We start from the raw sequence: 72089 nt of genomic DNA, 5'->3' as shown, positions 1-72089 counted from the left end.
GCCTGCGCCGATCTTGATGCCTGCCTAAATTAACACCTTCTGCACTTCCGGGGCCCATAACCCTCTATTCCCTTCCTATTCATATATTTGTCAAGATGTCTCTGAAATGTCGCTATCGTATCTGCTTCCACCACCTCCCCTGGCAGCAAGTTCCAGGCACTCACCACCCTCTGTGTAAAAAACTTGCCTCGCACATCCCCTCTAAACTTTGCCCCTCGCACCTTAAACCTATGTCCCCTAGTAACTGACTCTTCCAGCCTGGGAAAAAGCTTCTGACTATCCACTCTGTCCATGCCGATCATAACTTTGTAAACCTCTATCATGTCGCCCCTCCACCTCCGTCGTTCCAGTGAAAACAATCCGAGTTTTTCCAACCTCTCCTCATAGCTAATGCCCTCCAGACCAGGCAACATCGTGGTCAACCTCCTCTGTACCCTCTCCAAAGCCTCCACGTCCTTCTGGTTGTGTGGCGACCAGAATTGCATGCAATATTCTTTGTGTGGCCTAACTAAGGTTCTGTACAGCTGCAACATGACTTGCCAATTTTTATACTCTATGCCCCGACCGATGAAGGCAAGCATGCCGTATGCCTTCTTGACTACCTTATCCACTTGCGTTGCCACTTTCAGTGACCTGTGGACCTGTACGCCCAGATCTCTCTGCCTGTCAATACTCCTAAGAGTTCTGCCATTTACTGTATACCTCCCACCTGCATTAGACCTTCCAAAATGCATTACCTCACATTTGTCCGGATTAAACTCCATCTGCCATTTCTCCGCCCAAGTCTCCAACCGATCTATATCCTGCTGTATCCTCTCACAATCCTCATCATTATCTGCAACTCCACCAACCTTTGTGTCGTCCGCAAACTTACTAATCAGACCAGCTACATTTTCCTCCAAATCATTTATATATGCTACAAATAGCAAACGTCCCAGCACTGATCCCTGCGGAACACCACTAGTCACATCCCTCCATTCAGAAAAACACCCATCCACTGTTACCCTCTGTCTTCTGTGACTGAGCCAGTTCTGTATCCATCTTGCCAGCTCACCTCTGATCCTGTGTGACTTCACCTTTTGTACCAGTCTGCCATGCGGGACCTTGTCAAAGGCTTCACTAAAGTCCATATAGACAACATTCACCGCCCTTCCCTCATCAATCATCTTCGTCACTTCCTCAAAAAACTCAATCAAATTAGTAAGACACGACCTCCCCTTCACAAAACCATGCTGTCTCTCGCTAATAAGTTCGTTTGTTTCCAAATGGGAGTAAATCCTGTCCCGAAGAATCCTCTGTAATAATTTCCCTACCACTGACGTACGGCTCATCGGCCTATAATTTCTTGGATTATCCTTACCACCCTTCTTAAACAAAGGAACAACATTGGCTATTCTCCAGTCCTCTGTGACCTCACCTGTAGCCAATGAGGATGCAAAGATTTCGGTCAAGGCCCCAGCAATTTCTTCCCTTGCCTCTCTCAGTATTCTAGGGTAGATCCCATCAGGCCCTGGGGACCTATCTACCTTAATGCTTTGCAAGACACCCAACACCTCCTCCTTTTTGATAATGAGATGACTGAGACTATCTACACTCCCTTCCCTAGGCTCATCATCCACCAAGTCCTTCTCCTTGGTGAATACTGATGCAAAGTACTCATTTAGCTCCCGAAATGCTCCCCCACTGAAACTTCGACCACCTGGCCGGGCTCATTCCCCAATACCAGATCCAGAATGGCCCCATCCCTAGTTGGACTATCTACATACTGTTTCAAGAAGCCCTCCTGGATGCTCCTGACAAATTCCGACCCATCCAAGCCCCTAGCACTAAGTGAGTCCCAGTCAATATTGGGGAAGTTAAAATCACCTACCACTACAACCCTGTTACCTTTACATCTTTCCAAAATCTGTCTACATATCTGCTCCTCTACCTCCCACTGGCCGTTGGGAGGCCTGTAGTAAACCTCCAACATCGTGACTGCACCCTTCCTATTCCTGAGCTCCACCCATATTGCCTCGCTGCATGACCCCTCTGAGGTGTCCTCCCGCAGTACAGCTGTGATATTCTCCTTAACCAGTAATGCAACTCCCCCACCCCTTTTACATCCCCCTCTATGCCGCCTGAAGCTTCTAAAGTCTGGAACATTTAGCTGCCAATCCTGCCATTCCCTCAACCAAGTCTCTGTTATAGCAACAACATCATATTTCCAAGTACTAATCCAAGCTCTAAGTTCATCTGCCTTACCTGTTATACTTCTCGCATTGAAACAAATGCACTTTAGTCCATCAGTCCCGCTGTGCTCAGCAACATCTCCCTGCCTGCTCTTCCATGCATTACACATGCATTGCCAGAAACTGCTCACACATGCATTACCAGAAACTGACAAATACAGTGTTAATCTCACACCCACACACTGGACCAGTGAATGACAGATAGGTAATGAATTTCACTGAGGGTCAGTACCAGAGACTGACAGATAAAAAAATGATTTTCAGTCTCACAGGCAAGACAACAGATTTATGACAACATTAAAACCAATGATTGGTTAAATAAAATGCATTAATAGCTCTTCTCCACTCCTAGTATTTCTAAATCTCACACATTCACGATAATGTGAACAATTATTTCCTGTTGCATCCCTCGCAGATTTGTAAACTTCACTGTATTGGAGTGAGGTGACATCTACTGGCTGGAAGCAAGAATTTCAGTAGAGTGGCAGAAACTCCCAAAGTCTGTCAGGTTTAAAGAAACATTGCAATATGAGGAAATAATGAAGGGGGTTTGATAGGGTAGACAGAGACATGTTTCCACTTGTGGGAAAAAAGGGCCAGAAATTTAAAATTGTCATTAATAAAAGAAATGAGGAATTAATGAAAAATGTGTTTATGTAGTGAGTGCTTAGAATCTGGAACATGCTACCACAGGGAGAGGTTGAGGCGAATAGTATCGGTGCACTTAAGGGGAAGCTTAACAAATGTATGGGGTGAAAGGAATAGAGGAATATACATATAGGGCTTTATTTTTCTGTTATTCATTTATATGAAGCAGGATGGCTGGAAATATGTGTAGAGCACAGAGCAGTTGGGATGATCCCAATGCAGTGTTTTGTCTGGATGGATCTGCCCAGAACACTTGTGATGCAGGAGCTGGGAGCTTCAGTACTTCAGTGGAGACAGTCACTGATGCTGGTTTTCATTTGCAGGTGTTCTTAATGAATATTAATTGAGAAATTAAATTGATCACTTTGATATTTTGCACCTCACCTGTTCTTGAGTTATAAGATATATTTTTTCTTCATACAGGCAAATACTTGAAGCAATTGTGATGAATGTGATGGTTGCTGCACTCGAGGCACAAGGAACAGTGCAGCCAACTCCTCTCACACACAGTAGGTACATTATCACTCAGAGTACAGAGGTACAGATAGTTCATCAGTTCCCTTGTCTCAGAATGCAGAAGTAGTCAGACCCGCATTGATCCCGAGTTCCAGAGTCATATTTTCAATCCAACAATCAAAAAAAGCGGGAGAGAAATAAATTGTTTGTGTTTCACCCCAACTCAGTACCACTGACAGGCAGATACATCAATCCCAGGTCAAAATCGCACCCACTAGCAGATTGAAATGCAATGTGTCAATCTAAATATAATGCAGACTTAGCTATCAATTAAATATCAGATAGAATTGGCACACAGTATTGACTGAATGGCACAGAATCTGACCTAATGATGTACCCTGAGTTTTTAATTAAATACCATACCCAAAGCTCACGCCTATTGATTATAAAAGATGATTAACCATCCCAATAGTGTACCCTGAGATACAAGTTACATACAAGTTCAACATTCATTACAGTAAAATATTTAAAAGGGCTGAAAAATCGCGTAACCTGAGACACAAATTAGATACCAGTTCAAAACTCACCCACACCATGAAAAATTTCTCAATATTACATACCATTCTAAAAACAGATACAATATCAAACTGAAATACAGTATCAGTTCCATTAGTACAGATTGAGCTAAACATTGCCAGTCCAAAAATCACACACAGGGCTGAATTTTATAAGCCCGCTGCCGAAATCGATGGCCGGTGAAAACAATGGTGGTCTGCTCGTGCGGGCCACACGTCGTGGATCCACTGCGATCCTAAGTGTGGCGGCTCATTTAAATAGCCGGGGTGGGCCACCTCCCGCCGATCACGTGTAAGGGGCGAACTGACCATCCCTGGCAATGGTGTCAGCTGCCTGTGCGCAGGTGCTGATACCATTTTTAAAGGGCTTTGAGCCCTACCTTTAAATTTAAATATTTAAACCACAAGGACATAAAAATAAACAAAGACATTTCTTCTGCCTCTCTCCCACCCCCAATAACAATTAAATTAATGACTTGCCCTCTCTCCCCAAAAACACTTATCTTGTCCACCTGACCTTCCGCCCCTCCCCCCCCAAAGTGCATAAACTTTAACCTCAAACCCTTCCCACCATCCCCTACACCAATATATTACTTTGACCACGTTCCCCCTCCCTCCTGCACTAAGAAACTTACCTCCTTCCCCCTGCCCATGAGTGTGTGCCTCATTTCCCGGGACAGGGATCCGAAGGCGCAGGAGTGCCAGCCACCAGGCCGAAGATGGGAGCAGGAACTCAGGTGGGTACGTAAATATAATTAGTGCATTAATTTACATATATTTGAATATGCAAATGGAGATCTGGTCGCCGAGCGGCGGGAAGCGGGGTGCCGCCATGAGGACTCGCCACCACCAGCAATATCAGCGGGTCGGATCCTCCCAGCCTCTCCCGGAGGCATTTTCTGCTGCCCCCTCCCCACATGAAAGGCAATGTCGGGTGGGGGTCTGTAAAATCCAACCCACAGTATCCGATTGTGCAATGCTTGTAAATTGTAAACTGTGGTGTAAATTAGATGTCAGTACAGAACTCACCCAAACTGAAGAATTGAAAAATACAGGAGACTGAATTACACATTATTTACCAGCCATAAAAACATATACAGTATCAGAATGAAATACAGTATCAATTTCATTTGTGTAGACTGAGCTCCACATTACAAACCAGTAAAAAATCTAATCTAACAGAGGTATGGAGGTTTTAGTGGTTGTGGTACAGGATTAATCCAGAAGTCTCGACTAATGATTCAGAGACATGAGTTTAAATTCCACTACAGCAGCTGGGTAATTTAAATTCAGTTAATTAAATAAATCTGGAATAAAAAAAATCTAGTCTCAGCACTGGTGACCCTGGAGCTACTGGATTGCTGTCAAAAAATCCATCAGATTCATGAATGTCCTTGAGAGAAGGAAATCTGCCATTCTGACCCAGTCTGAAGTATAAGTGATTCCAGGCCCACAGCAATGTGATTGAATCTTAACTGTCCTCTGAAATGGCCCAGCAAACCACTCAGCTGTATTGAAAGTGCAATTAGGGATGGTCAATAAATGCTGACCTTGCCAGTGACACTAACGTCCTGTGAATTAATAAACAAGCATTATCAGACTTAGAGATAACATTATCTATTCCATTGGAACCGGCTGAAGTACAGATAACATAGCACTCCAAAAATCTATAGTGTTCGAGTGAAAGATACTGTCTCAATTATTGATTGCAGCCTGAGCTCCACATTACATACCAATCTAAAATCGCATACAGTTTCAGACTGAGATACAATATTTATTCCATTACTGCAACAGAACTACATGTTCCACATTATTGAATAGGCCTGGGCTCCTTTCTCTGGAAAGAAGGAGGCTCAGTGTTCAGGCTAATAGAAGCATTGGCTATGAAAGGATTTGATAGGGTAGAGGTAGAGATTTTTCACACTTGTGGGAAAAGTTGTGAATAGGAAATAGTCAGTAATAAATCAAATAAATAATTCAGTAGAAACTTCTTCATCCTGCTTTGACCGTGGTTAGAATCTGTAACATGCCACCACATGCAGCAGTTGAGTTAATGAACATTGCTACATTTAACAGCAAGTTAAATGATTATATGAGGCAGAAAAGATTTGAGGAATTTGCTGATCAGATTAGATGAAGTAGAGTTGGAGGAGGCTCATGTGGAAATGCAAAATCTTGGACAGAATAGCCTGTCTCTTTGCTGTAAATTCTATGTAATTCTGTGTAGAATGAATTCAGAACAGCAAAACATCCCAGAGATTAATGGTTACGGAATATATCCCATAAACAGAATCCCAGAGACTTACAGATACTGAACAAAAGCCACACTCACAGGCTGTCGCAGAGACTGACGGATACTGAAAAAACCCACACTCACAGGCAGTACCAGAGATTGACAGATACTGAACAAGACCCACACTCACAGATAGTACCAGAGACTGACAGATACTGAATGAAACCCACATTCACAGGCAGTACCAGAGACTGACAGATACTGAACAAAACCCACACTCACAGGCAGTACCAGAGATTGACAGATACTGAATGAAACCCACACTCATAGACAGTACCAGAGACTGATACTGAATGAGTCCCAGATTCAAAAAGTTACAGTGGCTGAGAATTACAACAATATTCCTACACTCACATACTGTACCAGTAGCTTAAAGATACAGAATGAATCACACACTCAAATACCATACATGAGACTGAGATACAGAATGAGTCCACTCTATCACACAGTACTGACAGATACAGAATGGATCATAAAGTCACATGCACCAACAGAGACCTATTAGCACAGTATGAATCCTACTGTCACATACACGACTAGAATATGACTGACTGCAGCATGAATCCCATACTCCCACTCAGTAACCAAGACTGACCGTTAGCCGCATATAAAGAATAATTTGCATTCTCATGTCTGGGACAACAGGCTGGCTGATGTGGCACAATGGTACAATTAATGTTTGGACAAACTCAATGCAATTCTGGCTCGTCTCCATTCCCAATATTTCTAAGTTCCACCTGTCCAACATAAGCTGAACAATTATTGCATGTTGTGACTGACGGTCTGATCTGTAAACTGCACTGTATCACAGATTGCTGACATTTGCTAACTGGAAATGAGAACTGTAACATAGGAGAAGAAATTTACACAGTCTGTCAAGGTTAAAGAAGCAGGTAATGTGAGGTAATAGATTTTGTCTGTAAGTGCTACACTCATATTGTTTTATATTTTTCTATTGAAAATAAAGGTAATTGATTCTTACTTTAAAAAGTTGCCTTCAATTAGATATTTGTAAATGTGCCCTGTTATATTTTACACTGCATTGAGCAGTATTTCTGTCTGATTTTTTAGGATACGATTTACATCACTTCAAATAAAGAAAACATAACTACACAAAGAACTGAGCACAACGCTGAAAGTTTCACAGCAAATAGTCAAAAGGGAAAGGGATGAAATACAAATAAAAATCTGAAATACTGAAAACACTCAGCCAGTCCAGAAACAACTGTGGAGAAGAGAAGCTCAGGTTAATGGTCCAGTTCTGTGACCCTTCTATAGACCTGAAACGTTGCTCCTGCCTTCCTCTCTCCACAGATACTGCTGGAACTGCTGAGTGTTTCCAGAATCTTCTGTTATTCAGATTTCCAGCAAGTTTCTCTTTTTGAAGAATGAAATATTCCCTGGGAAGGAATTGTAAGATTTTGGTTCGGTCTTCACAGATACACAAAGAAGGGGGCCGAGCTCATAATGTGATTTTAAAATAGTTTATTAAGAAGCAACAGTTTAATGTAATATTAAGAAGTATCAGCTTAAATATGAACAGTTTAAATATGATGATGCGTAAGCTAAATAGATGAATTAGACGTACGACCCATAACAGATTGAATGGATTACCGATCCGGATCATACAGTGGGGAAGAACAGTGTTGACAGCCTCCCTGTCGATGAAGCAGGCGAGGTGTTGGTGTTGGTGTCCTCAGTCTTCTTCAGCCAACCAAAGCGTTAGGCCAAAGTCTAACACTCAGCTGAAGCCGAGCTTTGGGAAGCTCTCCTGTCTGAATAAGACTGACTATTTCCCTGTCGAGCACCTGTTTATATACTTTATTTCTAGGGACTGGTACCCTCTGTCAATCACTTGTGCCAACACTTCTAACCAATGAATACAGGACAGGTAACTGAAGTATCAGAGTGGCCACCCCCGCCCCCCCCCCGCCCACAACAACTTTGTCCATCACTTTTGCTCAAGGTCATTTTATACTGGAGGCCATTTGTTAGCTTTCACTAGACACTTGTACTGATAACAGGGTACACAAAGTGCTGGAAGACTCCCTGTATCAGTTCAGGAATGTCTATGGTGCCCAGTGGCTTCTATATGACCACCTCAGGAACAGCATACTCCTCAGCCCCTATCTTTATTTATACCAGTGCTGACCCTGGCTACGAAGAACTGCTCCTCTCTCCCTTTGGAGAGAGAGAGAGAAACAGCTTTTCTGTGGGTGGCCTCATGCTATGCCTGCTATTTTAATTTTATTTATTTCAACATACAGCACTGAAACAGGCCCTTCGGACCACTGAGTCTGTGCTGACCATCGATCACCCATTTATACTAATCCAACATTAATCCCATATTCCTACCACATCTCCCCACACCTATACAAGGGGCAATTTATCATGGTCAATTTACCTATCAACCTGCAAGTCTTTGGCTGTGGGAGGAAACCGGAGCACCCAGCGAAAACCCACATGGTCGCAGGGAGAACTTGCAAACTCCACACAGGCAGTACCCAGAATCGAACCCGGGTCGCTGCAGCTGTGAGGCTGCGGTGCTAACCACTGCACCACTGTGCCGCTATGATATATTTCTCTAAGCATTCTACATTATTATGAGAAGAACCAGTTATTAAAGGTCCCATTTCTTACAGAATGGAACTTTGCATAAGAAATAGGATTAGGCCACTCGGCCCTTCGAAATAGCTCTGCCATTCAATAAGATCACGGCTGATTTCCTACCTCAACTCCATCTCACTACACTAGCACAGATCCCTTGATCACCTAAGTGTCCAAAAACCTATTGATCTCTCTCTTGAATATACGCAATGATTGAGCATCCACAGCTCTCTGGGGAAGAGAATTCCAAAGATTAACAACCATGAGAGTGAAAAGAAATCTCTTCTCAGTCCTGAATGACTGAGCCCTTCACACTGAGACTATGAGCCTTTTTTCTCGGTTTGCCAGCCAGAGGAAACAGATTCCCTGTATCGATTTTGTCAAACCGCTTAAGATTTTTATTTGTCAGCAGGATTACTTGTCATTCTTCTAAATTCTGGGGAATTCTGGCATAGTCTACTCGAGCTTTTCTCACACATGGATGACGTCGCCGTCTTCTGATCGGACCCGCTGTCTGTGCGCAGACTGATGAGCATCTGCGACCAGTTCAAACTGGCCTCGGGAGCCAAAGTTAACAACGGCAAGAGCAAGGCCATGTTCTTTGGGAACTGGGCTGACCGATCCTTTGTCCCCTTCACCAGAAGGTCAGACTACCTGAAGGTGCTGGGGATATGATTCGGAAGGGCTGGGACGTGCACCAAAACCTGGAAGGAGCGAGTAGCCAAGATATATCATTAACTGAGCATGTGGGAGCAGCGATCTCTCTCCATTGTGGGTAAGAACCTGGTTATCAGATGTGAGGCGCTCACATTGTTTCTGTACGTGGTGCAGGTCTGGCCCATACCCCACTCCTGCGCTGTGGCGGTCACCCGAGCCATTTTCCGCTTCATCTGGGGACCCAAAATAGACTGGGTCGGAGGGACACGATGTTCAAACCTCCGGATAAGGGTGGGAAAAATGTACCCAACGTCGCCCTCATCCTGATGACCAGCTTCATGTGCGGCTGCATCAAGCTGTGCGTAGACCTCCAGTACGCAAACTCCAAGTGTCACTACATGCTGAGGTTCTATCTGTCCCAGTGTTGTGAAGGTTGGGCCTGGTCACATTGCCGCGGAATGCTCCATCCAGTTGGACCGTGCTGTACCACCTATCCTTCGTGGGAAAGTTTCTGCGGAAAAACACCTTTGACCACCAATCCATCAGGCAGTGGTCTGTACGGAATGTCCTCAAGGCCCTGCAGGAAAAGTAGATGGTGGATCCAGTCGGATGGTTCCCTGAGCAGACTGCCAAAGTCATTTGGCAGAATGCCTCATCACCAGACCTTTCAAACAAGCACCAAGATGTAGCTTGGCTGGTGGTGAGAAGAACCCACCCCATCAGATCCTTCCTGCACACCCAAAGTCTCAACCCTCCGCACAATGCCCTCGAGGTGGCTGTGGTGGGGAAGAGACGGTTGCCCACCTCCTTCTGGAATGTGTCTTTGCAAAGCAGGTGTGGAAAGAGGTGCAGTGGTTTTTGGTTCATCCCAATCAGCTCTGTAACACAGGAGTCTGTGCTCTACGGGCTGTTCCCAGGGACGCACACCGAGATAAACATCAACTGCTGCTGGAGGACTATCAGTTTGGTGAAAGACGCCCTTTGGTCCGCCTGAAACTTGCTGTTCTTCCAGAGCAAAGAGTTGTCCATGACCGAATGTTGCAGACTGGCACATTCCAAGGTCCAGGACTACGTGCTGAGGGACGCACTAAAGCTTGGGGCAGCCGCAGCAAAGGCTCAATGGGGAAAGACCACTGTGTAAGGTCCCCCCATCAAGCTGAATGGAGGGGCTGGATCCATGAAAAACCCCTTGAACTTTATCGGGAAAATTTCGTGTGCTGTAAAATTTAAAAATGTATCTGGCATGACAAATGAAATGGAAGGGTTGTGAGGCAACTCACTCCTGTATTGAAGCAAACTGACCTCCTTTACACTGTTTGTATTTTTTGACTTGATGCTGTTTGAAACTGTTTGGTAATGTATTTTTTTTACAGATTTTGATGAATAAAGTATATTCTGGAAATTAAAAAAAGTCTGGAAGAGGTAAAAGCAGCGGGAAAGCTCGGTTCAAGGCCAAGTCTCGCTCCTCCCAGGCTGCAGTTCCCGGTGGGCCGTGTTCACAGGCTCCTGAGAAAGGGTAACTATGCTGAGCGTGTGGGTGCCGGAGCCCCGGTCTATCTGGCTGCTGTGCTCGAGTATCTGACAGCTGAAATCCTCGAGCTGGCTGGTAATGCGGCCCGGGACAACAAGAAGAGCCGCATCATCCCCAGACACCTGCAGCTGGCCGTCCGCAACGACGAGGAGCTCAACAAGCTGCTGGGAGGGGTGACCATCGCTCAGGGCGGGGTGCTGCCTAATATCCAGGCCGTGCTGCTGCCCAAGAAAACCAGCACTCAGAGCTCTCAGAAACAGTAAATTGGCCAAAATGTCATCCAATAACCCAAAGGTTCTTTTCGGAGCCACCCACAGTCTCTGTGAAAGGGCTGGTTACTGTCAGGATGGAGTCAGTGATGGAGTTATTGTCACAGTGGATTGACCTGTTTCACATCTGTCCTGGTGTGTTTTCCGTTCCCTCTCTGGATTGCGCTCTGTTTCTCTGCTCACACATCCCCCTGTACCCACCCACCCCCAGTTAAATGAAGAACTGAACTACAGGGTTTCAATCAACAATTTAATAAATGCCGCCACCTTCAATTTCATAAATTCGGAGACCCTCCTGATGCATTCATGATAAGTGTTTCGGTGCTGATGAATTAATTTAATAATGACAGTATCTGGGTCAATTCTGGTCTGTTTTTCATTGAGACAGTTTGAATTCAGTTTTTTTTTCCTCCGGTGATCTGAGCGCCACTTCTCAATGAGAATCTGCTCACGGAACAGAGTAAGTGCAGGAAGGAAGAGGCCTTTCTCCGGCTGTTTGTGGACACGGTAAGGGAAACGGAACGGGAAGATACTGCTATTGAAAATCATTGTTGCTTTCTGTCCTCAAACCTGTAATGCAGTCCGAAGAAGGGTCACTGACCCGAAACGTTAACTCTGCTTCTCTTTCCACAGATGCTGCCAGACCTGCTGAGTGATTCCAGCATTTCTTGTTTTTGTTCCTGGAATGCATGTTCCTGGTTTGGCTGCAGTTTCACACTGTTTGTTGTTCTTGAACAGTGAATAGAGGAAATAGAGCCGGGCAGGAGGGATGTGGGCAGTTATGCGAACAACAACTATTGCTGTCATAAAAGCAAAATACTGCAGATGCTGGAAATCTGAAATAAAAACAAGAAATGCTGGAACCACTCAGCAGGTCTGGCAGCATCTGTGGAAAGAGAAGCAGAGTTAACGTTTCGGGTCAGTGACCCTTCTTCAGAACTATTGCTGTCACTCGGTGAGAAGTATCGAGGAAATATTTTAAACAGCGGCTCTCGGTGTCGGTTGAATGGTTGGTCCAATGAGAAACAAGGAAATGGCAGAGACTTTGAACAAGTATTTTGACTCAGTCTTCCTGGTAGAAAACACTAAAAGATTCCCAAGAATAGTAGAAAATCAAGGGGGAAAAGGAGGGAAGGAACTTGAAACAATCACTATCGCCAGAAAAAATGTATGAGGAAAACTAATGGGACTAAAGGCTGACAGATCCCCTGGACCTGATGGCCTGCATCCTAGAGTTTAAAAGAAGTGTCTACAGTGGATGCATTGGCTGTAATCTTAAATTCCCGAGATTCTGGAACAGTCCCAGTGGATATTAAAACCGCAAATGTGAAACCCCTATTCAAAAAGCAGGTAATGATAGGCCTGCTAGCCTAATGTCTGTCATTGGGAAAATGCTGAAATCCATGATTAAGTAAGTGGTAGCAGAACATTCAGAAAATTAAAGTACAATCATGCAGAGTCAACATGGATTTATGAAAAAGAAATCATATTTGACAAAATTATGAGTTCTTTGAGGATGTAACAAGCAGGGTATATGAAGGGGAACCAGTAGATGTAGTGATCTGCTCTGATGGTGCTACCTTCCATGACAGCACTTCTGATATGTCTTCCTTTTTCCTCAACAGAGGATTCCCCCCCCCCCCCCCCCACTGTGGTTGACAGGGCCCTCAACCGTGTCAGGCCCATTTCCCGCACCTCTACCCTCACCCCTTCCCCTCCCTCCCAGAACCGTGACAGGGTTCCCCTTGTCCTCACTTCCACCCCATCAGCCTCCCTATCCAAAGGATCATCCTCCGTCATTTTCGCCACCTCCAGCGTGATGCCACTACCAAACACATCTTCCCCTCCCTTCCCCTGTCAGCATTCTGAAGGGATCTTTCCCTCCGCCACACCCTGGTCCACTCCTCCATTACCCCCACCACCTTGTCCCCTTCCCATGGCACCTTCCCCTGCAATCGCAGGAGGTGTAATACCTGCCCATTTACCTCCTCTCTCCTCACTATCCCAGGCCCCAAACACTCCTTTCAGGTTAAGCAGCAATTTATTTGTACTTCTTTCAATGTAGTATACTGTATTCGCTGCTCACAATGTGGTCTCCTCTACATTGGGGAGACCAAACACAGACTGGTTGACCGCTTTGCGGAACACCTCTGCTCAGTCCACAAGCAGGACCCTGAGCTTCCGGTTGCTTGCCAATTCAACACTCCCCCCTGCTCTCATGCTCACATCTCTATCATGGGCTTGCTGCAGTGTTCCAGTGAACGTCAACGCAAGCTCGAGGAACAGCATCTCATTTTCCAATTAGGCACACTACAGCCTGCCGGACTGAACATTGAGTTCAATAATTTCAGAGCATGATGGGCCCCCCATTTTACTTTCATTTTTAGTTATTTTTTCTTTTTCTTTTTTACATTTTTTTGTATGTTTATTTTATTTCATCTTAGTCTGTTCAGTTGGCTTACCCACTGTTTTTATTTTCATGTCTGTACTTGCTGCTATTCAATTTTCAGTCCATTAATACCCTATCTGTACTAATGCTTTGTCTTTCAACACATCATTAACATATTGTTAGCCTTTGATCCATGACCTTCTGATCAGCTATTCTGTGGCCTTGTCCAATCTACACCTTCTCCTTTGTTATCTGTTGCCCCACCCCCGCTTTACTTGCTTGTAACCTTTGACATTTCTAATATTTGCCAGTTCCGAAGAAGCGTCACTGACCCGAAACGTTAACACTGCTTCTCTCTCCACAGATGCTGCCAGACCTGATGAGTATTTCCAGCATTTCCTGTTTTTATATCAGTAGATGTAGTGTATTTGAAAGGTGTTCGATAAAGTGCCATGTAAAAGGTTACAACACAAGATAAGAGTTCATGGTGTTCAGGTGTAATATATTAGCATGGATAGAGGATTGGCTAACTAACAAGAAACAGGGAATTGGGTTCAATGGGTCATTTTTCAGTTTGGCAAACTAACTAATGGTGTGCCACAGGGATCGGTGTTGGGGCCTCAACTACTTACAATCTATAATTACTGGCTTAGATGAAGGGACCGAGTGTATTGTAACCAAATTTGCTGGTGATACAAAGATGGGTGGGAAAGCAAGTTGTGAGGAGGACACAAAGAGTTTGCAAAGGGATAAAGACAGGTTAAGTCTGCGGACAAAAGTTTGGCAATGAAGTATAATGTGGGAAAATGTGAGGTTATCCACTTTGGTATGACGTAAAGAAAAGCAGAATATTATTTAAATAGAGAGAGACTGCAGAATGCTGTGGTACAGAGGGATCTGGGTGTCCTTGTATATGAATCACAAAATATTAGCATGAAAGTACAGCAAGTAATTAGGAAGGCAAATGGAATGTTGGCCTTTGTTCCAATGGGGATGGAGTATAAATGTGCAAGTTGTTGGTTCGACCACACCTTGAGTGTTGCATGCAGTTTTAGTCTCCTTATTTATGGAGAGATATATTTGCATTGGAGGTAGTTCAGGCAAGTGCCACTAGGTTGATTTCTGGGATGAAGGTGTTGTGTTATGTGGAAAGGTTGACCTGGTTGTGGTGCACTCATTGGAGTTTAGAAGAATGAGAGTCGATCTTATTGAAATATATAAGATTCTGAGGGGGCTTGACAGGGTATCTACTGAGATGATGTTTCCCCTCATGAGGGAATCAAGAACTCGGGGGAACAGTTTCAAAATAAGGGGTCTCATTTTCGATGGAGTTGAGGAGGAATATCTTCTCTCAAAGGGCTGCTATTCTTTGGAATTCTCTACCCAAGCGGATGGTGGAGGCTGGTCATTGAATATATTCAAGGCTGAGTTAGACTGACTTTTGATATACAAGGGAGTGAAGGGTTATAGGGGCAGGCAGGATAGTGAAGTTGAGGCCATGATTAGATCTGCCATGATCTTATTGAATGGTGGAGCATTCAATTGGTGGAATGGCCTAATCCTGCTCCTAGCTATTATGTTCTTATGTTATAATGCCAGATGGAAATAAAACCTGACTTATGCATACATCCCTGCTCCAGCAGGTATTCCCATTCATGGAGCAGTGCAGATGTTGGGTTGTTCCTTGATGTCACTAACTTGTAAAACTACCAAAGCAAACCTGATCAGCAGAAGCTGAGTGCTGCAGTGGAATCAGACACTGACACTCTTTGTATTCCTGGTTGGTCATAATGATTATTAATTGAAATATTAAATTCATGTTATGCCAAAAACCACACCTGCCAAAAATGAGACATATTAATTTCGTCATATGGAACATTATTTTTTGAACTGTTATGGACTTGAAATACCTTGTTTAAAAAGACCACAACAATGGCTGAAAATATGGCTGCACATTTGCATTCTAAAAGACTGAAGAAGACAGTAGGAGTGCTCCCTGATTCAATTAGCCAGATGGGGTTGTCAATAGAGATGATCAAGAGACATTGAATGTGTAAGATACTGCATTCCACTCCCCCCTCCCCACGCAACCACCCCCCCCCCCCCCCCACGCGCAACCACACTCCCCTCTCCCTCCACCCCCACCCTCCCACCACCACGAGAGTGTCTGTTAAGCTTGAAGGAATCCACAAAATCTGTCAGGAAAGACTGTACCAAATATGGAGCTAGTCACATGACTAACCCCCTGGGCAACTTGGGGTTTGAATTGTGCCACACAGAAAGACAGAGACTGCAATTTGAAGACAATGGAGAAGGCAGATCTCTCCCTCTCTCTCTCTCTCACACACACACACACACACGCAGAGTTCCAGGGACCCATGGGAGTAACTCAAGCATCAAGAGAAAAGACCAGCAAAACAAGTTTGAAAGTGTGCACCTGGCCCCAACAAGTACTGCAAGACATAACTGTGTAATCAAAGACTTTAAATCAAACCCAAATCTAGTAACAGAACTACAGCTATTGCTTCAAATCTGTTCTCCTTTTCCATTTCTATTTGTGTGTCTGTTTATCACATATGCATGCTAGCGTGGTTGCGCTGCATATCTTTAATCATTTTAACTGAATTAGATTTTTAACGTTAATAAATTTACACTGTTCCTTTTTAAATCTGAGAAAACCTGTCTGATTGATTTCTTTGCCATTGCAATCCGAGAGCAGTGGAGCTAAAACATGGTGTTTTAAAAAGTTAAACCCTGTTACAGGCAAGGAAGAGGCTGAGAGGGGGAACCTTCGACCCCTTTCTCACCTCATCGTAACAATGTCTTTTCTAGCTTACACCTCAATTGATCTTGAGTTACAAGAGATATTTTTCTCTCCTTCTGTAGGTAAAACCTTGAAGGAACCTGAAGGAATGTGATGATTCCCCGGCACAAGGAAAAGTGTAGTCCACTCCTTCTAACACAGAGTAGGTACATTATCACTCCCAGAGCACAGAGACAGACAGGCCATGAGTTCAACAGTCACAGAGAGCAGAAATAGTCAGACTTGCACTGATCTCAAGTTCCAGAGACAAATTTTCAATCCAGCAGACAGTCAAACAATGCAGGCGAGGCAGAAGTTGTTTCCAATTCACCCCAACTCAGTACTGCAGAAAGATAGGTCCATTGATCTCAGTTCAAAATCACATGCACTATCAGATTGAAAGGCACCGGATCAATCTCACAAAAGTGCAGCCGAAGCTACAAATTAAATATAAGGTAGAGCAGCTGATGGAAAGGTACGGAATGAATCCTAAGAATGTAGACCAGAGTGCAGACTGAGAGACAGATTACAATGTAGTACAAACATCTCATACAGTATCAAAAGGAAAGTTACAGTATTATGCCAATTAGTGCAGACTGCACTACACATTACATACCAATCCAATAATCTCTGTCAGAGCTGTAATGAAAGATAGAGTATCAATTCAATGATTCTAATTATACTGAGCACAGCATTTGTGAGTTTGTAATATATGTCATCATTCACAAATGTGTTCAGCGTTACAGACTAAATACTAGTCCAAAACAAACAGAGATGAGGAGAAATTTCTTTACTCAGAGTGTTGTTAAACATTAGGAATTCTCTACCCCAGAGAACTGTGGAAGCTCAGTCATTGAGTATGTTTAAAGCAGAGATTGACAGAGTTCTAAATACAAATGACATAAGGGGATATGAGGATAATGTGGGAAAAAGGCATTGAAGTGGATGATCAGTCCTGATCCTATTGAATGGCAGAGCATGCTGGGTGTCCTGCTCCTATGTTCCATAAACTCTCACACCACAACTCAATAAAACACAGTTAAAATGAGGCAAATTGTGATACATTATGGCGTTAAACAAATAGTTCTCAATACTATCCCTGAGATACATATTAAGTACCGGTACAGAGGAATCCTGCACCAGAGTCTCATAGATACAGAATGTCTCAGACTTGTAGACAATACCAGTAGCTGAGAGATACAAAATTAATTCCACTTTAACTGACTGTCCCAGAAACAGACACATAAAAAGTGAATTGCAACACACATTAAGTACCAGAGACTGCCAAATGCAGAATGAGCTCTGGATGTGCACATGCAGACTGTACCAGAAATTGACTAATACTGAATGGGACCCACACTTATACGTTGTACCAGAGACTAACAGCGAAAGAATAAATCCAACATTCATTTCCAGTACCAGAAAATAATATATGCATAACAGATATCACTCACATACACTAGCAGAGATTGACAGACAACAGAATGAATCCCACAATCTCATTCAGTACCAGATACTAACAGGTACAGAATTACTCCCATACACACTGTACTAGGCACTGAAAGACATAGGAGGAATTGTACATTTACATACAATAGCAAACACTGACAGATACTGTAGGAGTCACATGCTCACAGTGAGTACCAGATACTGTTGAAAAGAGAATTAATCCCGCACTTGCATTCATTGCAAGAGACTGACAGATACATAAATGATATCCATACTCCCATCGGAGATTGACATGCAGAACTTGAACCACACCCATACATAGTACCAAAACCTGAAAGGTATTGAGTCAATAACACAATCAGATACAGTACCAAAGACTGACAGGCATATTACAGAGGTCACTTGCATAGAATAGTAGAGATTTTCATGGACAGAATGCATCTTATTTCACATTCAGTCTGGATATTGACCAATAGACAATGAATCCTACGATCACACTCAATACCAAGTTCAGACAGACACCATATATATCCCCCACTTATTCACAGTATCATAGACTGACGGACACAGAGTGAGTCACAAAATCAATTAATTTCAGAGACCAGCAGATAGAGAGTTAATCTCACTCTCACAGAAAGAACCAGAGACTGACAAATGTACAATGAGACCCAAGCTCACATAAAGTGACAGACACATAATCAAAACCCCGCACATACATAATACCTTCGACTGACACATAGAAAATGAATCAAACAATCACATTCTGCCTGTAAGACTGGTGCATACAGAATGAATCTCACACTCACATTTAGTTCCAGACACTGACAGATACAGAATGATATCCACATTCACCCACAGTACCAGATAAATACAGAAGCTGCCACACATTCACATACAATACTCATGATTGACATACAGAATGAATCACACAATCACATTTAGTTCCATAGACTGACACTGAAATAATCTCACACTCAGATACAGTACAACAGAGATAGATTTAGAATTACATTTGCTTTCATATAATGTACCAGAAAGTGTGACAAAATTAATCTCACACAGTACAAAAGATTGATGGAATTTGTCCCACACTCAAGGTAATAGGTTTTAGGAAAGTGAAGTGGGGATGGCGGAGGGGTGGCGGGAGCGGGGGGGGGAGGGGCGGTGGTGGGGTGGGGGGATGGTCGGTGGAGGTGGGGAAGAGAACAAAAGGGAAGGTGTGTGTTCGGGCAGGACATGGTTGCCCACCTCCTTCTGGAATGTGTCTTTGCAAAGCAGGTGTGGAAAGAGATGCAGTGGATTTTGTTTAGATTCATCCCAAGCAGCTCTGTCACACCAGAGTCTGTGCTCTGCGGGCTGTTCCCAGGGCCGCGCACCGAGATAAACATCAACTGCTGCTGGAAGACTATCAATTTGGTGAAAGACGCCCTTTGGTCTGCACGAAACTTGCTGGTCTTCCAGCGCAAAGAGTTGTCCACGACCGAATGTTGCAGACTGGCACATTCCAAGGTCCAGGACTACGTGCTGAGGGACGCACTAAAGCTTGGGGCAGCCACAGCAAAGGCTCAATGGGGAAAGACCATTGTGTAAGGTCCCCCCAACAAGCTGAATGGAGGGGCTGGATCCATGGAAAACCCCTCGAACTGTATCGGGAAAATTTTCGTTTGCTGTAAAATGTATATGGCATGGAAAATGAAATGGAAGGATTGTGAGGCAGCTCACTCCTGCAATGAAGGAAACTGACCTCCTTTGCACTGTTTGTAATTTTCGACTTGGTGCTGTTTAGAACTGTTTCGTTATGTACCTTTTACAGATTTTTATGAATAATGTATATTTTGGAAATAATTAATAAAAGTCCAGTAACGATTTAAAAACCTGTTTCCATATTCCACTTTTACCATCACAAATTCCTGGCGCTATTTCACAAGCAGCTTTAATTTGTCAATTGTTGTCAACTGTTGGAACTGGCGGTAAACAACTCTATTTAGCAATCTATAATGGGACAAATAACTTCAACTCCGTGTGGAAGTAATAAATTATGGACAATTGGTAATTCCCCTTCACACAGGCTTCAGGGAGACAGTGAGAAGTCACTGAAATAATTGCTTAAACATTTTAAATAGTTTCCATTCCTGTTACCAGCGTGTTGGAATTAGACAGTAATCAGCCCTTTCACAGAGACTGTGGGTGGCTCTGAAAAGAGCCTTTGGTTTATTAGATGACATTTTGGCCGCTTTACTTTTTCTGGGAGCTCTGAGCGCTGGTTTTTTTGGGCAGCAGCACGGCCTGGATATTAGGCAGCACCCCGCCCTGAGCGATGGTCACTCCTCCCAGCTTGTTGAGCTCCTCGTCGTTGCGGACGGCCAGCTGTAGGTGTCTGGGGATGATGCGGGTCTTCTTGTTGTCCCGGGCTGCATTACCAGCCATCTCGAGGATTTCAGCAGTCAGATACTCGAGCACAGCAGCCCGATAGACCGGGTCTCCGGCACCCACACGCTCAGCATAGTTGCCTTTTCTCAGGAGCCTGTGAACACGGCCCACCGGGAACTGCAGTCCAGCCACGGAGGATTGAGGCTTGGCCTTGGCCCGAGCTTTCCCGCCGGTCTTTCCTTTTCCAGACTTTTTTTTATTTCCAAAATATACTTAATTCATAAAAATCTGTAAAAAAAAACATTACAAAACAGTTCCAAACATCATCGAGTCAGACAATACAAAGATTGCGAAGGAGATCAGTTTCCCTCAATACAGGAGTGAGTTGCCTCACAACACTTCCATTTCATTTTACGTACCATGTACATTTTACAGCAAACAAATATTTTCCAGATACAGTTCGAGGGGTTTTCCTTGGAACCAGCTGCTCAGTTCAGCTTGGTGGGGGGACCTTACACAGTGGTCTTTCTCCATTGAGCCTTTGCTGTGGCTGCCCCAAGCTTTAGTGCGTCCCTCAACACGCAGTCCTGGACCTTGGAATGTGCCAGTCTGCAACATTTGATCGTGGACAACTCTTTGTGCTGGAAGACCAGCAAGTTTCGTGGGGCAGACCGAATTGATAGTCCTCCAGCAGCAGTTGATGTTTATCTCTGTGTGCATCCCTGGGAACAGCCAATAGAGCACAGACTCCTGTGTTACAGAGCTGCTTGGGATGAACCTCGACAAAAACCACTGCATCTCTTTCCACACCTGCTTTGCAAAGACACATTCCAGAAGGAGGTGGGCAATCGTCTCTTCCCCACCACAGCCACCTCAAGGGCATTGTGTGGAGGGTGTGAGACTTCGGGCGTGCATGAAGGATCTGACGAGGAGGGCTCTTCTCACCACCAGCCGAGCTACATCTTGGTGCTTGTTTGAAAGTTCTGGTGATGAGGCATTCTGTTAAATGACTTTGGCAGTCTGCTTGGGGAACCATCCAACAGGATCCACCATCTCCTTTTCCCGTAGGGCCTTGAGGACATTCCGTACAGACCACTGCCTGATGGGTTGGTGGTCAAAGGTGTTTTTCTGCAGAAACTTTCCCACGAAGGATAGGTGGTTTGGCACGGTCTAACTGGACGGAGCCTTCCGCGGCAATGTGACCTGGCCCATCCTTCTCAACACTTGGTGTTTGCGTACTGGGGATCTACACACAGCTCGATGCAGCCACACACGAAGGTAGTCATCAGGATGAGGGCGACGTTGGGTACATTTTTCCCGCCCTTATCCAGAGGTTTGAACATCGTGTCCCTCCGGACCCGGTCCATTTTGCGTCCCCAGATGAAGCGGAAAATGGCTTGGGTGACCGCCACAGTGCAGGAATGGGGTATGTGCCAGACCTGCACCATGTACAGCAACAACGTGAGCGCCTCGCATCTGATGACCAGGTTCTTACCCATAATGGAGAGAGGTTGCTGCTCCCACATGCTCAGCTTATGTTGTACACTGGCTACTCACTCCTTCCAGGTTTTGGTGCACGCCCCGGCCCTTCCGAACCATATTCCCAGCATCTTCAGGTACTGTGACCTAATGGTGAAGGGGACAAAGAATTGGTCAGCCCAGTTCCCAAAGAACATGGCCTCGCTCTTGCCATGGTTAACTCTGGCTCCCGAGGCCAGTTCGAACTGGTCGCAGATGCTCATCAGTCTGCGCACACACAGCGAGTCCAAGCAGAAGATGACGACGTCATCCATGTACAGGGAAGTTTTAACCTGAGTGTCTCCTCTGCCTGGGATTGTCACCCCTCTTATGTTCACATCCTTTCTAATATACTCGGCAAAGGGTTCAAACAGCAAACAAACAGGACAGGGGAGAGAGGACAGCCCTGTCTGACTCCAGATTGGATCGGAAAACTTTCTGATTTCCACCCATTGATTGAGACAGCGCTACTGATGTTTGTGCTGAGTAGTTTGATCCAATTGCAGATTCTCTCCCCAAAGCCCATTTTGGAAAGCACATCCATCATGAAGGTGTGCGATATCCTGTCACAAGCCTTCTCCTGGTCCAGGCTGATGAGGCAGGTGTCCACCCTCCTGTCCCGTACATAGGCGATCGTATCCCTGAGTAGCGCGAGACTATCAGAGATCTTCGTGCCGGGTACAGTACAGGTCTGATCAGGGTGAATCACCAACTCCAGAGCAGACTTGACTCGACTGGCTTTGACTTTGGACAGAATCTTGTAGTCAACATTAAGCAGTGAGATGGGCTGCCAATTTCTGCCCTCTCCCCCTTCCGCTTGTAGATGAGGGTGATGATGCCTTTCCTCATGGATTCTGACATGCTGCCGGCCAGGAGCATATTCTCGTATACTTCCAGCAGGTCTGGGCCGATCCATTCCCACAGGGCTGGATACAACTCAACCGGTAAGCCATCGCCTCTGGGAGTTTTACTCGTCTCAAAGGACTTGACGGCATTTGTCAGCTTGTCCAGAGTTAGCGGCTTGTCCAGTCGCTCCCTTATGCTATCATCTAAGACCGCTGTTATAGATCACAGGAAGCTCCACTGTCTGTGGGCTTCATGTCAGACAGCCAAGCATAAAAGGATTTGCTGATCCTTAGTATGTCGGACTGCGAAGACGTTACCGAGCCATCCTCTTCCTTCAGGCTTCTGATCACAGAGTTCTCTCTGTGAAGCTTTTGGAAGAAGTAATGTGAGCACATCTCATCCTGCTCGATGGAGCGGACTCTGGACTGGAAGGTGGTCTTGGAGGCCTCTGTGGCAAAGAGCGAGGCCTGCTGGCTCTTCACCTCATGGAGGTCCTCCTTGACCTCGACCTCCATCGTCTGAAACACATGCTAGGTGCCAGATGCTGAAAGGTATAGGTTGATTACTCCACTCATTCACAGTACCTCAGCCTGAGTCATCTAAAGCAACCTAACACACAAATAGTTGCACTGAGAGATTGAGAAAGAGTCCAAAACTCAGTGTACCAGACACTGACAGACACAATCTGAAGACTACACACACATGGATATAGGATTGGCTAACTCACAGGAAACAGAGAATGGGGATAAATGGGGCATTTTCAGATTGGCAAACTGTAACTAATGGTATGCCACAGGGACCGGTGCTGGTGCCTCAACTATTTATGATCTATATTAATAATTGCATGAAGGGACTGAGTGTACTGTTGCCAAATTTATGGATGGTACAAAGATAGGTAGGAAAGCAAGTTGTGAGGAGGCCACAAAGTGTCTGCAAAGAGATATAGATAGGTTAAGTCAGTGGGCAAAAGTTTGGCAGATGGGGTATAATACGGGAAAATGTGAGATTGTCTACTTTGGCAGGAAGAATAGAAAAGCAGAATATTACTTACATAGAGACAGACTGCAGAATGCTGCTGTACCAATGGATCTGGGTGTCCAGGTACATGAATTACAAAAACGTTAGCATGCAGCGAAGGCAAGTAATTAGGAAGGCAAATGGAATGTTGGCATTTTTAGCGTGGGGAATGGAGTATAAAAGTAGGGAAGTTTTGCTATAACTGTACAGGGCATTAGTGACATCCCAACTAAAGTACTCCACACAGTTTTGGTCTCCTTACTTAAGGAGGGGTACACTTGCATTGGAATTAGTTAAGAGAAAGTTCACTGGACTGATTCCTGGGATGTTGGATTGTCTTATGTGAAAAGGTTGAGCAGGAAAGTGGAATTAAGGCCACAATCAGAACAGCTGTGATCTTATTGAATGGCGGAGCAGGCTCGATGGGCCAAATGGCCTTCTCCTGCTCCTATTTTGTCTCTTATTATCTTCTTACACACACACACTCGACCAGTGTGTGGCGAATCTAGAATTAATCCCACTTTCGTACAAAATACCAGAGACTGAAAGGTACAGAATTAATCCCACAGATATATACAGTGCCACCGACAGGGACAGAATGAATCCCATGCTCACACACAGCATCAGGAATTGAGATACATGTGATTCCCACCCTCACAGAACAATATCAGACTGAGTTACAGAATGATTTCCACATTCACATTGAGCACCACTGACTGCTAATTAATTCATCCCATAGTGGCGCAGTGGTTAGCACCGCAGCCTCACAGCTCCAGCGACCCGGGTTCAATTCTGGGTCGTGCCTGTGTGGAGTTTGCAAGTTCTCCCTGTGTCTGCGTGGGTTTCCTCCGGGTGCTCTGGTTTCCTCCCACAGCCAAAAGACTTGCAGGTTGATAGGTGAATTGACCATTATAAATTGCCACTAATATAGGTAGGTGGTAGGGGAATATAGGGACAGGTGAGGATGTGGTAGGAATATGGGATTAGTGTAGGATTAGTATAAATGGGTGATTAATGGTCGGCACAGACTCGGTGGGCCGAAGGGCCTGTTTCAGTGCTGTATCTCTAAATCTAAAATCTAAATCAATCACACACACTACCAGAGGCTGGCAGATACAGAATGTATCGCACACTTTCGCAAAGTACCAGTGAGTGACAGGTACAGAATGAATCCCAAATTCACACACTGTACTAGAGAATGGCAGATCCAGTGCCAATGACCAATTCAGAAAGAATTCCAAATTTACACATGACACTGGAGATGGAGAGATACAAAATTAATTCCACATTCACACTCTGCGTGAGACTGATAGTTACAAAATGGATCCAGAACGTGCAGACAGTGCCAGAGACTGATAGTTGCAGAATGAAATAAACACTCACATACAGTACCAGAAATAACAGAAATGGAATTGATACCACACATATATGTGATACCAGTGATGGAGAATACAGAATGAATCACACACACATAACAGGAACAGAGATAGAGTTATACAGAATGAGTCTCACACTCATGTACAGTACAACAGATTAACAGGTAAACCGTCAATCTCAAACACACATACATTACCAAGGGTCAGTTCAGAATAACTACGAAACTCAGATAATGTGTTAGAGGCTAAAAGATACAGATGAATACAAAACTCACACACAAGATACTAATAGATACAGCCTGAAAACTGCACTCAAACACAGTACCAGATACCGACAGATACTGAATGAATCCCACACTCATACTCAATACCAGAGACTGACAGATGCAGAATGTATGTCACACTAAACGTCTTCTTAGGCAGTCCCTCGGGAAGGAGGGACTTTCTTCCACTCCAGGGTTGTGTGTCCTTAGGTAACTGAATAGTCCAATTCTGGATCCAGACACTCGGCCACAGGTGGGGCAGATGGTGTCTGATGAGGTGGGTGAAGGGGATTCTCCAATTTCCAAGTACTCCTTCCAATGTTTGCATTTGGTTGCTTACTGGGCATGTCGATGAATTTTGAACTGGTTGGCACCTTCGCGGATGCTTCTTCTCCATTTTGGGTGGTCTCGGGCAAGAGATGCCCATGAATCAGTGCAGATGTCATGTTTTTTCAGGGAGTGTTGAAAGGAAATTCTTGTAACGTTTGCTCTGCCCTCCTAGTAGCCTCTTGACCTGACGGAGCTCAGAGTAGAAAGCTTGTTTTGGGACTCTGGTGTCGGGCATGTGGATAATGTGGCCCGCCCAACATAACTGACTCACCATGACCAGTGTCTGGATACTGGGGATGTTGGCCTGAGAGAGGACACTGATATTGGTGCGCCTGTCTTGCAACTGAATTTGCAGGATCTTGCGGAGGCACCACTGGTGATATCTCTCCAGGGCTTTGAGATGTCTGCTGTACAGTATCCATGTTTCTGACACATACAGGAGGGCAGGTAACACTGCAGCCATGTCAACCAAGAGCTTGGTGTCGGATTTGAGGTTTTTCTCATCAAACATTCTTTTCCTCAGACAACTGAAATCTGCGCTGACACACTGGAGGCGATGCTGAGTGTCATCGTCGATATCTGTCCTTGGTGACAGGAGGTTCCCAAGGTATGAACAGTGATCCACATTGTCCAGTGGTTCGCCGTGGATCTTGATAGTCGGGGGACAGTGTCAGGGAGCAGGTTGGTAGAGGACCTTTGTCTTCTGGAGGTTTAGCTTAAGGCCAATTATTTCATATGCCTCTGTGAATGCATCGATAAGGGTTTGAAGCTTGGCCTCTGAGGGTGTGCATATGCCAGCGTCATCAGCATACTGCAGCTCGATGACAGAGGTTGGAATAACCTTGCATCTGGACTGGAGGCAACATAGGTTAAATAGTTTCCCAGCAGGTCTGGCAGCATCTGTGGAAAGAGAAGCAGAGTTAACGTTTGAGGTCAGTGACCCTTCTTCGGAACTAGCAAATATTAGAAATGTCAAAGGTTATAAGCAAGTAAGCCGGGGGTGGGGCAAGAGATAACAAAGGAGAAGGAGTAGAATGGACAAGGCCACATAGCTGACCAAGAGGTCATGGAGCAAAGGCAAACAATATGTTAATGGTGTGTTGAAAGACAAAGCATTAGTACAGATAGGGTGTTAACGGACTGACGATTGAACAGCAGCAAGTACAAACATGAAGAAAAAACAAAGTGATTCCTGACAACGCTGGCCAGCGCCAACGTCATCAGGTTGCGCCGCGGTGTGCACATGCGCAGATGGTCTCCTGCTCTCTGCACATGCGCTGCGTTCCAGCTTGCCAGGACCAGTTTGCGCATGCGCTGGTGACGTCATCGCGTTACGTCGTCGTCCTCGGGCAACGCGCCAGGTTGGCCTCTGCGCATGCGCTTCATGCAACGCCACCGGTTATTCACGCATGCGTCAATCTTCCGATATTGACGCATGCGTCAAAGCTTCGGCGCGAGTTTTTGAAAGTGGAAGGAGGAGAGGTTTCGTCGGGCATTTTCTCTCAATTATTTATTCGTTATGGAGATTTGCTTCATTTTTATTAGACGGAGGAGATTGTTCCAAGGTAAGTTGTTCTGAAAACATTTCCATTGTCTGGGGCACTGCATGTGCTCCAGTCCCTGTTGTAAGTTGCTGTGTGCAGGCAGTACATGTGCTGCAGTCCAGCGAACAACCTTCCATCTAAACGGTCACTTTCGTTTTTGTAACGTTTCAATGGAGTGCATTCTGTATTTCTTATCTCATCTCATGTGGTCCCTTAATAGCCTTCCTGAACATATGCCTGCCTGTTCAAAGCTCCACTTCCCCCACCTGCGGTACCCTCTCCTTGCTGTTCAGTTACACAGTCATCTGTTCCTGCACCCATCCGAGCAGTGCACATGGACACACAGCCACCTGTTCCTGCACCCATCCGAGCAGTTCACATGGACACACAGCCACTTGTTCCTGCACCCATCCGAGCAGTGCACATGGACACACAGCCATCTCATGCCGTGTCCAGTGGGAGCACAAATGTGAATGCTCTTGCTGAGTACACAACTGGTGAGGTGGGAGTGCAGCCACACCATTCTCCATCCTCAGTGTTGCTTTAAGGCAAAGGTAGGTAAGAGTGAAAGAAATGGAAGGTGATGCTGATAGTAGTAGGCAGGATTAAATGGGAGCGTATGGGAAGGCGCAGGAGTAACATAACTACTAGCAGGGAACAGCTGGGCTAAATGACCTGCTTATGTTCATAGTCCAAAAGAAATGTGCTTCTTTTTCCAGCACCCTCACATCGTTCATGTTTTCCCTGAGAGCAGCATTGAACAATCACGAGATAGGGGCAGTTACATCATCCTGACTCCTACAGCTGAGGTGGGTACTAAGTGATTCATTGGCGGTGTTATCAGTACATGCCTATCCTGCAGAGCATAAAGCATGCGCAACAGTAATTTCATTGGAGGGAGGGAAGCTCTGACACTCCTGTTCTTTCCTTATTTCTTTTCATGTAAAACGCGCCCTTGAGAAAACAATCCTTGAGACTTAAGGACGGCATTCAAGCAAAGGAGGCAGTGCAGGAGAGGACGCAAGGATGTGCTGATTCCTGCATCTGAGGTGGGTAATAAGTGCTTCATTGGCGACATTATCAATTGGTGGCTTCACTGCAGAACTTAAAAAGGTGTGCACAACAGTAATTTCAGTGGATGGAGGGAGGCAAGCTCTGACTCTGATTTGCTTTATTTCTTTTCATGTAAAACATGCCGTCGAGAAAACAATCCTTGAGACTTAAGGTCAGCATTCAAGCAACGAAGGCAACTGGATCATGCTGCGGAGCTTGTCCCGATGTGGAAAAGAACATTGCGTTTATGGATGAATTGGGAGTGCACATTGGGATGCGCTTGGGGAACATTCACCAAGAATAGACTGAGCTCAGACTCTTGTGACTTTGCCTTCTTCACATGAACAATACAGTAGTGGAATAGAGAGCCAAGTGTTCATTCACCACAAGGCTCTCCAGGAACAATCTCTTTAGCTGTGCATAGCAGAGTCTGTCTGTCTGTCTGTCTCACGGGAATGCTGGACACAACACTCATGTATCCATGCACAGCAGTTCCTCGGATGCTTAATGAACTTAATAAAACTTCTCAATAATTAAAACCAGAATTGTTGAGGTTTTGTTTTGGATGCTATTTCCCCGACTTTGCAATTGCACTTCAGATATTCAACAGTGGTGGAGGGGTGGAGGTAGGGGGGTAGAGGGAGGGGTGGGTGAAGAGGGGGATAGAGGGGTGGGTGAAGAGGGGGAGGTGGGGGGGGGGAGAGCGGGGAGGGGTGGGGAGAGGGAGCATGCAAAAGGCAGGGACTAGACAGTTGCAATGCCTGAAGTACCGTTGAGAAGTAGGGGAGAAAGCAACTGGGTAGGGGAGAAAGCAACTGGATTGGGCATCCGCAGCTGGAGGGAATGGCTGAATGGAGAGGTCCGGAAGCGAGAGGCCGTAGAGAGCCGCGGGGAGCGAGCGGCCAAAGACCTTGGTGTCACCAGGTGCAGGGACTGGCTGGTAAGTCTTTTGCTGTTGTGTTTATGGTGCATACGCAGAAAAAGGCACTCCTCTTCCACTCCGCTGCTCCCCCCACACTCTCCCCCACGGCCGCCCACACCCCCCCGCTCTCCCCCACCCTCTTCCCCCCCCCTCTCTTTCCCCCCTCCCTCTTTCCCCTAGCTCTCCCCCTCCCCAACCCCCACACCCCCCCCCACCCCGGCCGCCGGCGCTCCCCCCCCCCGCGCTGCTCTCCCCAGCCCCCCGCGCTGCACTCCCCGGCCCCCCGCCACTCTTTCACTCCGGCCATTGTATGCTGCCACGTGTTTGTTAGGTTGCCTCTGTGTGATTCTTTGACCAGCGCCATCTTTAGTCCTGGCAGCTGCTACAGTCGCAAGTCGTGACGTTTTAGTGGCACATGCTGTATTTGCGCATGTGCCAAAACAGCGCCACCTACCGATAGCGTTGTCAACAAATGCAGTCAAAAAAAACAGTGGGTAAGCAAACTGAACAAACTACAATGAAATTAAATGAACAAAAGAAAAAAAATTGTAAAAAATGTAAAAAAGAAAAAAGAAATAACTAAAAATAAAAGTAAAATGACGGGCCCCCGTCCTTGACTACATTCCACAGCATGCTACCAACGTGCTGTCAGCACAATTCCAGACTGACAGAGACTGAAAAGGCAAACTGACAGCTAAAAATCCATAAGGCCGCTGGCATGTATGGAATTCCCACCGAAGTTCTAAAATACAGCAGAGAATCACTCTTGACACAAATACATGGTCTCATTTCCCTCATCTGGAAGGAAGGGAGCATGCCAGGGGATCTGAGATGCCGTAATTGTGATCATCTTCAAAAAAAGGTGACAAGACAGACTGTGGTAACTACAGAGGGGTATCCCTGCTGTCCACCACAGGGAAGGTCATCCTAAGAGTCCTCCTCAACTGCCTCCTCCCCGTGGCTGAAGACCTCCTACTGGAATCACAATGTGGATTCTGTCCATCAAGAGGCACAGTGGACATGATCTTCACAGCAAGACAACTTCAAGAAAATGTAGGGAGCAGCAACAACCTTTACACATGGCCATCTCTGTCCTGACAAAGGCCTTCAACTCGACCAACCGAGAGGGATTATGGAACGTCCTCCTCAAATTTGGCTGCCTGGAGAAATTCGTCACCATCCTCCGATGACTGCATGACGACATGCAAGCTGTAATCCTTCCCAACAGCCCTACCACTGAACCAATGCTAATATAAGCTGGGCTCAAGCAAGGCTGTCTCATCACACCAATGCTCTGTTCCATCATCCTCGCCACAACACTCCACCTCATCTCCTCACACTCAAGCACAGTACCAGAGTCTGACAGATACAGAATGGATGTCAAACTCAAACACAGTACCAGAGTCTGAGAGATACAGAATGGTTGTCAAACTCAAACACAGTACTAGAGTCTGACAGATACAGAATGGATGTCAAACTCAAACACAGTACTAGAGTCTGACAGATACAGAATGGATGTCAAACTCAAACACAGTACTAGAGTCTGAGAGATACAGAATGAATCCATACAGCATCAGACACTGAGAGCTACCGAATGACAGAACACACTCAAACACAAAAGAGAGTGAAAGAATTGAATTAATTGCACACTCACCTACAATAGCAGAGACACAAGGACACATAAGAGTCCTCCCAAAAACAGCCAGGACATTTCCAGGGAGGTTTACACAGGGAGCGGATCTTTAAAAATAAACTGGGTTTGTAGAGAGTCTTTATGAAATATACTTCCTGATTGCAGGAAGGGTGTTTGTGATTGGTTGCAAATCTTTAATCTGATTGGATGGCGAAAGACACCAATTAGAGAATTACAATATAAAACCATTGTGACATCTCTGCCAATTCCCCAATCACAATCTTTACTTTCCCCCATCCCTCATTAGCATAGAGCTGTGGGATTGTCTATTTAATCCGCACTCGGAAGGGGTTTGGTTTATTTCTGTGTCTGAAATTGAATCTGAAGATGGTTGAGGAGAAGAAGAAAGCAGCTGCTAAGAAGGGCGCCAAGAAAACTGTGAGTAAACCGTCAGCAAAGGGCGGCAAGAAGCGGAGAAAGTCGAGGAAGGAGAGTTACTCCATCTACATCTACAAAGTGATGAAGCAGGTTCACCCCGACACCGGCATCTCCTCCAAGGCCATGAGCATCATGAACTCGTTTGTGAACGATATTTTCGAGCGCATCGCGGGTGAGGCTTCCCGCCTGGCCCATTATAACAAGCGCAGCACCATCAGCTCCCGGGAAGAGGGCGGGATTTACCCGCCACACGACCAGAAGCAGAGAATTTGTCAATTTCAAAATGCCCGCCAATTTCATTACCGGAAAAGAGCGGATTAAAATGAATGTCATCCTTAGTCAAAGATTTAAAATCCCTTCTCTTTTTTTTCTTTTATTCAATTCTTTCCGTCACCAATCACAAGCGCGGTTTAAAAATGTTGTTTAAATTGTGGTTCATTCTACAATCGTTTACAAACTGTTCCAGGTGGGAATAAATCCCTGTTCACAGCATTTCCCTGAAGGAAAACAGTCAGTTTAGTCTTCAATCAGAGCCCAGTGTCCTTCTCTGAAAAGAGGAAGCTGGATCTGCTTAATCTGCTCTGTTCCTGTTCCGGCGAGTTGCTGTGAATAAAACGATGAATCAGTTCACATTTCAGGAATAGAGTGAAGGGACTGAGGTCTGACCGTTACAGCTAAAAACAGCTGTTAATGCAGTCATTCAGGAGCTGTGCCATAATAACAGCTTGAAGCGAAAAAGAGAAGGTGGATGAGCGGATTATGTGTCCGTGTACAGTTTATGGGACAGGAGACACAGGTACAGCAGTGGGAACGTTATTATGTTATACATTGTTTTAAAATAATTTAATGGAGATGTCGGATGCAGCTTTTTCAGAGAGATTGTGGGTGGCTCTTAAAAGAGCCGTTGTGTTTGATCTGTTTTTCAGTCCATTGTGCAGTTTTACTTGGAGCTGGTGTATTTGGTCACCGCCTTTGTCCCTTCCGACACGGCGTGCTTGGCCAGCTCCCCGGGCAGCAGCAGGCGCACGGCGGTCTGGATCTCCCGGGAGCTGATGGTGCTGCGCTTGTTGTAATGGGCCAGGCGGGAAGCCTCACCCGCGATGCGCTCGAAAATATCGTTCACAAACGAGTTCATGATGCTCATGGCCTTGGAGGAGATGCCGGTGTCGGGGTGAACCTGCTTCATCACTTTGTAAATGTAGATGGAGTAACTCTCCTTCCTCGACTTTCTCCGCCTCTTGCCGCCCTTTGCTGACGGTTTACTCACAGTTTTCTTGGCGCCCTTCTTAGCAGCTGCTTTCTTCTTCTCCTCAACCATCTTCAGTTTCAATTTCAGACACAGAAATAAACCAAACCCCTTCCGAGTGCGGATTAAATAGACAATCCCACAGCTCTATGCTAATAAGGGATGGGGGAAAGTCAAGATTGTGATTGGGTGATTCGCAGTGATGTCAAAGTATTTTTACTGTAATTCTCTAATTGGTGATTTTCCCCATCCAATCAGAATAAATATTTGCAACCAATCACAAACACCCTTCCTGCAATCAGGAAGGATATTTCACAAAGATTCTCCGGCCCCAGTTGATATTGAAAGAGCCGCTCCCTGTGGACAGCTCCCTGGAAATGTCCTGGCTGTTGGTGGGAGGACACTTATTGATGATTCTCTGTCGTTGTGTCTCTGCTATTGCATGTGAATGTGTAATTAATTCCACTGCTTTTAGTCTGTGGTACTGTGTTTGCACATGTTATGTAATTCGGTAGTTCTCGGTCTCTGGTGCTGTATGGATTCCTTCTCTATCTGTCAGACTCTGGTACTGTGTTTGAGTATGACATCCATTCTGTATCTGTCAGTCTCTGGGATGGTACGTGAATTTGGGACTTACTCTGAATCTGTCAGTGGTTCTGTATGTGTGGAATTCAAGCTCTATGTGTCAGCATCTCACAATATGTTCACGATTTATTTGTCAGTCTCTGGTAAATTTGGCAGTCACTGAATCTGCAAGTGGTACTGTAGGAGTGTTTGTGATTGATTTTGTATGTGTCAGTCTTTGGCACTACATCGGAGTGTGGGATTAATTCTGTATCTCTCAGCCTCTGGTAGTGTGTGTGATTGTGGGATGAATTAATCAGCAGTCAGTGGTGCTGTATGTGAATGTGGAAATCATTCTGTAACTCCATCTCATATTGTCATGTGCGAGTGGGAATCACATGTATCTTTCGATACCTAGTGGTGTGTGTGAGCATGGGATTCATCCTGTACTTGTCGGTGGTACTGTTTGCATCTGTGGGATTGATTCTGTACCTTGCAGTCACTGGTATTGTGTATGAAAGTGAGATGAATTCTAGATCTGCCACACACTGGGTGTGTGTGTAAGAATATAATAACATCCGAAATAGGAGCAGAAATTGGCCATTTGACCCATCAAGCCTGCTCTGCCATTCGATAAGATCATGGCTCTTCTGATTGTGACCTTAATTTCACCTTCCTGCCTACGCCCATAACCAATGATTCCCATGTTGATCAAAAATTTGTCCAACACAGCTTTGATTCAATGACTCGGCCTCCAGAGTCCTCTGGGGAACAGAATTCCAAAGATGAACAACCCTCTGAGAGAAGAAATTCCTCTTCATCTCCTTCTTGAATGGAAGACCACTTAGCTTGAAACTCTCGCCCCTACATTCCCCCACAAGGAGAAACATCCTCTCAGCATCTACCTGTCCAGCCCACTGAGAATCTTATTGGTTTCAATAAGATCAGCTCTCAATCTTCTAACTACAGTGGGTATAGGCCCAACCTGCTCAACATTGTCTCATAAGGCAATCCTTCATCACAGAAATCAGCCTAGTGAACCTTCTCTGAATTGATTCCAATGCAAGTATATCCCTCCTTAAGTAAGGAGACCAAAACTGTATGGAGTCCTTTAGTTGGGATGTCACTAATGCCCTATACAGTTATAGTAAAACTTCCCGACCTTTATACTCCATTCCCATTGCTAAAAATGCCAACATTCCATTTTCCTTCCTAATTACTTGCTATACCTTCATGCTAACTTTTTGTAATTCATGTACCTGGACACCCAGATCCCTCGGTACAGCAGCATTCTGCAGTCTCTCTCTCTATGCAAGTAATATTCTGTTTTTTCTATTCTTCCTGCCAAATTAGACAACCTCACATTTTCCCACATTATACTCCAACTGCCAAACTTTTGCCCATTGACTTAACCTATCTATATCTCTTTGCAGACACTTTGTCCTCCTCATAACTTGCTTTCCTATCAATCTTTGTCACATCCATAAATTTGGCAACAATACACTTGATCGCTGCATGTAAGTTATTAATATAGACCATACATAGTTGAGGCACCAGCACTGATCACTGTGGCACTCCATTAGTTACAGATTGCAAAAATGAAAATGCCCAATTTATCCCCACTCTCTGTTTTTCCTGTGAGTTAGCTAATCCTAGATCCATGAGTGTATAGTCTTCAGTTTGTATCTGTCAGCATCTAGTGCTCCATGTGAGTTTTGGACTCTTTCTCAATCTCTCAGTGCTACTATTTGTGTGTTAGATTGCTTTAGATGACTCAGGCTGAGGAATTGTGAGTGAGTGCAGTCATCAACTGATGCCTTTCAGCACCTGGCACTGAGCATGTGTTTCAGAATCACTCTCTATCTGTCAGTATCTGGTACTCTGTGTGAGTGTGGGATTCATTATATAATCTTCCGTCCCTGGGACTGTTTGCAAGTCTGGATTCATTCTGCATAAAATGTCAGCACAGCAACAGGCCACTGATGTGGTAGGTTTTAAGCAGACAATACGTTTGAGGTTTTGCCTAGTATTAAATATCTGTCACTGTGAACACAATAGTGGAAGATAATGTATCCTCCAATCTAATACCGGATTGGTGGGCAAGTGTAACTCAGACTGTACTAAGCAATTTGATCAGTGCCATTCAGTCGGACAGTGAGAATTTTGGACTTGCATGTAAAATGAGCTCAGTCTGGAACTGTACAGTATCTTCCATCTGACACTGTATGTGGTTTTAGGACTGGTATGTAACTTATGGCTCACTATACAAATCAAATTTATATTGTATCTTTTAGTATCACAATCCAGATGAGTTTTCAACTGGAATCTGAGTTTGTATCTCAGGTTATACTGTATTTCATAATCTCTCAATCTGATTATGCAGTTGAGATATGGACTAGTGTCCAAATGTAGGTGATGCAGTGGTTATCACCGCAGCCTCACAGCTCCGGCGACCCGGGTTCAGTTCTGGGTACTGCATGTGTGGAGTTTGCAAGTTCTCCCTGTGACCATGTGGGTTTCCGCCGCGTGCTCCGGTTTCCTCCCAGCCAAAGACTGTCAGGTTAATTGGTAAATTGGCCATTGTAAATTGCCCCTAGTGTAGGTAGGTGGTAGGAGAATGGTGGGGATGTGGTCGGGAGCATGGGATTAATGTAGGATTAATATAAATGGGTGGTTGTTGGTCGGCACAGACTCGGTGCGCCGAAGGGCCTGTTTCAATGCTGCATCACTAAATAAAAATAAATACATTATGGGAATTAATACTGCAACTTCTAAACTCATAACATGTAAATATTTAGCTGGTATTTAACCTGAATCTCAGAGTACATTATTGAGGTTAATTCTGTAACTTTGAAACGGCAACCATGTGCCAGTTCTATATGTATTTAATTTGTAGCTGAGGTTAGTCATAGAGTCAGAGTTATACAGCATAGAAACAGGCCCTTCAGCCCATCGTGTCCATGTTGGCCATCAAGCACCTATCTATTCTAATCCTATTTTCTAGCACTTGGCCTGTAGCCTTGTATGCAATAGCATTTCAAGTGCTTATCTAAATTATTCTTAAATGTTATGAGGGTACCCTGCCTCTACCACCCCTTCAAGCAGTGTGTTCCAGATTCCAACCACTCTCTGGGAGAAAAGGTTTTTCCTCAATTCCCCGCTCAACCTCTTGCCCCTTACCTTAAATCCATGCCCCCTGGTTATTGACACCTCTGCTAAGGGAAAAAAAAAGTTTCTTCCTATCTACCGTATCTATGCCACTCATAATTTTTTCTTCCTCAATCAGGTCCCCCCTCGGCCTTCTCTGCTCTGAGGAAAACAACCATGGCCGATCCAGTCTCTCTTCACAGCTAAATGTTCCAGCTCAGGCAACATCCTGGTGAATGTCCTCTGCACCCTCTCCAGTGCAATCACATCCTTCCTATAGTGTGGTGCCCAGAACTGTACACAGTACTCCAGCTGTGGCCGAACAAGCATTTTATACATCTCCATCATAACCTCCTTGCTCTTATATTCTATGCCTCAGCTAATAAAGGCAACTATCCCATATGTCTTCCTAACCACCTTTTCTACCTGTGCTGCTGCCTTCGGTGTTCAATGGACAAGTATACCAAGGTTCCTCTTACCCTCTGTACTTCCTGGGGTCCTTTCATCCATTGTATATTCTCTTGCCTTGTTAGTCCTCCCAAAATGCATCACCTCACACTTCTCAGGATTAAATTTTATCTGCCACTGCTCTGCCCATCTTACCAACCCATCTATATCATCCGTAATCTAAGGCTTTCCTCCTCACTATTTACGACACCAATTTTCATGTCATCTGCGAACTTACTGATCACATCACCTATTCTTCTTTTTTTCTTTTGGGCCTCCTTATCTCGAGAGACAATGGATACGCGCCTGGAGGTGGTCAGTGGTTTGTGAAGCAGCGCCTGGAGTGGCTATAAAGGCCAATTCTGGAGTGACAGGCTCTATATGACATCACCTATATTCACATCTAAATCGTTAATGTACACTGCAAACAGCAAGGGTCCCTGCACCAATCCCTGCGGTACACCACTGGTCACAGGCTTTCAATCGCAAAAACAACCCTCGACCATCACCCTCTGCCTCATGCCACTCAGCCAATTTTGGATTCAATTTGCCAAATTGCCTTGGATCCCATGGACTCTTACCTTCTTGACCAATCTCCCATGTGGGACCTTATCAAAAGCCTTACTGAAGTCCATGTAGACTACATCAACTGCTTTAACCTCATCTACACACCTAATCACCACCTCATAAAATTCAATCAAGTTTGTTAGACACGATCTCCCCTTGACAAAGCTATGCTGACTATCCCTGATTGATCCCTGCCTCTCCAAGTGGAGATTAATCCAGTCCCGCAGAATTTTTTCCAATAGTTTCCTTACCACTGATGTTAGACTCACTGACTGGTAATTACCTGGTTTATCCCTCCTCCCCTTCTTGAATAATGGTTCCACATTCACTGTCCTCCAGTCCTCTGGCACCTCTCCTGTGGCCAGAGAGGATTTGAATATTTGTGTCAGAGACCATGCAATCTCCTCCCTTGCCACACATAGCAGCCTGGAATACATCTCATCTGGGCCTGATGATTTATCCACTTTTGAGCCCGCTAAAACCGCTAACACCTCCTCCCTTTCAATGCTAATTTGTTCACGTATATCACAATCCCCCTCCCTGATCTCTACACCAAAATCATCCTTCTCCATAGTGAACATAGATGAAAAGTAACCATTCAAAACCTCATTTACATCCTCTGGCTCCACATACAGATTGCCACGTTGGTCCCTAATGGGGCCTACTCTTTCCCTGATTATCCTCTTGTCCTTAATATACTTATAAATGCCTTGGGAATTTCCTTTATCTTGCCTACCAGTGTTTTTTCATGCCCCCTCTTCGCTCTCAATTACTTTTTTTTAATGTATCCTCCCTGCACTTTCTATACTCCTCTAGGGCCTTTGCTGTTTTCAGCTCTCTGAATCTGCCATAAGCCTTTTTTTTCCCTTATTCAATCCTCGATATCCCTTGACATTCAGGGTTCCCTGAACTTGTTGGTCCTACCCTTCATCTTTACGGGAACATGTGGGCCCTGAACTCTCACTATCTCCTTTATAAATGACTCCCACTGGTCTGATGTAGACTTTCCTAGAAGTAGCTGCTCCCAGTCCAGTTTGGCCAGATCCTGTTTTATCATATTGAAATTGACCTTCCCCCAAAACAGTACCTTTATTTCCAGTTCATTTTTGTCCTTTTCCATAACTGCCTTAAATCTTAGAGTTCTGGTCACTATCCATGAAATGCTCCCCCACTGACACTTCTACCACTTGTTCGGTTTCATTCCCCGAGATTAGGTCCAGTACCACTTTCTCTTGTACGACTCTCTACGTGCTTGGTCAAAAAGCTCTCCCGAATGCACTTTCAGAATTCCACCCCCTTTGACCTTTTGCATATGACTATCCCAGTTAATATTGGAGAAGTTGAAATCCCCTATTATTACCCTATTATTTTTACACACCTCTTAGATTTCCCTACATATCTGCTCCTCTATCTCTCCCTGACTGTTTGGAGGCCTGTAGTACACTCCCAGCCAAGTGATTGCCACCTTTTTGTTTTTAAGTTCTACCAATATGGCCTCATTTAAAGAACCTTTTAATATATCATCCTTCCTTACTGCAGTAAATGATTCCTTGGTCAATAGTGCAATGCCACCTCCTCTTTGACATTCCCCCCACCCCCTCGCCCTCGCCCCCACTCCAGTCCTTGTCATGCCTGAAGATTCTATACCCTGGAATATTAAGCTGCCAGTCCTGCCCTTCCCTCAACCATGTTTCTGTGATAGCAATAATATCATATTGCCATGTGTTAATCAACGCCCTCAATTCATCTTCGGAGTTCCGAAGAAGGGTCACTGACCTGAAACGTTAACTCTGCTTCTCTCTCCACAGATGCGCCAGACCTGCTGAGTATTTTGAGCATTTCTTGTTTTTATCCCTCAATTCATCTGCCTTACTTGTAAGACGCCTTGCGTTAAAATAGATGAAATCCAGCCTTGCATTATTTGCTTGCAATATTGTGGGATTGACACAGTGATAATTTGATAGTGGGTGAGAATTTGGACTGGGATTTATGTATCTACCTGTCAGTGGCACTGAGTTGGAGTGACATGGAAACAACGTCTGTCTCTCCTGCTCTGTTTGATTGATGGATTGAAAATGTGTCTCTGGAACGATTTCTGCTGTCTGAGACTGTGGAACTGATGACCTGTCTGTGTCTCTGTGCTGTGTGTGTGATAATGTACGGACTGTGTGTGAGAAGGAGCTGGTGGTTGGGCATTGCCTGTGAATGGCTCTGTGGTGTAGTAGACAGCACGTCACTGTTATATTAAATATACGTCACCATCCAGTTGGTGAAACCCTCCATTCTTTAACCATTGCACTGCCCCGTGACAGGTAGATGGGGGAGGGGTGCGCAGGCGCAGATTTCTGCAACAATTCACCAAACAGAATCAAAAAGTTCCAGCACAGAATTAGGCCATTTGGCCCATCGTGTCCGCACCAATGCAAAGGCAGCAATCCAGTCTAATCCCATAGTTTGTTATTGGACAGTGGGATGTGGGGAGTTACACAAAGAGAATCTATTATAGGCACCAGGTGAGAAGTGTGAAGGACACATTTTAAACACCGGCTGTTTGGTTTCGCTTGAACGGTTAGACCATGGGAGCGGGAACTGGAAATCTGACCTGTGTAAAAGTCCCTGTTCCGTCGGTCAGTCCCATTCATGGCCCAGTGGATTGTTTCTGGATGTCATTAAATTGTTGGAAAATGGCCAAAGCCCCTGGTATGCAGTAGCTGGGTGCTACAGGACTGCAGTGGAATCAGACACTGACTCTGTTTGTATTGCTGGGTTTCCTTTGTGATTGTTCACAATGATTATATTAATTGAAAAATTGTTTTGGTCACTTTTGTATCTTCTACCACACATCTTCCTGAATTATAATAAATATTTTCCTTTCTACAGCCAAATACTTGAAGGAAGTAGAATAAATGTAGTGATTCCTCGACACAAGGGGAAGTGCAGCCAGCTCCTCACACACAGTAAGTACATTATCACTCACAGAGAGCACAGACATCAGTTCCACAATCACCGACAGCAAAAGTAGTCAGACCGGCACTGATCCCAAGTTCCAGAAACATTTATTCAATCCAACAGTCACACAGAGCAGGAAAGACTGAAGTTGTTTCCATTTCACCCCAACTCTGTCCCAGGTAGATACATCAATCTCCGTACAAAATCACACCCACTATCAGATTGCAAGGCACTGTGTCATTCTCACAAGAGTGTAGCCTGAACTGCAAATTCTATGTCAGATGGGAAACAGGACCTGATTGTAAAGTACATAGTCTTCCATTACTGCAAACTGAACACAAGTAGTTGGAGGAGTAGGCCATTCAGCCCCTCAAGCCTGGCTCGCCATTCAATAAGATCATGGCTGATCTCTCCCAGGCCTCAACTCCTCTTTCGGGCCTGCTCTGCTTTACCCTCGACTCCCCGAGATTTCAAAAATCTATCTGCCACCTCCTTAAATACATTTAGTGACCTAGCCTCCACAAGTCTCTGACGTAGAGAATTCCAGAGATTCACCACCCTCAGAGAAGAAATTCATTCACATCTCAGTTTTAAATGTGTGCCCCCTTATTCTGTAACAATGTCCCCTAGTTCGAGATTCCCCCACCAGTGGAAATATATTCTCAACATCTACCCTGTCAAGCCCCCTTAGAATCTTAGATGTTTCAATAAGATCACCTCTCATTCTTCTAAACTCCAGTGAATAAAGGCCTAACCTGTTTCGCCATTCTTGATAAGACAACCCCTGCATTCTAGGAATCAGCCCAGTGAACCTTTTCTGAACTGCCTCCAATGCTAGTATATCCTTCCTTAAATATGGGGACTAAAACTGCATGCAGTACTCCAGGTGTGGCCTCACCAACACCCTGTACAGTTGTAATAAGACTTTCCTATTTTTAAACTCTCACCCGCTAGCAATAAAGGCCAAAATTCCATTTGCCTTCCTAAATATTTGCTGCACCTGCATGCTAACGTTTTGTGTTTCCTGCACAAGAACACCCAGATCCCACTGTACTGCAGTATTTTGTAGTCTTTCTCCATCTAAATAATAATCTGCCTTTTTATTCTTCCTACCAAAGTGGATGACCTCACACTTTCCCACATTGAACTCCATCTGCCAAGTTTTTGCCCACTCACTTAACCTATCGATATCCCTTTGCAGATTCTTTGTGTCATCATCACAACATGCCTTCCCACGTATTTTTGTATCGTCAGCAAATTTGGATACTCTACACTCTGTCCCTTCCTCCAAGTCATTAATATAGATAGTAAATAGTTGAGGCCCTAGGATCGATCCTTGTGGCACCCCACTAGATACGGCTTTCCAACCTGAAAAAGACCCATGAATCCCGACACTCTGCCTTCTGTGTGTTAGCCAATCCTCAATCCATGCTAACACATTACCCCCAATACCCTGAGCTCTTATTTTGTGCAATAACCTTTTATGTGGCACCTTAGTGAACGCCTTCTGAAAATCCAAATACACTACATCTACTGGTTCCCCTTTATCCACTCTGCTTGTTATATCCTCAAAGAATTCTAACAAGTTTGTCAAACATGATTTCCCTTTCATAAAACCATGTTGACTCTGTTTGATTGCATTATGTTTTTCCAAATGTCCTGCTATTTCTTCCTCAATAATGGACTCCAGCATTTTTCCAATGACTGATGTTAAGCTAACTGGTCTATAGTTTCCTGCTTTCTGTCTCCCTCCTTTCTTGAATAAGGGCGTCACATTAGCGGTTTTCCAATCCGCTGACACCCTACTGGAATCCAGTGAATTTTGGTATATTATGACCAATGCCCCTACTATCTCTGCAGCCATTTCTTTTAAAACCCTTGGATGGAGGCCATCAGGTCCTGGCGACTTGCCTGTCTTTAGTCCCATCAGTTTGTCCAGCACCTTTTCCCTTGTGATAGAGATTGTTACAAGTTCCTCCCTCCCATTTACACCTTGCTCATCTATTATTGTAGGGATGTTTATAGTGTCTTCCACCGTGAAGACCGATGCAAAATATTGGTTTAAATTATCTGCCATTCCCCTGTTCCATGTTATTAATTCCCCAGTCTCATCCTCTAAGTGTCCCACATGTACTTTAGCTACTCTCTTCCTTTTTATGTTCAAGGATATTCGATGTTCCGGACGAATAGGCAGAAAGGAAAAGGAGGTGGGGTAGCTTTGTTATTAAAGGAAGGGATCAGTGCAGTTGTGAGGAATGATATAGGTGTAATAGATGGTGATGTAAAATCAGTTTGGGTGGAAATAAGGAATAGCAAGGGAAAGAAATCACGGGTGGGAATGGTCTATAGGCCCCCGAGGAGTTGCTCTTGCTGTTTGTTTGTTGCCAATTTACTCTCAATCAATTTTCTCTCTCTATTTGTTTTTTAGTCATCTGCTGCTGGTTTCTAAAAAATTCCCATTCTTCTGGCCTGGCACTAGCTTTTGCTGCTTTGTATGCCTTTGTTTTTGATTTGATACTCTCCTTAACTTCCTTTGTTATCCACGGATGGTTCATCGTTCTCTTCGAGTCCTTCCTTCTGACTGGAATAAATGTTTGCTGAGTGTTATGAAATATCTGCTTAAAAGTCTGCCACTGTTCATCTACTGACTTCCCCTGTAGTCTATTTTCCCAGCCTGATGATCAATGGCATTACCATGACTGAATCCACCACCATCAACATCCTGGAGGTTACCATTGACCAGAAACTGAACTGGACCAGCCACATAAATGCTGTGGCTACAACAGCAGGTCAGAGGCTAGGAATTCTGTGGCGAATAACTCACCTCCTGTCTCCCCACACCTTTCCACCATTTACAAGGCACAAGTCAGGAGTGTGCTGCAATACTCTCCACTTGTCTGGATGAGTGCAGCTCCAACAACACTCAAGTAGCCTGCTTGATTGCCCCCATCCACCACCTTCAACATTCACCACCGATGCACAGTGGCAGCAGTGTGTACCATCTACAAGATGCATTGCAGCAACTCACCAACGCTTCTTCGACAGCACCTTCCAAACCCGCAACCTCTACTATCTAAAAGGACAAGGGCAGCAAATGCATGGGAACACCAAGTTCCCCTCCGAGCCTCGCCATTCCTTCATTGTCGCTGGGTAAAAATCCTGGAACTCCCTTCCAAACAGCACTGTTGGTGTTCCTACATCTCAAGGATTGCAGCGGCTCAAGAAGGCAGCTCACGACCACTTTGTTTAGGGCAATTTGGAATGGGCAATGAATGCTGGCATAGCCAGTGATGCCTACATCCCATGAACAAATGAAAAAAGTGAGGAAATAATGAACGGCTTTTATAAAGTACAAGGAGACATGTTTACTTTTGTGGTGGTGTCTGAAACAAGAGCCAAAAATATAAAATCGCCATTCATAAAACCAATGAGGAATTCATGAAATATGTATTTATGTAGTGAATGGTTAGAATCGGGGATTTGCTATCACAGGGAGAGGTTGAGGCAAATAGTACCGATGCAGGGAAGGTGGAACAAGTGTATGGGGAGAAAGGAATTGAGAGATATACATATCGGGCTTTATTTATCTTTCATTCATATGAAGCAAGATGGTTGGAAATATATGTAGAGCATAGAGCAGTTGGAACAATTCCAGTGCAGTGTTTTGTCTGGATGGATAAACTGCATTTATTTTAATGCAAGAAGCCTTACAGGTAAGGCAGATGAACTCAGTACACGGGATTGTGATATTGTAGCTATTACAGAATCGTAGTTGAGGGATGGGCAGGACTGGCAGCTCAATGTTCCGGGGTACCGATCCTTCCGGCGTGACAGAGGTGGAGGTAAGAGAGGAGGGGGAGTTGCACTATTGATTAGGGAGGACATCATGGCAGTACTTAGAGAGGATATCCCGGGGTGAATGTCCAGTGAGGCCATATGGGTAGAACTTAGAAATAAGAAAGGGGTGATTCCTTTGATGGGATTATACTATAGACACCCCAATAGTCATAGGGAAGTGGAGGAGCATATAGGTTGGGAAATCACAGATAGGTGTAGGAATTATAGGGTTGTAATAGTAGGTGATTTTAACTTCCCTAATATTGACTGGGACTGCCTTCGTACTAAGGGATCAGATGGGAAGAATTTTTTAAAATGTGTCTAGGATAGTTTTCTGAAGCTGTATGTGGATGGCCCTACTAGAGAAGGGGCTACACTCGACCTCCTCTTAGGAAATGAGGATGGGCAGGTGGTTGATGTGTCAGTGTGGGAGCACTTTGGGACCAGTGACCATAACTCTATTAGCTTCAAGACAGTTATGGAAAAGGATAGGACTGGTCCTCAGGTTGAAGCCCTAAATTGGGGGAAGGCTAATTTTGATGGCATCAGACAGGAACTCTCAAAAGTTGAATGGGAGAGGCTGTTTACAGGTAAAGGGACGTCTGGCAAGTGGGAGGCTTTTAAAAGTGAGATAGGAAGAGTTCAGGGCCAGCATGTTCCTGTTAGATGGAAGGGCAAGGCTGGCAAGTTTAGGGAACCTTGGTTGACGAGGGATATTGAGGGTCTGGTCAGGACAAAGAAGGAGGCATATGTCAGGTATAGGCAGCTGGGATCGAGTGAGTCCCTCGAGGAGTATAGGGGATGTAGGACTACACTTAAGTAGGAAATTAGGAGGGTGAAAAGGGGCCATGAGATTTCCCTGGCAGATAAGATAAAGGAGAATCCTAAAAGATTCTATCAGTATATTAAAAGTAAAAGGGTAACTAGGGAGACAGTAGGTCCCCTTAAAGATCAGTGTGGCAATCTATGTGTGGAGCCACGGGAAATGAGCGAGGTCTTAAATGAATATTTCTCATCCGTATTTACCGTGGAGAAGGTCATGGAAGCTAGTGAGTTCAAGGGAGGGAACAGCGATATCCTGGAGCATATCAACATTACAAAGGAGGAGGTGTTGGAGGTTTTGAAGTGCATTAAGGTGGATAAATCCCCAGAGCCTGACCAGATATTCCTAGGATGCTATGGGAAGCAAGGGAGGAGATTGCTGGGGCCCTGGCAGAGAATTTTGTATCATTGTTAGCCACGGCTGAGGTACCGGAAGACTGGAGGATAGCTAATGTTGTGCCTTTATTTAAGAAGGGCAGCAGGGATAAGCCAGGGAACTACAGGCTGATGAGCCTTACATCAGTGGTGGGAAAGTTAATGGAAGGGATTCTGAGAGACAGGATTTATATGCATTTTGAAAGGCATGGTTTGATTAGGGATAGTCAGCATAGCTTTGTGCATGGGAAATCGTGTCTCACGAATTTGATTGAGTTTTTCGAGGAGGTGACCAAGAGGATTGACAAGGGCAGACTGATGGACATTGTCTACATGGACTTTAGCAAGGCCTTTGACAAGGTCCCGCATGGTAGGCTGGTCCGGAAGGTTTGAACACATGGGATACAGGGTGAGCTAGCAAATTGGATACAAAATTGGCTGGGTGATAGGAGGAAGAGGGTGGTTGTGGAGGGTTGTTTTTCAGACTGGAGGCCGGTGACCAGCGGTGTGCCACAGGGATCGGTGCTGGGCCCTCTGTTTGTCATATATATTAATGACTTGGATGTGAATGTAAGGGGCATGATTACTAAGTTTGCAGATGACACCAAAATTGGTGGTATAGTGGACAGTGAAGAAGGTTGTCTAAGGTTACAACAGGATATAGATCAACTGGGAAAGTGGGCAAGGGATTGGCAAATGGAATTTAACACAGACAAGTGTGAAGTGATGCATTTTCGGAAGTTAGACCAGGGCAGGACATATACAGTGAATGGCAGGGCCCTGGGAGTGTTGTTGAACAGAGAGACCTTGGGGTGCAAGTACATAGTTCCCTGAAAGTGGAAACACCGGTAGACAGGGTGGTGAAGAAGGCGTATGGCACGCTTGACTTCATCGGCTGAGGCGTTGAGTACAAGAGTTGGGACGTCATGTTACAGTTGTACATAACGTTGGTTGGGCCACATTTGGAGTACTGTGTGCAGTTCTGGTCGCCACACTACAGGAAAGATGTGATTAAGCTAGAGAGGGTGCAGAAAAAATTCACAAGGATTATTGCAGAAAATAAAAGCTCATGGTGTAGGGGGTAACATATTGGCATGGATAGAAGATTGGCTCGCTAACAGGAAACAGAGTAGGCATAAAAATGGGTCATTTTCTGGTTGGCAAGGTGTAACGAGTGGTGTGCCACAGGGATCTGTGATGGGGCCTCAACATTTTACAATTAATAGAAATGACTTTGATGAAGGGACTGAAGGAATGGTTGCTAAATTTGCTGAAGACAAAGATAGGTCGGAAAGTAACTTATGAGGAGGACATAAGGAGGATACAAAGGGGTACAGATAAGTTAAGTGAGTGGGAAAAGACCTGGCAAATGGAGTATAATGTGAGAAAGTGTGAAATTGTCCACTTTGGAAGAATAAAAAAGAAACAGATTATCTCGATGGTGAGAGATTGCAGAGCTCTGGGATGCCGAGGGATCTGGGTGTCCTGGTGCATGAATCGCGAAAGGACAGTATGCAGGTACAGCACGTAATTAGGAAAGCTAATAGAATGTTATAGTTTAACGCAAGGGGAATTGAAAACAGAAGTGCGGAAGTTATGCTGCAGTTATACAGGGCATTGGTGAGACCATATCTGGAGTTCTGAGTACAGTACTGGTCTCCTTATTTAAGGAAGGATGTAAATGAGTTGGAGGCAGTACAGAGAAGGTTTACTAGACTAATACCTGGAATGGGAGGGGGTGGTGGTTTATGAAGAAAGATTGGACAGGCTAGGCTTGTATCAGCTGGAATTTCGAAGAGTAAGAGGCGACTTGATTGAAACATATCAGATCCTGAGGGGTCTTGACAGGGTGGATGTGGAAAGGATGTTTCCCCTTGTGAATCTAGAACCAGGGGTCACGGTTTATAAATTAGGGGTCGTCCATTTAAGACAGAGATAAGGAGAAATTTTTTCCCTGAGGGTCGTGAGTCTTTGGAATTCTCTTGCTCAAAAGGTGGTGAAAGCAGAGTCTTTGCATATTTTTAAGGCAGAGGTTGATAGATTCTTGATAAGCGAGGGGATGAAAGGTTATCGGGGGTAGGCGGGAAAATGGAGTAATCAGTTCAGCCATGAACTTATTGAATGGCGGAGCAGGCTCGAAGGACCGAGTGACCTACTCCTGCTCCTAATTCGTATGTTTGTACGTATGACAACATTAGTATTCAGAAATCTATCGATTTCTGTCTTGAATATGTTCAATGATTGAGCCTCCACAGCCCTCTGGGATAGAGAATTCCACAGATTTGCTACCCTCTGAGCAAAGAAATTCCTGCTCATCTCAGTCTCAAATGGCCTGCCCTTATTCTGAGACTGCGTCCCTTTGTTCCAGCCTCACTAGCCAGAGGAAACATCCTATCCATATCTACCCCGTCACGCCCTGTAAGAATGTTGTAAGTTTCAATGGGATCACCTCTCGTTCTTGGAAACTCCAGAGAACACAGGCCCAGTTTCTGCAGTCTCTCATCATAAGGCAATCCCGCCATCCCAGGGCATGAGTCTGGTGAACCTCCGTTGCACTCCCTCTATGACAAGTATATCCTTCTTTAGATAAGGAAACCAAAATTGCACAGAATACTGCAGTTGCGGTCTCACCAAGGCTTTATACAATTGAAGCAATACATCTTTACTCATGCACTCAAATCCCCTTTCAATGAAGGCCAACATACCATTTGCCTCTTAATTGCTTGCTGCACCTGCACACTAGCTTTTAGTGACCCATGAGCAATGACACCCAGGTCCCTTTGGACATCGACACTTCCCAACCTCTCACCATTTAAGAAATACTCTGCCCTTCTGTTTTTTCTACCAAAGTGGATCACTTCACACTTGTTCACATTATATTCCATCTGCTATGTTCTTGCCCATTCACTTAGCCTGTCCAAATCCCCTTGCATTCATTCTGTACCTTTCAATCAGGTAAATTTTGTCTGTAACAAAAACAAGAAATGCTGGAAATACTCAGTAGGTCTGGCAGCATCTGAAAGGTCACTGACCTGAAACGTTAACTCTGCTTCTCTCTCCACAGATGCTGCCAGACCTGCTGAGTATTTCCACCATTTCTTGCTTTTATTTCAGATTTGCAGTATTTTGCTTTTAAATTTTGTCTGTTCTATTTCAGATTTTACATTTAAAATGTAACCATGGTGACAGAGTTTATTTAGATCTGATAGTGGGTTTGTTTTTGGACTGCGATTGATGGATCAACCTGTCAGCTGTACTGAAAAAGAGTGAAATGGAAACAACTTCTGTCTCTCCTGCCGTTGTTTGACTGTTGGATTAAAAATGTCTGTCTCGACTTTGGGATCAGTGTCTGTCTGACCACTTCTTTTGTTTGTTCCAGTGGAACTGATGAGCTGGCAGTATCTCTGTGCTTTGTGAGTGATCCTGTACCTACTGTGTGTTGGAACGAGCTCGCTGCACTTTTCCTTGTGTCCAGGAATCACCACATCCATTCAGGTTCCTTCATGTATTTGCCTGCAGGAATGAAAAGTAACTCTTAAACCTTAAGATAAAAGCAAAATACTGCAGATGCTGGAAATCTGAAATGAAAACAAGAAGTGCTGGAAATACTCAGCAGGTCTGGCAGCATCTGTGGAGAGAGAAGCAGAGTTAACATTTCAGGACAGTGACCCTTCTTCAGAACTGGCAAATATTAGAAATGTAAAAGGTTATAAGCAAGTAAAGTGGGGGTGGGGCAAGAGATAACAAAGGAGGTGTAGATTGGACTAGGTCACAGAATAGCTGACCAGAAGGTCATGGAGCAAAGGCAAACGATATGTTAATGTGTGCTGAAAGATAAAGCATTAGTACAGATAGGGTGTTAACGGACTGAAAATTGAACAGCAGCAAGTACAAACATGAAAAAAAACAGTGGGTAAGCAAACTGAACAAACTACAATGAAATGAACAAAAGAAAAAAAATTGTAAAAAATAAAAAATAACTAAAAATAAAAAAAAAACAGTGGGTAAGCAAACTGAACAAACTATGAAGTAAAATAAAAACAAAAAATATATTAAAAAAGGAAAAAAAAACTAAAAATAAAAGTAAAATGGGGGGCCCGTCATGCTCTGAAATTATTGAACTCAATGTTCAGTCCGGCAGGCTGTAGTGTGCCTAATCGGTAAATGAGATGCTGTTCCTCGAGCTTGCGTTGATGTTCACTGGAACACTGCAGCAATCCCAGGACAGAGATGTGAGCATGAGAGCGGAGGGGAGTGTTGAAATGGCAAGCAACCGGAAGCTCAGGGTCCTGCATGCGGACTGAGCGGAGGTGTTCCGCAATGCAGTCACGCAGTCTGCGTTAGGTCTCCCCAATGTACAGGAGACCATATTGTGAGCAGTGAATACAGTAGACTACATTGAAAGAAGTACAAGTAAATCGCTGCTTCACCTGAAAGGAGTGTTTGGGGCCTGGGACAGTGAGGAGAGAGGAGGTAAATGGGCAGGTATTACACCTCCTGCGATTGGAGGGGAAGGTGCCATGGGAAGGGGACGAGGTGGTGGGGGTAATGGAGGAGTGGACCAGGGTGTCACGGAGGGAGCGATCCCTTCGGAATGCTGACAGGGGAAGGGAGGGGAAGATTTTTTTATTTTTTTTATTGCCAAAATATTCGTATTCATAAAATTCTGTAAAAATTACATTACCAGTTTCAAACAGCACCAAGTCAGAAAATACAAACAGTGCAAATGAGGTCCGTTTGCTTCATTACAATCATCAGTTGCCTCACAACCCTCCCATTTCACATTTGTCATGCCAATTACATTTTTACATTTTACAGCAAATGAAAATTTTCCCGATACATTTCAAAGGGTTTCCCATGGATCCAGCCCCTCAGTTCAGCTTGATGGGGGGGACCTTCCACTGTGGTCTTTCCCCATTGAGCCTTTGCCGCGGCTGCCCCAAGCTTTAGTGCGTCCCTCAGCACGTAGTCTTGGACCTTGGAATGTGTCAGTCTGCAACATTCGGTGGTGGACAACTCTTTGCGCTGGAAGACCAGCAAGTTTCGGGCAGACCAAAGGGCGTCTTTCACCAAATTGATAGTCCTCCAGCAGCAGTTGATGTTTGTCTTGGTGTGTGTTCCTGGGAACAGCCCATGGAACACAGACTCCTGTGTTACAGAGCTGCTTGGGATGAACCTCGACAAAAACCACTGCATCTCTTTCCACACCTGCTTTGCAGAGATACATTCCAGGAGGAGGTGGGCAACCGTCTCTTCCCCACCACAGCCACTGCAGGGGCATGCTGCGGAGGGAGCGAGACTTCGGGCGTGCAGGAAGGATCTGATGGGGAGGGCCCTTCTCACCAGCAGCCAAGCTACATCTTGGTGCTCGCTTGAAAGTTCGGGTGATGAGGCATTCCGCTAAATGATTTTGGCGGTCTGCTCAGGGAACCATCCGACAGGATCCACCGTCTCCTTTTCCCGTCGGGCCTTGAGGACATTCTGTGCAGACCAGTGCCTGATGGATCGGTGGTCAAAGGTGTTTTCCCGCAGAAACTGCTCCAAGAAGGATAGGTGGTACAGCACGGTCCAACTGCATGGAGCGTTCCGCAGCAATGTGACCAGGCACATCCTTCGCAACACCGGGGACAGATAGAACCTCAGCACGTAGTGACACTTGCAGTTTGCGTACTGGAGGTCTACACACAGCTTGATGCAGCCGCACACGAAGGTGGTCATCAGGATGAGGGCGACATTGGGTACATTTTTCCCGCCCTTATCCAGAGGTTTGAACATCATGTCCCTCTGGACCCGGTCCATTTTAGATCCCCAGATGAAGCGGAAAATGGCTCGGGTGACCGCCACAGCGCAGGAGTGGGGTATGGGCCAGACCTGCGCCATGTACAGCAACAACATGAGAGCCTTGCACCTGATGACCAGGTTCTTACCCACAATGGAGAGAGATCGCTGCCCCCACACGCTCAACTTATGTTGTACCTTGGCTACTCGCTCCTCCCAGGTTTTGGTGCACGCCACGGCCCTTCCGAACCATATCCCCAGCACCTTCAGGTAGTCAGACCTGACGGTGATGGGGACAAAGGATCGGTCAGCCCAGTTCCCAAAGAACATGGCCTCGCTCTTGCCATGGTTAACTTTGGCTCCCGAGGCCAGTTCGAACTGGTCGCAGATGCTGATCAGTCTGCACACGGACAGCGGATCCGAGCAGAAGACGGCGACGTCATCCATGTACAGGGAGGTTTTAACCTGAATGACTCCACTGCCTGGGATTGTCACCCCTCTGATGTTCGCATCCTTCCTAATAGACTCAGCAAAGAGTTCAATACAGCAAACAAACAAGACAGGGGAGAAAGGACAGCCCTGTCTGACTCCAGATTGGATTGGGAAACTTTCCGATTCCCACCCATTGATTGAGACTGCGCTACTGATGTTTGTGTAGAGCAGTTTGATCCAATTGCAGATTCCCTCCCCAAACCCCATTTTGGAAAGCACATCCATCATGAAGGTGTGTGATATCCTGTCAAAAGCCTTCTCCTGGTCCAGGCTGATGAGGCAGGTGTCCACCCTCCTGTCCCGTACGTAGGCGATCGTATCCCTGAGTAGTGCGAGACTATCAGAGATCTTCCTGCCGGGTACAGTACAGGTCTGATCAGGGTGGATCACCAACTCCAGAGCAGACTTGACTCGACTGGTAATGACTTTCGACAGGATCTTGTAGTCAACGTTAAGCAGTGAGATGGGCCGCTGATTTCTGCCCTCTCCCCCTTCCGCTTGTAGATGAGGGTGATGATGCCTTTCCTCATGGATTCTGACATGCTGCTGGCCAGGAGCATACTCTCGTATACTTCCAGCAGGTCCGGGCCGACCTAGTCCCACAGAGCCGAGTACAGCTCGACCGATAAGCCGTCGCTTCCGGGAGTTTTACTCGTCTCGAAGGACTCGACGGCTTTGTCAGCTCATCCAGAGTTCGCGGCTTGTCCAGTCTCTCGCTCGTGCTGCCATCTAAGACCTCTGTGATAGATGACAGGAAGGACTGGGAGGCTCTGCTGTCTGTGGGCTTCGCGTCATACAGCCCAGCATAAAAGGATTTGCTGATCCTTAGTATGTCGGACTGTGAAGACGTCACCGAGCCATCTTCTTCCTTCAGGCTGCTGATAACAGAGCTCTCTCTGTGTACCTTCTGGAAGAAGTAACGCGAGCACGTCTCATCCTGCTCGATGGAGCGGACTCTGGACCAGGAAGATGATCCTGGAGGCCTCCGTGGCAAAGAGCGAGGCCTGCTGGCTCTTCACAAAGATGCGTTTGGGAGTGGCATCACACTGTACTAATGCTTTGTCTTTTAACACACCATTAACATATCGTTTGCCTTTGCTCCACGATCTTCTGGTCAACTATTCTGTGACCTTGTCCGATCTACACCTTCTCTTTCGTTATCTCTTGCCCCACCCCTGCTTTACTTGCTTATAACCTTTTACATTTCTAATATTTGCCAGTTCTGAAAAAGGGTCACTGACCTGAAACGTTAACTCTGCTTTTCTCTCCACAGATGCTGCCAGACATGCTGAGTATTTCCAGCACTTCTTGTTCTTATACCTGAAGAACTGGTGAGATAGAAGATACAAAAGATCAATGTAATCGTCCCAATAATAATCATTATGAACAATCACAAAATGAAAACCAGGAACACAAACAGTGTCAGTGTCTGACTCCACTGCAGTACTGCAGTATTCAGCTTCTGTTTACCAGGTGTTTGCAGTGGTTTTACAACAAGTTTGTGACATTCAGAAACAACACAAGCCCTGCACTGCTCAATGACTGGGACTGTCCGATAGAGCAGTGACCTTTACACAGTCACATTTCTATTTCAACGGAAAACAAGCAGCCACTATTTAAAATGTGCCGTTCACACTTCTCACCTGGTGTCTGCAATAAATGCTCTTTGTCTAACTGTCCACATCGTTATTTTGCGGCTATTTTCCCCCCACTGTTCACAATCCAACAAACAGTGAGAGACTGGAACTAAAGCAGGAAAATTCCCTCTCCTTTGGGTGGTGAAATTGTCAGTGATTTTCAATAGTGATTTCTTCCCATTGTGTCTCCCTGAGCCTGTCCAGACACTGTCCGAGAATGAACTCTCCCTTCCCCGTGTCCCCGGCTCACTCCATGTTCCGGGAGCAGCTCCTGCTCCACAGTGTCTGTTCCAAACACTCCCCGACTCCCCCTCAACTTCCCACCACTCAATGCTAATCTCTGAGCACATCTGCGGACACGCTCCCAAAGCAGTGGCTGCTGGAAGCAGATGCTGTTTGTTCCCTTCCCCCGGGCCCGGGAAGTGTCCATTCTTTTGGGCCTCCTTATCTCGAGAGACAATGGATACGCGCCTGGAGGTGGTCAGTGGTTTGTGAAGCAGCGCCTGGAGTGGCTATAAAGGCCAATTCTGGAGTGACAGGCTCTTCCACAGGTGCTGCAGAGAAATTTGTTTGTTGGGGCTGTTGCACAGTTGGCTCTCCCCTTGCGCCTCTGTCTTTTTTCCTGCCAACTACTAAGTCTCTTCGACTCGCCACAATTTAGCCCTGTCTTTATGGCTGCCCGCCAGCTCTGGCGAATGCTGGCAACTGACTCCCACGACTTGTGATCAATGTCACACGATTTCATGTCGCGTTTGCAGACGTCTTTATAACGGAGACATGGACGGCCGGTGGGTCTGATACCAGTGGCGAGCTCGCTGTACAATGTGTCTTTGGGGATCCTGCCATCTTCCATGCGGCTCACATGGCCAAGCCATCTCAAGCGCCGCTGACTCAGTAGTGTGTATAAGCTGGGGATGTTGGCCGCTTCAAGGACTTCTGTGTTGGAGATATAGTCCTGCCACCTGATGCCAAGTATTCTCCGAAGGCAGCGAAGATGGAATGAATTGAGACGTCGCTCTTGGCTGGCATACGTTGTCCAGGCCTCGCTGCCGTAGAGCAAGGTACTGAGGACACAGGCCTGATACACTCGGACTTTTGTGTTCCATGTCAGTGCGCCATTTTCCCACACTCTCTTGGCCAGTCTGAACATAGCAGTGGAAGCCTTACCCATGCGCTTGTTGATTTCTGCATCTAGAGACAGGTTACTGGTGATAGTTGAGCCTAGGTAGGTGAACTCTTGAACCACTTCCAGAGCGTGGTCGCCAATATTGATGGATGGAGCATTTCTGACATCCTGCCCCATGATGTTCGTTTTCTTGAGGCTGATGGTTAGGCCAAATTCATTGCAGGCAGACGCAAACCTGTCGATGAGACTCTGCAGGCATTCTTCAGTGTGAGATGTTAAAGCAGCATCGTCAGCAAAGAGGAGTTCTCTGATGAGGACTTTCCGTACTTTGGACTTCGCTCTTAGACGGGCAAGGTTGAACAACCTGCCCCCTGATCTTGTGTGGAGGAAAATTCCTTCTTCAGAGGATTTGAACGCATGTGAAAGCAGCAGGGAGAAGAAAATCCCAAAAAGTGTGGGTGCGAGAACACAGCCCTGTTTCACACCACTCAGGATAGGAAAGGGCTCTGATGAGGAGCCACCATGTTGAATTGTGCCTTTCATATTGTCATGGAATGAGGTGATGATACTTAGTAGCTTTGGTGGACATCCGATCTTTTCTAGTAGTCTGAAGAGACCACGTCTGCTGACGAGGTCAAAGGCTTTGGTGAGATCAATGAAAGCAATGTAGAGGGGCATCTGTTGTTCACGGCATTTCTCCTGTATCTGACGAAGGGAGAACAGCATGTCAATAGTCGATCTCTCTGCACGAAAGCCACACTGTGCCTCAGGGTAGACGCGCTCGGCCAGCTTCTGGAGCCTGTTCAGAGCGACTCGAGCAAAGACTTTCCCCACTATGCTGAGCAGGGAGATTCCACGGTAGTTGTTGCAGTCACCGCGGTCACCTTTGTTTTTATAGAGGGTGATGATGTTGGCATCGCGCATGTCCTGGGGTACTGCTCCCTCGTCCCAGCACAGGCATAGCAGTTCATGTAGTGCTGAGAGTATAGCAGGCTTGGCACTCTTGATTATTTCAGGGGTAATGCTGTCCTTCCCAGGGGCTTTTCCGCTGGCTAGGGAATCAATGGCATCACTGAGTTCCGATTTGGTTGGCTGTATGTCCAGCTCATCCATGACTGGTAGAGGCTGGGCTGCATTGAGGGCAGTCTCAGTGACAGCATTCTCCCTGGAGTACAGTTCTAGGTAGTGCTCAACCCAGCGGTCCATCTGTTTGCGTTGGTCAGTGATTATGTCCCCCGATTTAGATTTGAGGGGGGTGATCTTCTTGATGGTTGGCCCAAGAGCTCTCTTCATGCCATCATACATTCCTCTGATGTTTCCGGTGTCTGAGGCCAGCTGAATATGACTGCATAGGTGTTGCCAGTAGTCGTTTGCGCAACGCCTAGCTGTTCTTTGTGCAGTACTTCTGGCTGCTTTAAGTGCTGCGGATGTTAAATCGCTGGGGGCTTTCTTGTAGTTCAAAAGTGCAATGCGCTTAGCGGCTATGACAGGTTCCAGCTCTTCATTATGAGATTGAAACCAGTCTGCATTTCTCTTCGCACTTTTGCCGTAGGTGGTCAAAGCTGACTCATAGATGGCGTCTCTGATGTGGGCCCACTTGGTCTCAGCATCCCCTGTGGGAGTGTTTTGAAGGGCTGTTACAAGTGAATTTAGAAATTTTTGTAACAGCTGTGGGTGAGAAATTCTGCTCGTGTTGATGCGCGGGTGGCCCTTCTGCTTGGAATGATGCAACTTCTTTGGTCTGAGTCTAACCTTGCTGCACACCAGGGAGTGGTCGGTGTCGCAGTCCGCACTGTGGAAGCTGCGTGTGATTTGAACACTGTTTAAGGCGGCTCGCCTTGTGACAATGAGGTCTAGCTGGTGCCAACGACGTGATCTTGGGTGCCTCCATGAAACCTGGTGACAGGGTTTAGTGTGAAAGAACGAGTTGGTGATGCAGAGGTTATGATAGGTACACAACTCAAGCAGTCTCTGCCCGTTCTCATTCATCCTTCCAACGCCATAGCGCCCAAGGCAGGAGGGCCATGAGTCATGGTCGGCCCCAACCCTGGCATTAAAGTCCCCCAGCAGGAATAGGTGTTCGGTGTTTCCTTTTTTCATGTTGTTTGGTGCGGTGTATCAGTCCACCTTTCGGGCAATGACCCTGAGCTCCAAGCACCCATTGAAGCAGGCAGACTGTGGCGGGACAGAACCTTATTGACCGGGGGCTGCCCGGTTTGAGGCGGGCGGTAGCTGTCCAGTGAGGTGCAATGACCTCTCCCACCAACAAAGGCAACCCGTGGCGCCCAGTTTCTACGCCAATTTATCTGGACTTATAACCCGTAACTGCTGCCTTCCGTGTTGTTTCAGTCGCTGTGAGGCAACTATGGAGTGACCTCTCCATGGCGCATGCCTGGGCAAATTTATGGAGGTTGAGAGTTGCCCAGTCGTCAAAACCCCCCTCTCGGCCTTTCTGGTGGGGTCCAAAGGAGTGCAGGACACGACGTTTGGCACCAGTATGGCTGCAGGAACTGCCGGAAACATGCCAAAGGTGACACATGACCGCCTACGGGGTTCCGCTCCGGATTTTCTGTTAGGGTTTACTCCCTTAGCCTTGGTCTCTCCCGAGACGCCCACAAGGCAGTGGGGTTGTTGGGGCCCCTACACAGGTGTAGGATGGTGCCGGTGGGAGGAGGGGATGCAAGGGGGAGGGGTAGAGGGAGGGGGTGGGGAGGGGTAGAGGGAGGGGGTGGGGGGGGGTGCAGGGGAAGGGGGTGCGGGGTGAAGATGGTGCGAGGGGGGGGCGGGCTGGGACGGGATTGTGAGGGGGTGAGCTGAGAGGGTGGAGCAGGGAAGGGGACGGGGGTGGGGGGGGGGTGGAAGGGGGGGGGAGGGGGGGTGGAATCTGGTGCAGGTAATAAGCCATTTCCTCAGTGCCCACCATCGACGTCCGGAAAGCTCATCCACGTCCTTCGGGAGGTGAAGCATCATTTGGCAGACTTAGAGGTGATTACATTTGCTAAGGGTTTTTTTTTGCAGTGGTTTAAATAAAGGCATGCAGCATTGCCGACAGTGCGCTGCAGATGCTCTCCGAGCCATCTCCCGCGGGCGCTTTGAAGTTGCGGCCGGGGGGGCCGTTCGTGGATGTTTTGGGTGTTCGGGGCACCTTTTCACAGGACTTCTCTCGGGTCCCGCAGCTCCTTCTTCACCTCAATGGACTTACCGCATGCCGTGGCTGCAGACACTCTGGACTGTGAAGACAGCAGGATCGGAGATTAAAGTATCGGCAGCTGTTCTCGTCAGTTTCATCCGGATCAATTTCATTGAGAAAACAAAGAGCAGGTGTGGCTGGGGGAGGGCAGTGGGCCCAGGTAACATACACTAAACTAACTGTTAACTTTTAGATAGGGCTAAAATGAACTGATTTAAAGAGCCAGGGGAATTTAAACAGTTTAAGAGGGCAGATTGGGGGAGAAAACGTTAGGGATGGGAGCAGATGGCCATGGATAGAGTTGAACAGCAAGGGAGCTTCCTAGGGAGCTTCCAGCCCAGGAGCCATCTTGAAAGCTACAAGTGTCCATTAGCAGCTGATTTAAAGCATCTTCCCCTGATTGAGTGAATGGCCTCACAGACTGGTTTGGGGAAAGGCTGCGCATGCGCTCCACTCCTCATTGTGACGTCCCACTGGGGGCGGGGCTACATCGCGCGTGCGCAGATCCCTGCAGCAATTCAGCATTCAAACATCAATGGGAACTTTCCCCATTTCACCCTCATCAAAGTCCCAAAGAAAGTGAAGAGGGGCTTGGACTGGAGGGAGGGAGGGGCGGGGTAGGGGGAACCTAGAACCCAGAAAGCTGCCCACTTGCCCCATTTAGATGCTCAATTTGCGGTCATTCCCTGCAGGGGGTTTGTTATTATTGAGCCCCTCCTGGTAAAACAATCCGATAGAAAGAAGGGAGAAAGGAGGGAGCCGGTGTGTTTGCTGGGACCTTGAAAAATTCATTTCAGCAGCAAAAGTCCCGGGTTATATTAACCCGAGTGAAACACGCTCTCAGTGAGAGGAAAACCGAACGGCCCTTTTCATCTTTTCATTCAAAACTAAAGAGACCCGGAAGTGTCTTAGACTCGGGGGAGGTGCCAGAGGACTGGAGAATTGCCAACGTTACACCCTTCCCCTTCCCAGCTCCACTCTCTCAGCTCCCCAACCACGCCGCACCCCCCTCCCCCCTCACAACCCCTTCCCAGCCCCCCCTCGCACCATCTTCCCCCTGCACCCCCTTCCCCTGCACCCACCCCCACCCCCTTACAGCCCCCTTCCCAACTCCCCCTCGCACCCCCTTCCCTCCACCCCTCCCCCTCGCACCCCCTCCTCCCACCAGCATCCTCCTACACCTGTGTAGGGGCCCTAACAACCCCACTGCCTTGTGTGCGTCTCGGGAGAGACCAAGGCGAAGGGAGTAAACCCTAACAGATAATCCGGAGTGGAACCCCATAGGCGGTCATGTGTCACCTTTGGCATGTTTCCGGCAGTTCCTGCTCTGCACTCCTTTGGACCAGAAATGCCGAGAGGGGGGGTTGACGCCTGGGCAACTCTCAACCTCCATACATTCGCCCAGGCATGCGCCATGGAGAGGTCACTCCATAGTCGCCTCACAGCGACTGAAACAACACGGAAGGCAGCAGTTACGGGTTATAAGTCCAGCTAAATTGGCGTAGAGATTGGGCGCCGTGGGTTACCTTTGTCGGTGGGAGAGGTCATCGCACCTCACTGGACAGCTACCGCCCGCCTCAAACCGGGCAGCCCCCAGTCAATAAGGTTCTGTCCCGCCACAGTCCACCTGCTTCAATGGGTGCTTGGAGCTCAGGGTCATTGCCCGAAAGGTGGACTGATACACCGCACCAAACAACATGAAAAAAGGAAAGAAGGTACCAGCCCTTCGCTTTGCAAGCTGGAACGTCAGAACTATGTGTCCTGGCCTGTCGGAAGACCTTACACAAATCGACGATTCTCGAAAGACCGCCATCATTAACAACGAGCTCAGAAGACTCAATGTGGACATTGCAGCACTTCAGGAGACTCGCCTCCCCGCAAGTGGATCTCTAGCATCCCCAACACCGAACACCTGTTCCTGCTGGGGGAATTTAATGCCAGGGTTGGGGCCGACCATGACTCATGGCTCTCCTGCCTTGGGCGCTATGGCGTTGGAAAGATGAATGAGAATGGGCAGGGACTGCTTGAGTTGTGTACCTATCATAACCTCTGCATCACCAACTCGTTCTTTCACACTAAACCCTGTCACCAGGTTTCATGGAGGCACCCAAGATCACATCGTTGGCACCAGCTAGACCTCATCGTCACAAGGCGAGCCTCCTTAAACAGTGTTCAAATCACACGCAGCTTCCACAGCGCGGACTGCGACACCGACCACTCCCTGGTGTGCAGCAAGGTTCGCCTCAGACCAAAGAACTTGCATCATTCCAAGCAGAAGGGCCGCCCGCGCATCAACACGAGCAGAATTTCTCATCCACAGCTGTTACAAAAATTTCTAAACTCACTTGTAACAGCCCTTCAAAACATTCCCACAGGGGATGCTGAGACCAAGTGGGCCCACATCAGAGACGCCATCTATGAGTCAGCTTTGACCACCTACAGCAAAGGTGCGAAGAGAAATGCAGACTGATTTCAATCTCATACTGAAGAGCTGGAACCTGTCATAGCCGCTAAGCGCATTGCACTGTTGAACAACAAGAAAGCCCCCAGCGATTTAACATCCGTAGCATTTAAAGCAGCCAGAAGCACTGCACAAAGAACAGCCAGGCGCTGTGCAAACGACTACTGGCAACACCTATGCAGTCATATTCAGCTGGCCTCAGACATCGGAAACATCAGAGGAATGTATGATGGCATTAAGAGAGCTTTTGGGCCAACTATCAAGAAGATCGCCCCCCTCAAGTCTAAATCAGGGGACACGATCACTGACCAACGCAAGCAAATGGACCGCTGGGTTGAGCATTACCTAGAACTGTACTCCAGGGAGAATGTAGTCACTGAGACTGCCCTCAATGCAGCCCAGCCTCTACCAGTCATGGATGAGCTGGACATACAGCCAACAAAATCGGAACTCAGTGATGCCATTGATTCTCTAACCAGCGGAAAAGCCCCTTTGAAGGACAGCATTACCCCTAAAATAATCAAGAGTGCCAAGCCTGCTATACTCTCAGCACTACATGAACTGCTTTGCCTGTGCTGGGACGAGGGAGCAGTACCTCAGGACATGCACAATGCCAATATCATCACCCTCTATAAAAACAAAGGTGACCGTGGTGACTGCAACAACTACAGTGGAATCTCCCTGCTCAGCATAGTGGGGAAAGTCTTTGCTCGAGTCGCTTTAAACAGGCTCCAGAAGCTGGCCGAGCGCGTCTACCCTGAGGCACAGTGTGGCTTTCGAGCAGAGAGATCAACCATTGACATGCTGTTCTCCCTTCGTCAGATACAGGAGAAATGCCGTGAACAACAGATGCCCCTCTACATTGCTTTCATAGATCTCACCAAAGCCTTTGACCTCGTCAGCAGACGTGGTCTCTTCAGACTACTAGAAAAGATTGGATGTCCACCAAAGCTACTAAGTATCATCACCTCATTCCATGACAATATGAAAGGCACAATTCAACATGGTGGCTCCTCATCAGACCCCTTTCCAATCCTGAGTGGCGTGAAACAGGGCTGTGTTCTCGCACCCACACTTTTTGGGATTTTCTTCTCCCTGCTGCTCTCACATGTGTTCAAGTCTTCAGAAGAAGGAATTTTCCTCCACACAAGATCAGGGGGCAGGTTGTTCAACCTTGCCCGTCTAAGAGCAAAGTCCAAAGTACGGAAAGTCCTCATCAGGGAACTCCTCTTTGCTGACAATGCTGCTTTAACATCTCACACTGAAGAGTGTCTGCAGAGTCTCATCGACAGGTTTGCGGCTGCCTGCAACAAATTTGGCCTAACCATCAGTCGCAAGAAAACGAACATCATGGGACAGGACGTCAGAAATGCTCCATCCATCAATATTGGCAACCACGCTCTGGAAGTGGTTCAAGAGTTCACCTACCTAGGCTCAACTATCACCAGTAACCTGTCCCTAGATGCAGAAATCAACAAGCGCATGGGAAAGGCTTCTACTGCTATGTCCAGACTGGCCAAGAGAGTGTGGGAAAATGGCACACTGACACGGAACACAAAGCTCCGAGTGTATCAAGCCTGTGTCCTCAGTACCTTGCTCTATGACAGCGAGGCCTGGACAACGTATATCAGTCAAGAGCGACATCTCAATTCATTCCATCTTCGCTGCCTCCGGAGAATCCTTGGCATCGGGTGGCAGGACCTCCAACACAGAAGTCCTCGAGGGGGCCAACACCCCCAGCTTATGCACACTACTGAGTCAGCAGCGCTTGAGATGGCTTGGCCATGTGAGCCGCATGGAAGTTGGCAGGATCCCCAAAGACACATTGTACAGCAAGCTCGCCACTGGTATCAGACCCACCGGCCGTCCATGTGTCCAGTTTAAAGACGTCTGCAAACGTGACATGAAGTCCTGTGACATTGATCACAAGTCGTGGGAGTCAGTTGCCAGCGTTCGCCAGAGCTGGCGGGCAGCCATAAAGGCGGGGCTAAAGTGTGGCGAGTCGAAAAGACTTAGCAGTTGGCAGGAAAAAAGGCAGAAGCGCAAGGAGAGAGCCAACTGTGTAACAGCCCCGACAACCAATCTTATCTGCAGCACCTGTGGAAGAGCCTGTCACTCTAGAATTGGCCTTTATAGCCACTCCAGGCGCTGCTCCACACACCACTGACCACCTCCAGGCGCTTACCCATTGTGTCTCGAGATAAGGAGGCCAAAGAGAGAACACCCTTGTTCAAAAAAGGTTGTAAAGATAAGCCCAGCAACTATCGGCCAGTAAGTTTAACTTCGGTGGTGGGAAAACTTATAGAAAAGAAAATTCGGGACAAAATCAATAGTCACATGGAGAAATGCGAGTTAATTAAGGAAAGCCAGCATGGATATGTCTTAAGGGAAAATTATGTTTAACTAACTTTCTGGAGTTTTTTGAGGAGGTAACAGAGAGGGTTATTGAGGACAATGCTGTTGACATGGTGTACATGAACTTTCAAAAAGCATTAGATACTCATGGAATAAAAGGGACAGTAGCAACATGGCTGAGTGACAGGAAACAAAGTGTGGTGATCAATGGATGTTTATTTGGGCTGGAGGAAGGTTTGTAGTGGAATTCCCCAGGGATCAGTGTTGGGACCCTTGCCTTTCCTGATATATATTAATGACCGAGACCTTGGTGTACAGGGCAGAATTTCAAAGTTTGTGGATAATATGAAACTTGGAAGCATTGTGAACTGTGAGGAGGATAGTGTAGAACTTCAAAAGGACATAGACAAGTTGGTGGACTGATGGCAGATGAAGTTCAATGCAGAGAAATTAGGTGATTCATTTGGTAAGAAGAACATGGAGAGACAATATAGAATAAAGGGAACAATTCTAAGCAGGTGCAGGAGCAGAGGGAGCTGGGGGTATAAATAACCCATAAATCTTGGTAACAGAGAGTGTGTGGATCTCCTGGCACAGAATGTTTAATGGATACAGTCCTCAGATCCGACAAGGAACCCCTGAACATCCACAGTAAAGACAGAGTGGATGAGGAAATCTAAGAGCCGGGAGCTGAAACTCAGGGACGGCCGAGCTCTCCTGTCATTGAGCTCGTGTGTCTGCTCTGCTCACCGCAGAATCACAGAATTGTTACAGTGCAGAAGGAGGCCATTCGGCCCATCATGTCTGCCCCGGCTCTCTGAAAGAGCAATTCCCTCAGTCCCATTCTCCTGCCTTCTCCCCATATCCCTGCACATGCTTCTTTTTCACTTAACTGTCTAATTCCCTTTTGAATGCTTGGAGGCAGAACCTGCCTCCACCACTTTCTCAGGCAGCGCATTCCAGACCTTAACCACTCGCTGTGTGAAAATTTTTTCCTCATGTCACTTTTGCTTCTCTTACCAAATACTTTAAATCTGTGCCCTCTCCTTCTTGATCCTTTCACGAGTGGGAACAGTTTCTCTCTATCTACTCTGTCCAGACCCCTCATGATTTAGAATACCTCTATCAAATCACCTCTCAGCCTTCTCTCCTCCAAGGGAAATCTGAAACATAAACAGAAGATGCTTGAAATACTCAGCAGGTCTGGCGGCATCTGCCAAAGAGGAACAGAGTTAACGTGAGTTAACGAAACAAACCTGAAACGTTAACTATTAACAGATGCCGCCAACGCAGGTGATGGGAGGCTCAGCCTGGCTACACAATGTTACAAGAACGCTGAGTAACACCATCGACAGTGGGGCAGAGAGAAAAACACACAAAAAACCAGCAACAGAGTATTGTAGGAATCAGAAAGTGATCGAAAGAGACAGACAACGAGACTGAGATGGAGAAAGAGAGCATTTATATGGTGTGTTCCCTGTTGTCTAAAGGTATTTCCTGTTGTGTAAATATGTTTTCTGTTGTGTAAAGGTGTTCTCTGTTGGTGTGTCAAGGTGTTCCCTGTTTTATTTTCTGTTACTGACCATCTCCTCGATTTGACCATTTGCCCTGGTTTTACCGTGGCCAACATCACCATCTGGTGGTGGAGAGAAGGCGCTGCAGGAAGGGGTTGACAAAGGGGAGAGAGAGTCGGCTGGTCCGTGTTTGCAGCTTGTGCAGCTTGTGTTCGTGTGAGCAAAAGAGTAATTTGTTGCAGATTGGTCGGTTGAGTGGAAGGATAGCTGATGGCATTCAAGTGTTTTCAGATGCGTGATGCGATTGTGGGTAACACAAAGTTTTAAAAGTGAGTTGTTTGCGTTACCAGGAAAAATAAATAGCAGAGAATGGTTTCGATCCATCGACCTCTGGGTTATGGGCCCAGCACGCTTCCGCTGCGCCACTCTGCTGTTGATTGAATTTGTTCAAGCCACATATTACTGCGATGTCTTCGCCAAAGAGATGTCTTTTTTTCTTGATCTTTTTAAAATAATAGCCTTGCAGTCAGCTAGCTCAAGAACCCCGGACTCAGCAACACATGTGCTGACAGACTCTCCCTCACTGCACAATGCCATAAGGACACTGAGTAACAGCACCAAGAATGGGGCAGGCAGAGAAAAACACACAGAAAAACAGCAAACCACTATTAGCATTCAGAAAGGAACAGACAGAAAAACGTAAAATAAAAGAAAGATACTGCGGACTCAAAAAGGCACTGAGCAAACCAGGAAAAGACGGTGAGAGATTCAGTCTGCGTGTTGGATTCAGTCTGTATCTCTCAGTCTCTGCTATGGTTTATGCGTGTTGGATTCAGTCTCTAACTCTCAGTCTCTGGTACAGTTTATGCGTGTTAGATTCAGTCTCTATCTCTCAGTCTCTGTACAGTTTATGCGTGTTAGATTCAGTCTCTATCTCTCAGTCTCTGTACAGTTTATGCGTGTTAGATTCAGTCTGTATCTCAGTCTCTGGTACGGTTTATGCGTGTTGGATTCAGTCTGTTTCTGTCAGTCTCTGGTACAGTTTATGCGTGTCGTATTCAGTCTGTATCTCTCAGTCTCTGCTACAGTTTATGCATGTTGTATTCAGACTGTATCTCTCAGTCTCTGGTACAGTTTATGCGTGTTGGATTCAGTCTGTATCTCTCAGTCACTGGTACGATTTATGCATGTTGGATTCAGTCTGTATCTCTCAGTCTCTGGTACAGTTTATGCGTGTTGGATTCAGTCTGTATCTGTCAGTATCTGGTACAGTTTATGCATGTTGGATTCAGTCTGTATCTCTCAGTCTCTGGTACAAATTATGCATGTTGGATTCAGTCTGTATCTCTCAGTCTCTGGTACGGTTTATGCCTGTTGGATTCAGTCTGTATCTCTCAGTCTCTGGTACAGTTTATGCATGTTGGATTCAGTCTGTATCTCTCAGTCTCTGGTACGGTTTATGTGTGTTGGATTCAGTCTGTATCTCTCAGTCTCTGGTACAGTTTATGCGTGTTGGATTCAGTCTGTATCTCTCAGTCTCTGGTACAGTTTATGCGTGTTGGATTCAGTCTTTATGTCTCAGTCTCTGGTACAGTTTATGTGTGTTGGATTCAGTCTGTATCTCTCAGTCTCTGGTACGGTTTCTGTGTGTTGGATTCAGTCTGTATCTCTCAGTCTCTGGTACGGTTTATGTGTGTTGGATTCAGTCTGTATCTCTCAGTCTCTGGTACGGTTTTTGTGTGTTGGATTCAGTCTGTATCTCTCAGTCTCTGGTACGGTTTTTGTGCGTTGGTTTCAGTCTGTATCTCTCAGTCTCTGGTACGGTTTTTGTGTGTTGGATTCAGTCTGTATCTCTCAGTCTCTGCGATGGTTTATGCCTGTTGGATTCAGTCTTTATCTGTGAGTCTCTGGTACAGTTTATGCGTGTTGGATTCAGTCTGTATCTCTCAGTCTCTGGTACGGTTTATGCATGTTGGATTCAGTCTGTATCTCTCAGTCTCTGGTACGGTTTATGCATGTTGGATTCAGTCTGTATCTCTCAGTCTCTGGTACAGTTTATGCATGTTGGATTCAGTCTGTATCTCTCAGTCTCTGGTACAGTTTATGCATGTTGGATTCAGTCTGTATCTCTCAGTCTCTGGTACAAATTATGCATGTTGGATTCAGTCTGTATCTCTCAGTCTCTGGTACAGTTTATGCATGTTGGATTCAGTCTGTATCTCTCAGTCTCTGGTACAAATTATGCATGTTGGATTCAGTCTGTATCTCTCAGTCTCTGGTACAGTTTATGCATGTTGGATTCAGTCTGTATCTCTCAGTCTCTGGTACGGTTTATGCATGTTGGATTCAGTCTGTATCTCTCAGTCTCTGGTACAAATTATGCATGTTGGATTCAGTCTGTATCTCTCAGTCTCTGGTACAGTTTATGCATGTTGGATTCAGTCTGTATCTCTCAGTCTCTGGTACAAATTATGCATGTTGGATTCAGTCTGTATCTCTCAGTCTCTGGTACGGTTTATGCCTGTTGGATTCAGTCTGTATCTCTCAGTCTCTGGTACAGTTTATGCATGTTGGATTCAGTCTGTATCTCTCAGTCTCTGGTACGGTTTATGTGTGTTGGATTCAGTCTGTATCTCTCAGTCTCTGGTACAGTTTATGCTTGTTGGATTCAGTCTGTATCTCTCAGTCTCTGGTACAGTTTATGCATGTTGGATTCAGTCTTTATGTCTCAGTCTCTGGTACAGTTTATGTGTGTTGGATTCAGTCTGTATCTCTCAGTCTCTGGTACGGTTTCTGTGTGTTGGATTCAGTCTGTATCTCTCAGTCTCTGGTACGGTTTATGTGTGTTGGATTCAGTCTGTATCTCTCAGTCTCTGGTACAGTTTATGTGTGTTGGTTTCAGTCTGTATCTCTCAGTCTCTGGTACGGTTTTTGTGTGTTGGATTCAGTCTGTATCTCTCAGTCTCTGCGATGGTTTATGCCTGTTGGATTCAGTCTTTATCTGTGAGTCTCTGGTACGGTTTATGCATGTTGGATTCAGACTGTATCTCTCAGTCTCTGGTTAGGTTTATGCATGTTGGATTCAGTCTGTATCTCTCAGTCTCTGGTACGGATTATGCGTGTTGGATTCAGTCTGTATCTCTCAGTCTCTGGTACGGTTTATGTGTGTTGGATTCAGTCTTTATCTCTCAGTCTCTGGTACGGTTTATGCATGTCGTATTCAGTCTGTATCTCTCAGTCTCTGGTATGGTTTATGTGTGTTGGATTCAGTCTTTATGTCTCAGTCTCTGGTATGGTTTATGTGTGTTGGATTCACTCTTTATCTCTCAGTCTCTGGTACAGTTTATGTGTGTTGGATTCAGTCTTTATGTCTCAGTCTCTGGTATGGTTTATGTGTGTTGGATTCACTCTTTATCTCTCAGTCTCTGGTACAGTTTATGTGTGTTGGATTCAGTCTGTATCTCTCAGTCTCTGGTACGGTTTATGTGTGTTAGATTCAGTCTTTATCTCTCAGTCTCTGGTACGGTTTATGTGTGTTGGATTCAGTCTGTATCTCTCAGTCTCTGGTACGGTTTATGTGTGTTGGATTCAGTCTTTATCACTCAGTCTCTGGTACAGTTTCTGTGTGTTGGTTTCAGTCTGTATCTCTCAGTCTCTGGTACGGTTTTTGTGTGTTGTATTCAGTCTGTATCTCTCAGTCTCTGCGATGGTTTATGTGTGTTGGATTCAGTCTGTATCTCTCAGTCTCTGGTACAGTTTATGCATGTTGTATTCAGACTGTATCTCTCAGTCTCTGCGATGGTTTATGTGTGTTGGATTCAGTCTGTATCTCTCAGTCTCTGGTACAGTTTATGCATGTTGTATTCAGACTGTATCTCTCAGTCTCTGGTACAGTTTATGCGTGTTGGATTCTGTCTGTATCTCTCAGTCTCTGGGACAGTTTATGCGTGTTGGATTCAGTCTGTATCTCTCAGTCTCTGGTACGGTTTATGCATGTCGTATTCAGTCTGTATCTCTCAGTCTCTGGTACAGTTTATGCATGTTGTATTCAGACTGTATCTCTCAGTCTCTGGTACGGTTTATGCGTGTTGGATTCAGTCTTTATCTCTCAGTCTCTGGTACGGTTTATGCATGTCGTATTCAGTCTGTATCTCTCAGTCTCTGGTACGGTTTTTGTGTGTTGGATTCAGTCTGTATCTCTCAGTCTCTGGTACGGTTTTTGTGCGTTGGTTTCAGTCTGTATCTCTCAGTCTCTGGTACGGTTTTTGTGTGTTGGATTCAGTCTGTATCTCTCAGTCTCTGCGATGGTTTATGCCTGTTGGATTCAGTCTTTATCTGTGAGTCTCTGGTACAGTTTATGCGTGTTGGATTCAGTCTGTATCTCTCAGTCTCTGGTACGGTTTATGCATGTTGGATTCAGTCTGTATCTCTCAGTCTCTGGTACGGTTTATGCATGTTGGATTCAGTCTGTATCTCTCAGTCTCTGGTACAGTTTATGCATGTTGGATTCAGTCTGTATCTCTCAGTCTCTGGTACAAATTATGCATGTTGGATTCAGTCTGTATCTCTCAGTCTCTGGTACAGTTTATGCATGTTGGATTCAGTCTGTATCTCTCAGTCTCTGGTACGGTTTATGCATGTTGGATTCAGTCTGTATCTCTCAGTCTCTGGTACAAATTATGCATGTTGGATTCAGTCTGTATCTCTCAGTCTCTGGTACAGTTTATGCATGTTGGATTCAGTCTGTATCTCTCAGTCTCTGGTACAAATTATGCATGTTGGATTCAGTCTGTATCTCTCAGTCTCTGGTACGGTTTATGCCTGTTGGATTCAGTCTGTATCTCTCAGTCTCTGGTACAGTTTATGCATGTTGGATTCAGTCTGTATCTCTCAGTCTCTGGTACGGTTTATGTGTGTTGGATTCAGTCTGTATCTCTCAGTCTCTGGTACAGTTTATGCTTGTTGGATTCAGTCTGTATCTCTCAGTCTCTGGTACAGTTTATGCATGTTGGATTCAGTCTTTATGTCTCAGTCTCTGGTACAGTTTATGTGTGTTGGATTCAGTCTGTATCTCTCAGTCTCTGGTACGGTTTCTGTGTGTTGGATTCAGTCTGTATCTCTCAGTCTCTGGTACGGTTTATGTGTGTTGGATTCAGTCTGTATCTCTCAGTCTCTGGTACAGTTTATGTGTGTTGGTTTCAGTCTGTATCTCTCAGTCTCTGGTACGGTTTTTGTGTGTTGGATTCAGTCTGTATCTCTCAGTCTCTGCGATGGTTTATGCCTGTTGGATTCAGTCTTTATCTGTGAGTCTCTGGTACGGTTTATGCATGTTGGATTCAGACTGTATCTCTCAGTCTCTGGTTAGGTTTATGCATGTTGGATTCAGTCTGTATCTCTCAGTCTCTGGTACGGATTATGCGTGTTGGATTCAGTCTGTATCTCTCAGTCTCTGGTACGGTTTATGTGTGTTGGATTCAGTCTTTATCTCTCAGTCTCTGGTACGGTTTATGCATGTCGTATTCAGTCTGTATCTCTCAGTCTCTGGTATGGTTTATGTGTGTTGGATTCAGTCTTTATGTCTCAGTCTCTGGTATGGTTTATGTGTGTTGGATTCACTCTTTATCTCTCAGTCTCTGGTACAGTTTATGTGTGTTGGATTCAGTCTTTATGTCTCAGTCTCTGGTATGGTTTATGTGTGTTGGATTCACTCTTTATCTCTCAGTCTCTGGTACAGTTTATGTGTGTTGGATTCAGTCTGTATCTCTCAGTCTCTGGTACGGTTTATGTGTGTTAGATTCAGTCTTTATCTCTCAGTCTCTGGTACGGTTTATGTGTGTTGGATTCAGTCTGTATCTCTCAGTCTCTGGTACGGTTTATGTGTGTTGGATTCAGTCTTTATCACTCAGTCTCTGGTACAGTTTATGTGTGTTGGTTTCAGTCTGTATCTCTCAGTCTCTGGTACGGTTTTTGTGTGTTGTATTCAGTCTGTATCTCTCAGTCTCTGGTACAGTTTATGCTTGTTGGATTCAGTCTGTATCTCTCAGTCTCTGGTACAGTTTATGCATGTTGGATTCAGTCTTTATGTCTCAGTCTCTGGTACAGTTTATGTGTGTTGGATTCAGTCTGTATCTCTCAGTCTCTGGTACGGTTTCTGTGTGTTGGATTCAGTCTGTATCTCTCAGTCTCTGGTACGGTTTATGTGTGTTGGATTCAGTCTGTATCTCTCAGTCTCTGGTACAGTTTATGTGTGTTGGTTTCAGTCTGTATCTCTCAGTCTCTGGTACGGTTTTTGTGTGTTGGATTCAGTCTGTATCTCTCAGTCTCTGCGATGGTTTATGCCTGTTGGATTCAGTCTTTATCTGTGAGTCTCTGGTACGGTTTATGCATGTTGGATTCAGACTGTATCTCTCAGTCTCTGGTTAGGTTTATGCATGTTGGATTCAGTCTGTATCTCTCAGTCTCTGGTACGGATTATGCGTGTTGGATTCAGTCTGTATCTCTCAGTCTCTGGTACGGTTTATGTGTGTTGGATTCAGTCTTTATCTCTCAGTCTCTGGTACGGTTTATGCATGTCGTATTCAGTCTGTATCTCTCAGTCTCTGGTATGGTTTATGTGTGTTGGATTCAGTCTTTATGTCTCAGTCTCTGGTATGGTTTATGTGTGTTGGATTCACTCTTTATCTCTCAGTCTCTGGTACAGTTTATGTGTGTTGGATTCAGTCTTTATGTCTCAGTCTCTGGTATGGTTTATGTGTGTTGGATTCACTCTTTATCTCTCAGTCTCTGGTACAGTTTATGTGTGTTGGATTCAGTCTGTATCTCTCAGTCTCTGGTACGGTTTATGTGTGTTAGATTCAGTCTTTATCTCTCAGTCTCTGGTACGGTTTATGTGTGTTGGATTCAGTCTGTATCTCTCAGTCTCTGGTACGGTTTATGTGTGTTGGATTCAGTCTTTATCACTCAGTCTCTGGTACAGTTTATGTGTGTTGGTTTCAGTCTGTATCTCTCAGTCTCTGGTACGGTTTTTGTGTGTTGTATTCAGTCTGTATCTCTCAGTCTCTGCGATGGTTTATGTGTGTTGGATTCAGTCTGTATCTCTCAGTCTCTGGTACAGTTTATGCATGTTGTATTCAGACTGTATCTCTCAGTCTCTGCGATGGTTTATGTGTGTTGGATTCAGTCTGTATCTCTCAGTCTCTGGTACAGTTTATGCATGTTGTATTCAGACTGTATCTCTCAGTCTCTGGTACAGTTTATGCGTGTTGGATTCAGTCTGTATCTCTCAGTCTCTGGGACAGTTTATGCGTGTTGGATTCAGTCTGTATCTCTCAGTCTCTGGTACGGTTTATGCATGTCGTATTCAGTCTGTATCTCTCAGTCTCTGGTACAGTTTATGCATGTTGTATTCAGACTGTATCTCTCAGTCTCTGGTACGGTTTATGCGTGTTGGATTCAGTCTTTATCTCTCAGTCTCTGGTACGGTTTATGCATGTCGTATTCAGTCTGTATCTCTCAGTCTCTGGTACAGTTTATGCATGTTGTATTCAGACTGTATCTCTCAGTCTCTGGTACAGTTTATGCATGTTGTATTCAGACTGTATCTCTCAGTCTCTGGTACAGTTTATGCGTGTTGGATTCAGTCTGTATCTCTCAGTCACTGGTACGATTTATGCATGTTGGATTCAGTCTGTATCTCTCAGTCTCTGGTACAGTTTATGCGTGTTGGATTCAGTCTGTATCTGTCAGTATCTGGTACAGTTTATGCATGTTGGATTCAGTCTGTATCTCTCAGTCTCTGGTACAGTTTATGCCTGTTGGATTCAGTCTGTATCTCTCAGTCTCTGGTACAGTTTATGCATGTTGGATTCAGTCTGTATCCCTCAGTCTCTGGTACGGTTTATGTGTGTTGGATTCAGTCTGTATCTCTCAGTCTCTGGTACAGTTTATGCGTGTTGGATTCAGTCTTTATCTCTCAGTCTCTGGTACGGTTTATGCATGTTGTATTCAGACTGTATCTCTCAGTCTCTGGTACAGTTTATGCATGTTGTATTCAGACTGTATCTCTCAGTCTCTGGTACAGTTTATGCGTGTTGGATTCAGTCTGTATCTCTCAGTCACTGGTACGATTTATGCATGTTGGATTCAGTCTGTATCTCTCAGTCTCAGGTACAGTTTATGCGTGTTGGATTCAGTCTGTATCTGTCAGTATCTGGTACAGTTTATGCATGTTGGATTCAGTCTGTATCTCTCAGTCTCTGGTACAGTTTATGCCTGTTGGATTCAGTCTGTATCTCTCAGTCTCTGGTACAGTTTATGCATGTTGGATTCAGTCTGTATCTCTCAGTCTCTGGTACGGTTTATGTG

At 45.7% G+C, this 72089-nt stretch overlaps 2 long non-coding RNA genes and 1 other non-coding gene across 3 annotated transcripts; 1 reads left to right on the top strand and 2 right to left on the bottom strand.

The window, feature by feature from the left end:
- Positions 1-20143: 20143 nt before the first annotated feature.
- Positions 20144-30910, bottom strand: LOC137364162 (uncharacterized). The gene is made up of 3 exons (XR_010972983.1): positions 30802-30910; positions 21774-26528; positions 20144-20566 (listed from the first exon to the last, which is right to left on the bottom strand). It is a non-coding gene; the product is annotated as an uncharacterized lncRNA (long non-coding RNA).
- Positions 30911-31827: 917 nt separating this feature from the next.
- LOC137364165 (uncharacterized) lies at positions 31828-53097 on the top strand. The gene is made up of 3 exons (XR_010972986.1): positions 31828-32014; positions 40070-40146; positions 52716-53097. It is a non-coding gene; the product is annotated as an uncharacterized lncRNA (long non-coding RNA).
- Positions 53098-64085: 10988 nt separating this feature from the next.
- On the bottom strand, positions 64086-64157 carry trnam-cau (transfer RNA methionine (anticodon CAU)). Its single transcript has one exon. It is a non-coding gene; the product is annotated as a tRNA-Met (tRNA).
- Between the last annotated feature and the right edge of the window lie 7932 nt (positions 64158-72089).

Source organism: Heterodontus francisci, unplaced genomic scaffold, assembly GCF_036365525.1.
Source record: "Heterodontus francisci isolate sHetFra1 unplaced genomic scaffold, sHetFra1.hap1 HAP1_SCAFFOLD_632, whole genome shotgun sequence".
NCBI lineage: Eukaryota > Metazoa > Chordata > Chondrichthyes > Heterodontiformes > Heterodontidae > Heterodontus > Heterodontus francisci.
Note: the sequence above shows the minus strand (reverse complement) of the source record. Positions and strands in the feature narration are given on the sequence as shown.